This window comes from Nicotiana tabacum, chromosome 8 (assembly GCF_000715075.1).
Source record: "Nicotiana tabacum cultivar K326 chromosome 8, ASM71507v2, whole genome shotgun sequence".
In the NCBI taxonomy this organism is placed as follows: domain Eukaryota; kingdom Viridiplantae; phylum Streptophyta; class Magnoliopsida; order Solanales; family Solanaceae; genus Nicotiana; species Nicotiana tabacum.
Window position 1 is genome coordinate 208,457,473 of NC_134087.1, and position 72,089 is coordinate 208,529,561.

A 72,089-nucleotide genomic window follows, 5' to 3' on the forward strand; every position below is an offset into this window, starting at 1 on the left:
ATCCCTACTGATAATTAGCCTTGGAGCCTTTTGATCTGTGCACCATAACCTATAACCTTTCACTCCAGTTGTATACCCTAGAAATATGCACTTCTTTGCCATCGGGTCAAGTTTTCCATCCCTCACGTGAGCATAAGTAGGACAACCAGATATTCTTAAATTTGATTATCAGTAGGCAAACCGGACCATACCTCAAAAGGAGTTTTGAACTCAATAGTTGTGGATGGAGATCTGTTGACCAAATAACAAGTCGTATTGATTGCTTCAGCCCAAAAATCTTTGCTAACACATGAGCGTGAAAACATGCTTTGTGCCCTATCACAAAGCGTTCTATTCATACATTCTGCAATACCATTTTGTTGTGGTGTTATGACACAAGTGCGGTGTCTCACTATGCCCTCTCTGCTGCAGAAATTATCGAACTCAGAATTGCAAAATTCCAACCCATTGTCAGTTCGAAGACGCTTAATTTTCTTTCCATCTGTCTCTCAACTATTGTCTTACATTTAACAAATATCGGAAATGCCTCATCTTTTGTTTTCAAAAAATACACCCACACTATCCTTGAGTAATCATCAATCAAAGTCATAAAATACATGACATCACTCTTGGAGTGAACTCTGTTTAGACCCCATAAGTCTGAATGTATATAATCTAACTTATCTCTAGTCTTATGCTCGGACTTCTTACTGAACTTTACCCTTATTTGTTTACCAAACACACAATGTTCATAAAAATTCAAAACTTGATTTTTGTATCCATTCAGCAAATTTTTGTTACACAACAAATACAATCCCTTATCACTCATATGACTAAGTCGCAAGTGCCACAACTGAGACTAATTCAGATCACTTTTCCCAGAAGCTACAACAGCTTCTCTTTCAACTACTATGACCTGAAGATGATACAATATAGAATACAGTTTACCTTTCATGAGTATCATGGAGCCTTTATACGCTTTAAGTATTCCATTCTTTGAGTGAAACTTATACCCTTGATCATCCAAAGTTGAAATAGAGATCAAATTTCTCTTTATCCGAGGAACATGCCCACACTCAATGTTTTTGATAATTTCATCGATCATTCTCAATTTGATGTTACCAATTCATTCTACTGGTAATGGATTATCATCTCCCATGTAGACAGTCCCACTTATTTGTTTGTAAGTTGCAAACCAATTCTTGTATGGACACATGCGAAAAGTAGCACCAGAATCAAGAACCCAGAATTCTGCCCATGACTAGAACTCATAGCATAGACTTCCTATGTTGTGCGGACTTTCCAAATATGTTGTCGCACCCGTGTCGAATCCTCCAAAAATGTATTTTCAAAGAGTCCGAGTAACATAGCAGACTTCCCCTACATAGTCACTATCATCAGAATTATTGCCAATATCAACAATATTTGCCGAATTATCTATCTTCTGCTTCCTTATTTGCCGAATTGACAGTGCCTATATGCTCCATTGTTGAAGAATAAGAAAGCTAATGCTGGGTCACCTGGTGTGGAGGTGTTGAAGAGTGGAGCAAGTATAGAAATATAATTACCTTACTTTTTTGGTTAAAAAGATATTACCTAGTTAATAAAATAAATAAAAATAATTACTAAATAAATCTAGTCTTTAAAAGTTCTTTGTCCATGTGACATTCATTAGAAGGACTATTGACATATAATGGAGCTAACATAATTGGAGCCGAGCCGATCCCAGTCAACACCAATCATATCCGGGTAATGAAGTTAACCTCTTAGTAGGAAAATATTTAGATTGGTGGCGCCTAGTGCGGTCAGTACCAATCATGTTCGGGCAATGGAGTTGGAAGCTTAGTTGGAAAATATTTGGATATTACTAGCTAAAAAGTATATATATTTTTTTTATAGTGTTCATAGAAAAGCTTTACCGATAGAATATCTAATCAAACATTAAAAGCAAACCAAGCCATTAAATTTTGCTTGTTTTAGTGGGCGTTTGGACATAAGAATTGTGAAATTCCGAAAAAAAGTGAAAACAAAATTCAATTTGAAAATGATATTTAAAAATTAGAATTGTATTTGGACATGAATAAAATTTAGACCTGTTTTTGAATCTTTGTGATGCTTTAAAGTGAAAATTTTGAAAAATAAATTTTTGGAATTTTCCAAAAGTCGAAATATTCTGAAATTCAACATCAAGTGAAATTTAAATTTTCATGCCAAATATTGATTTCGGAAAAAGTGAAAAAAATTCGAAAAAATGAATCTTTTTTTTATGGCCAAACAAAGCTTTTAAGCAGAATAATTCTCAAAATAATCTGCAAAGGGCTCCCTAAAAAATAAGGAATATGCATTTTTTTTGTATTTAAGATTGGCGTATGATAACTCTCTTGTTTAAATACAATTGGCATTAATTTGTGAATTATATTGTGAGTTTCTCATAACTTGGTAAAAATGAAGTGAATTTTTGGTACCAATTCTTTTAGTAGCTTTATATGATAAAAGGAGAAGTTTTATTTTGTGTCTCATACAACTTACACTAGTTATATGAGACTTCTTTTTGTCTCATAAATTTGTGGACCCCAATCTTACACTTCTGGGTCCACATAAATCTGGGTCCACAAAACTGTGAGACAAAAAGGTTGTCTCATACAACTAATGTGAATTGTACGAGACACAAAATACAATTTTCCAAAAGCAAATGACCTTTTTGTTTTTTGAATAATTTTTTTAAGCAATCTTAACGCAATAAAGTAAAAATAAAATAATCATTCCTGAAATTATATTTTGCTGACATGTGGAAAACAAAAAATAAAAATGAAATAGAAAAACTCAACACTCTTCAGCTGCCGGACAAACACAAACTCTTAACAATGGAGAGAGCAATGCGAATGCCCCACACCTCCATCGCCGATCTACCGACGTGGTCGGATGTCCCGCTCCGGCGAACAATTTCGCCACATCGACCGCCGCCTCTGGCGATGGATCTCGCTCCGGCGAATAACTCCCACATCTTCCCGGCGAAATGTAGAGAAACATGGAGAAGAGGGGAAAATGGCTTTTTAAGTGCAATTTTGATGAACAAAATGTGCTTGATGGTGCTCAAGGTAATTCGATTGTTCAGGTGAATTTGAACACTTTCCTTCTTTTTATTTTTTCTATTACTAATCAATTCTCTCTCAATATTACACATATTTGTTGTACCAAATATTATCAAATTGCCATCCTTGGCTCCAGAGTTGTCGTAGTGTAAGGGTGATTGGGTGAGGATAAAAGGAAAAAAAAAGAGATTGGGAAGAGAATTGCTGTTCTAGTGTTCTGCTATAGGGGCTATAGTTATTTTTTTGAAAAATAATAGAAAACATTAGTAAAGAACTCTTGAAAAATAAAAATCAAAAGTTTTCAATTATGACAATTGGACACCACATTTGCTTGCATAATCTTTAATTAGCCATCAAAAATTATTAATCTAATGAGGATACGGACTTTCTCCATCAAAATTAATTAATGTAAAGTTGATATACAACCAACCTGGTTTATAAAATACTAGTAACACCCATGTGGCCGATAAATATTATATTTCTTAATTGAAGTTGTCATCCCATTTAACAAAGTCAAGTCTTTCTTTCCTCATATAAAATTTACTTGATGGGTAACATGATCGTAGACACGATTTTAGCAACTCAGAGGCATGCCATCTTCTTTGTTATCTCACATCTTTCTTTGATTTATTATTCTCCAATCCTCATATATAGACCAGCTAATGTGAGGGTGCTATATAATCAGAGGCAGAACTATAATATAACCTAACGGTTACACGTGAACTCAATAGGTTTTACCCGGACCTTATATATGTTTTGAGTAATGTACTAGATGTCTATAAATATTTGACTGTGAACTGAGCTATTATTATATATTAATTTGATGCCGCTGTAGGAATCCATAAAATTCAATTTCTGGATCTGCCTCTACGTATAACCAACACACGGTTATAATATATTATGTCCATTTGGTATAATATCATATTCCCTAATTGAAATATCAGAGAATTCACATAAAGTCAACTCTTTTGTTCTTTATACAGAATTCAGTGGGAAACTTGGTTGCCTAAACCTTTGCAGCCCTTTAGAGGTATGCTATTTTCCTTTGTTTTCTCAGTCTTGTTCCTTTGGTTACGCATTGTATCGTTTGTGTAATTTACCCATTTGTTTGTTGATATTCATAATATACATGTGTATATTTGTTGCAGTGATTTTGCTGCTTCCCAACTCTCCTGTATTGTTGATCTGCCATTGAAAGGTTAGTTGCCCTTAATTACCCTTGTTTAATGTTTTATCTCCTTGCACTATATATCATATATATAGTGCAAGTTCATTGCTTAAATGGTCATTAAAAGGGCAGCTTGTGCATTAAGCTAATGCTATGCGCAGGGTCCGGGGAAGGGCCGGACCACAAGGGTCTATTGTACGCAGCCTTACCTTGCATCCTTGCTAGAGACTGTTTCCACGGCTAGAACCTGCGACCTCCTGGTCAAGTGGTAGCAACTTTACCAGTTACACCAACGCTCCCCTTCGCTTAAATGGTCATTGAATTATTGAAAATTGGTGAATGAAGTCATTTTTTTTTGTTGAGAAAAGCCCCTTTTGGAAATGCATAAACATAGAGGCCCTAAAGGTTATATCAAAATGTTAACGAGAAATAAAAGCGGGAAAATAATAGATTTGCGATTGTTACAGAGTTTCTGTTGCTCGTATATTATAATATTGTTATGGTTTTTATTTGCAATGTATTTGTTTCTTTTAATCTATTGACAAAAGTATCCAAAATTAGTAATAATACATCAACATTTGCAATTCACTTCTGAAAGAAAAACAGATCATTATTGGAATGTAGCATGAGCTGGTGTCTTACTAATATTTCAACCTAGAAATCTATTGCTTAATTTCTATTTGGAGATTTAATTTGGCCCGAAGTTTCACGTATAGTTCCATTTCCGAATGTTACTGATGGAAAATGTCACTAAAGAGAGCTTAGGGTGCATTATGTGGCATAATTTTTTTAATATTATGCTGAATTTTAATACGATATTTGTTATCGATGTACTTTAGAAAGTTTTTCATCACAAACAATAGTAAAAACTAGAGAAGATTTCATCGTATTACTATTGCACAAAAATTTGTAAAATTTACTCACTTCAGATTTGAGAAACTTGAAATCCAACAATGGAGGTTTTCTAATTTTTTCGGTGTTCACCTTACGTTTTCAACAATGAAATGTACCTCAAAATATCAGGAAACCCAACAAAACTAGTAGATCCAATGGCTACTTTAACCATGAATTTCGATCCACTCTTCCAATACAGCAATAAGGATTTTAACAATGGAGCTTCGGTGTTCTTCGAGTTCGAAGATCCAACTCAAATTTTCAAACTAGAAGTGAGTCTTTAATATACAAAGTCAGCCAAACCGGATTTGAACAGGCAGGGGCGGATGCATCATAGGAATACCGGGTTCATCTGAACCCAGTACTTTCAACACAGAGCACAAGTTTATGTATAAAAATCTAGTAAAGTTATAACAAATATTAACTATGAACCCATTTCAGTTTATTAACAAATAGTAACATAGTAACTAGTAATTGTGATGACTTTTCAGTTTATTATTTATGTACTCCCTCTTTCTCAAATTATCTCTTCTGGTTTCTAAAAATAGTTGTTTCAATTTATTTGTCATTTTAGGCATTCAAGACAAAATTAATCATTTTTTTTTCTCATTTTACCCTTAATAGTTATTATAGAATAAATATTCAATCAAGATAGATTATATATTAAGACATAAATAAGGGTAAAATAGTCAAAAATCCCTTCTAATTAATATTTCTTAAGGGTCGTGTAAAAGAGAAATATGACCGATAATTTGAGACGGAGGGAGTAGCAGATAAATGAAAAAAAATGAATAAAAAAGCAAAAAAATCTGAAAAAAGATAAATATGAATCCAGGATTTTGAGAGGTGCCATGTCAGAACTTTTTTGCCCCTCTTTTATAGTATACTAGTATATTTATCCGCGCTTCGCGGTCATGATAATAGATTTAAAATAGGACTAAAAGTCAGTTTCATAAGTTTTAAAAGAAAATAAAAGGAGTCCAAATATTCTTTTGTACTTTGTGAAAAGTCACTTTGTACTTTTCATGACTCTTTTACCGAGGAATATTTCATTTTAAATATAAGACAATCCTTTTAAATTGTGCATTTTAACTTGAAAATTAAGAACAATAAAAAAGAGAAAAGATAGTGTAACCTGCCCATATAAAATTTGGTGGTTTAAAGCTGACATATTGCCCACTTTTTTTCTTCTTCCTCTAAGCTCTTTTCGTAGAATATCTTGTTTCTTAATAGAAAATGTTGAAACTTCTGTTTTCATATGGTTGATAATTTTTTATTTATCTAAAGTAAATTTTGGATAAAAAAACAACCTAAAAACGAAATAAGACAAAAAAGAAATGAAAAACAAAAAACCATGCCATGAGATCTCACAGACCTCTATTCTTTGGATTACGTCAATGAGCAATTCAAGACTTCAGGTGGCAAATTCATCCCGCAGTATCTAATAGTTCAAAAATCATATATGACCTGTCACGGTCTACGTCTCAACTTAGCTTTTTCAAAGCCATTCTTCTTCCTATAAAAATATTTAAAAAATTAGACATTCATAAAAAATAACACATGAATATATATTGCGTGTAACAATTGGATATTAAAATCAATATTTCTCATACTTTAGTATGCACGCAGAAAATTGCCTGCTTTTGTCACTTCATCCTATCCGTTCTTGGAGACATTGAACTTGCTAGAACTTTGGGGATGATTTCTGAATTTAACTTTCTCCCTTTTATTCACTTTTTGGAAACTGAAATTTTTTCACAATAACCATCATCCAAAATAGACTTGCGTTCTTTGATATAAGATATTATTTACAGTGTCAAAGTGAAGAAACTTCTTCAATTCGAATAGCCAGTTTCAAAGTTATCAACAATTCGATATTTATATCCACTCTTCTCGACAAATTTCTTCGCCAAACAAAAGAACAATGTAAAATCCAAAAGCAGATCATTATTTTTAAATCATAATAATCGTATATTATAAAGGATAAGAATTATTCATATACCAAGAAAAAAATTGCATTTTATTTCAAGTTTCTTAATTAGACAATTTTCTCAACAACCAAATAAGAAAAAAGAGAAGAAAGAAATGATATTTTTCCAAAACTCAGCAAATACCTATTTGTGGAACGACCATAGCTTGTGTATTTCTTGATCTGCATTCCTCTAGCACTTCTTCTGGACCACAATATTCCATTCTCCTTGATATATATCGCCAGGGCCTTCTTCATTTTACCAACGTTGGAACTTTATTTCCTTTCTTCAATCTTTAATTGCCTTTGGAACTTTATAATGTTTGCCCACAAACATTTAGATTATGTATATTTGGATCTCTGTTCTACGCCTTCACTCCTCCTTGAATCCTTGTAGTAAAATGTTGCTTCCTCCAAATAATTGTTTCTTCAATCTTTAATTGCCTTTGGAACTTTATAACGTTTGCCCACAAACATTTAGACTATGTATATTTGGATCTTCGTTCTACACCTTTACTCCTCCTTGAATCCTTGTAGTAAAATGTTGCTTCCTCCGAATAACCAACTTTAACATGCGGTTTTGCTAGCAGGCGAAGTGCAATTGCTTCTCGATGATTACAATTTGATTGCCTTCTCAAGCATGTGAACCTGTATTTGTTTTTAGAAATTTTTAGATCAAGTGTTCTGTTTCACATCCATGTTGGTTGTTGAGTCAGTTTATGCCCTTAATTATTCAATATTTTGAGTAGTTGAGGAGTTTTGCAATATTAATACAGTGATTATCGCAATATTATTGTGGTGATTACTAAAAATAAATTGCTGCTATTTGGGTTTATTAGAAAGCAAACGGCAGTCAGCAATAATGATTTGATAAATTCAATTAAATAAATTACCCATTGCAAACGACATGCAGCAACGGAAAGCTAGAGGAGATTGTGGGATGTGACTTTCCGATAGAGGTGTAATTAAGAGACTTGGACGTGACTTTTGGGTTGTTTTAAATATCACATAATAAATGGGAATATGCAGAAAAAGTAGGGAAAAATTGAAAAATTTGAGACAAAAGATAAATGTAATTCTTGGTTTAAGAGAGGTGCCAAGTCATCCTTTTCATACCTTCTTTTATATAGATAATGTGGTGCTTATACTTTCCTGAGCCGAGGGCCTATTGGAAACAGCCTCTCTATCCTCACAAGGTAGGGGTAAGATCTGCGTACACACTACCCTCCCCAGACCCCACGGTGTGGGATAATACTGGATATGTTGTTGTTGTTGTTGTTAGATCTGTTGTGTTACATTCCATTAACTAATTAATACTCCCCATCAAAACTTACAGCTAATGTTAATGCAGAATTTGTGGTTAGATACCTAGGTCCTAGTGTGATGTCAGATGCATGGTCGTCTAGCAGTAAATTTGGTACCATAATTAATTGCCGAACATGTGATATGATGCATTCCTCGGATAAAACAAATAACGCCACTTCCCCATATGCAAACCTTAATCGAAGTTCTCATCCCATTTTTAATAAACTTACTTGGTAACTATAGATTACAGATCATACCATTTCAGCCACTCAGGGGTATATATGCCATTTTTCTCTTTGATTTTATCTTGGTTATGTACTCTATCTTTTGTGCTTTACCTGTTTGTTTGTTGATACTCATAAGTAATATGTCTGTTCCTTAATTATCTTTTGTCTTTTTAATTTGCAGTGGTATTGCTACTTCCAACTTGCCAATCTGCCATTGAAAGGTTAGTTTCCATTTACTCTTCATTTGATTAAACTTGTGATGGCTAAGCCTAGTAAATTACCTGATCTTATTTAGTTCGTGCCCCCCTGTTTGCAATTTTGCAAATTATGTTATCTTTAATGCCATTGACCTCTTGCAACTTGCAACTTGCAGCTTTCAGGTCATAATTGGAAAACAGTAGATATGGCTTATGCTAGTGTTGTTTCTCTTACAAGAACAATAGAACTTCTCTTGACATCCAATTCGCCAATGCAATCTCTAATTTGTGACCACAGAGAAGAATTTCTCGCTCTTTATGAAAAAGTTAGTTCTCTGGAAGTATGTACCAAGAAATTTTAGAAAAGCAATGTTTCTGGGAAAATGACAGATTTTGAAGCACATATAAAAGAAGTTGCAGAATTTGTTGAACTTACAATTCAACTAAGACTAACTGAATCTTTAGAGGCAAATGATGAAATGCAGAAAGAAAAGGCACATGAGAGGCTTTGTGATAGCCTGCAGCAAGTAGCACAGGAGATTGATCGTGTACAAAAAGAGTCAACAAAGATTAAAGACAAAGGCAAACAAGCATCAAACAAATCATCACTGGTTCAAGATTCAAGTTTAGTGAATGTGAAGAGCAATATGGTGGGACGTGATGATGAAAGGAAACGGTTGCTAGAAGATCTGACTAGAGGCTTCTCTGGTGAACCCAAGGTCATCCCGATCGTCGGGATGGGGGGTATTGGTAAAACAATTTTAGCAAAAGAAGTCTTCGATGATGTCACCATTCGGTCTCATTTTGATGTTCGTTCCTGGGCTACTGTATCTAGCCAACACAACGTTAAGGAAATCTTGCTAAGCCTTCTGAGTTCAAGAAAAGGAATGAATGACAAAGATTACAAGGAAGATGAGCCAGAGCTAGCAGACATGCTGCGAAAGAGTTTAAAGGGTAAGAGATATTTAATTGTATTGGATGACATTTGGATGAGTAAAGCATGGGATGACGTGAGACTATGCTTTCCAAGTGAAAACAATGGGAGTCGAATACTGTTAACTACCCGTGACACTGAAGTAGCTTGTTATGCTGGTACAGAGAATCTCTCTTTGCAGATGGATTTCATGCATCCAGATGAGAGTTGGAACCTTTTTAAAAGTGCAGCGTCTGCGAACGAAGCATTAACATCTGAATTTGAGGCTATTGGGAAGCAAATTGTGGACAAATGTCAAGGGTTACCACTAACTATTGTCGTGGTTGCTGGGATTCTGTCCAAACCTGAAAGGACAATAGAAGATTGGGAGAATGTTGCAAAAGATGTCAAGTCATTTGTCAAAAATGATCCAGATGAACTATGTTTACATGTGCTTGGGTTGAGTTACAATCACTTGACTAGTGACCTAAAAGCATGCCTTCTTTATTTTGGAATTTTCCCGGAAGACAGTGAGATTTCAGTGAAGAGATTGATGAGCTTATGGACCGCTGAGGGCTTTCTGAAGTTGGAAAAAGACTTAGAAGGAGAGGCTGAGAAGTGTTTGCACGATCTTATTGACAGATGTCTAGTTCTAGTCAGCGATAAAAGTTTAGATGAATCAAAAATTAAATCATGTAAGGTTCATGATCTAATATATGAGCTTTGTTTGAGAGAATTAGCTGAAAGCCAAAATGTTTTTGTCATGAATGACATTGTATATGTTGATCGCAATGGAGATTATAATTTGGATGTAGATGACAATTGGGATGATTATGATTATTTGGATAAAGATGAATATGATTATGCTGAATCGGAAGATGATTTGAATGAAGGTGATTATTTGGATGAAGGTAATGGTTTGGATGGAGGTGAAGATGATGACGTGTTGTCTAATGAAAGATTCCGGCCGATGAAGCATATAATGGGGCCGTTTAAGCGACGGATTGAAGATGATGAAAGTGTCTATGGTTATTACAAGGTCCTTCTTACACCAGGACATCATCATTTGATAAGGAGGCAGACAGATGATACTGGCAACATTAATCTCTTGAAACAAATTCGTTCTATTTTCTTTTTTCACAGTTCATTTTCTCTATATTTTACTCTCGAATCAAAGCTTTTTCATTTCAGTTTACTCAGAGTCTTGGACTTGAGTCCCATAGAGCTTCCAATCTTCCCTGCACAGATACTATGCCTCATTTGGTTGAGCTACCTAGCATTGTCCGGGTATTTTGACATACCTCCAGAATTTTGTAGGTTATGGAATCTGCAAACATTCATTGCTTCATTCTTCACATCTTTGCCAGAGCAAATTTGGAAACTAACGGAATTAAGGCATCTCGAACTGGAATCACTTGATTTGCCAAATCCGCCAAGTGTATCTGTTGATGAAGGGAGGTACTTGGGTTTTTCAAACATACAAACTATTTCCGGCTTGAGTCCATCTAGTTGGACAGAGGAGGTTATTTCAGGGATTCGGAATGTTAAAGAAATTAAGAATCTTTGGAGTGAAAGATGAATATCAAATTTGCCAAGAATCTAGACTCTTCGACAATCTTGTCCGTCTACATCAACTTGAAACACTGAGTTTTGAAATTAATGGACCTTGGAATGAAGATTTTTCACTGACCATTCCAACTGCAGAAGTTTTTCCAGCAACGCTCAAGAAGCTAACATTGCGGAGGACTAATCTACGGTGGGAGGACTTGAACATCATAGGTGAACTGCCAAAGCTTGAGGGACTGAAACTGCACGAAGATGCTTGTAAAGGGGAAATATGGTGTCCAAGTCCTGGGGGATTTACTAGGTTGAAGCTTTTGCAAATTCACCATCATAATATCAAGTACTGGGAAGCCACAAATGACAGCTTTCCCGTCCTGGAGCGCCTCCTGATTCAATATTGCAGATATTTGGAAGAGATACCAATTGAGTTTGCAGAGATTTACTCACTACAACTAGTTGTGTTAAAAGACTGCAAGCCCGAGCTCAAGGCTTCTGCTGCACGGATTCAACAAGAACAAGAAGACCTCGGAAACAAACCTGTGGATGTTCGTTTCTATATTGATCTAGGTGAGTATAACATTATATTCCAGCATGAGCTTCCCATAATTGCTTAGCATATATTTATAAAGGTTACACTTATTTCTCATCTCCATAAGGTTATAGTCGTTCAATTGCAGTTCCTAGTCTTACCTTGCTTCTTCTTCTGTCTCTCTCTCTTAAATACTTTTTTATTCTTGATTAATACACATAACATTTGGATAGGAGAATGCTTCGATCTTTTTGATTGTGAAATTATAAAACTATTGCAGATTAGTTAATAAAAAAGTTATCGAGTCATAGTTAAAAAAAGGAAAAATGCATAAGTACCCCCTGACCTATACCCGAATTCCCAACTACACACTTTTTCTTTTCGGGAATCCTATTACCCCCCTAAACTTATTTTAAATGTAATTATTTGCACCCTTTACGCTGACAACCAAACTCTTGGCAAGTGGTGAGCTACACGCGCCCCACATGTATTTTTAGTACTTTTTTTATTCTTTCTTCTTTTTCTTATCCTTTTTTCCTATTTCTTATTATTCTCATTTTTATTTTGTTATTTCATTCTCTTTCTTTTTGTTTTGGTCACCGGCGGCATAAAATGGTGGTCGTCGGAATTTCACAAACACCATTTTTTCCGGCGAATATTTTTTTCCCGGCGACAGATTTTTATCCCGATCTAAGTGTGTTTTGTATTATATATATATATATATATATTTTTTTTTTTTGAAAGTGTAATTTATGTGTGGGAGGAAGAGCAAAAGAAATAAAAACGAATGTAAGCTGAGAAAATTTTTTCCAGCTAAAATTTCAATACATCATTTTTTTTTCCGGTGTGGGAAGGTTTTCCGATGATGATTTTTTCCCTCAAATCTGAGTGTATTTTGCTTTGCTTATGAATAGATCTTTTTGAGAGTTTAATTTTTGTGTGAAAAGAAAAAATGGAAGAAAAACGGTTAGACAAAATCGCCGGTGAATGAATATCCGCCGGAATTAGAGAAGAAACGAAAAAAAAAGTAAAAGAAAAAAGACAGAAAAAGGAAAAGGAAAAGGAAAAAAAAAAGTAAGAAAAAATGGTAAAAAAGAATAAAAAATAATCTGAAAAATCGTTTTTTCCTTCTTCTCACTCTCCTTTGGGAGAGTGAAATACATACACTCTGCCACGTCAGTATTAAGGGTGCAAATAATTCCATTTAAAATAAGTTTAGGGGGGTCATAGAACTCCCGCAAAGAAAAAGTGTGTAGCTGGGATTTCGGGTATAGGTCAGGGGGGTACTTATGCATTTTCCCTTAAAAAAATATAAGTATTTTCTTTTATTTTGGCCAAATAATAATTAGCCCAGTTAATTAAATAAAACTGATAATTTGAGTTTTTATTTAATTAACTAGGCTAAGTATTATTTGGCAATAATATGAGAGTATTATTGATATTGCTTGTCCAGGTATATTTTCTGATTCTTAGCTCGTTTTGGTACTATCTGTTGGGTTTTTTAAGGTTGGTTTAGCTTAAAAGAGGGTGAATAGGAAATGGAGGGAAAAATAAAATATTTGAGTTTCCCTCCTGACAACGGGATATTGTCCCATATTGGAGGAAGAGAAGGCTTTTGATGGGTATATATATAATTGTTATTCTTCTAGCTCTTAAAGAGTTAAGAAGAAGGCAAGCCTCGCGCCATCGTCGTTGTCGCTCGGCTTCGACTTCGGATTTGGTCAAAGATTGATTGATTAATCTTTTTGGACAAAAATTTCTTTAATAATAAAATATTAATTAAATTTGCCAAATATTCAACCCGAACCGGATCCGTGCGCTACCCGATTCATTTTTTCTTCCCGAAATTTTATTTTAATTTCCCTCCTGTTTTTAAGTGACTGTTCTGAAGAGTTGTAAGCTTTCAAAAACAGTACTTCCATTGGCTGTAAATTCGTTTGATTCCTCAGATTTTTCCTTACGAATTTTCTGAATTTCAACACTTCTTCTTCTTCTGCACAAATCTATTTCAGTGTGATTTACAGCCATTAAGTGGTTCGCAGTTCATAGAGTTTTTTGTACCAATACATTCGTGAGTGAAAATCGTTCTATCATGGGAGGATAATATTCCAGCATCTCGGGTACTTGAGGGGAATAATTTCCTTAAGGATACACTGTGCATTCATGGGAGGATAATATTATGTTGCTACTAACTTTCTATTTCTATTTCAAAAAGTTTATTGTTTTATTATTTTCTGATTCTTAGCTCGTTGGCACTATCTTCCTGGTTATGTTGTTATTATTCTATTGTCGCTTTTCATCTTCTTGTGCCGAGGGTCTATCGGAAATAGCCTCTCTACCTCAGGGTAGGGGTAAGGTCTGCATACAGTCGTACACACAACCCTCCTCAGACCTCACTTGTGGGATTATACTAGGTTGTTGTTGTTGTTGATGATAATTTGAGTAGTAAAATAATTCAAATTGTCTTGAATGTCCTTATTTTGAGCAGTTGGAGGTGATGTGTGTTTGCCTTTTGAAGCTTAAGGGCCTCCCTTGCATTAGGATCTATATATAGTATGTGATTCTTACACAAAGGCTTGTGTTGTAGTCAAACTTTCACACATTGTATCACATATATAGTGCGTCTTAAGTGATACTTGTACTTTTGTGTATTATGTCAAAGTGTTCACACTTAATTTTATGTCTTCTATATCTTGAGTTCCCTCTAGAGGCTTCAGTTGTGCTTCCAAAAACTTTAGTTGTTTCAACAACAATAAAAACTTAGTTGAATCCCACAAGTAGGGTCTGGGGAGGGTAGTGTGTACGCAGACCTTACGCCTACCTTGTGAGGGTAGAGAGACTGTTTCCGATAGACCTTTAATTGTTTCCTTTCTACGATTTCTTATGAGAACTTCTGCATAGAGTCATCGTAATTTAACGAAGTTTATGTAAAAAATTGTAATGTTACATTTACATATGCATAAATTTTCTGATTCACTGTTAAAAATCTTTTGGAAGTACATAATTAAACTGAAATTGATGGATCTCACCTATCACCCCCCTTGAGGATGGTCTCAAATTTATAATTGACCCGTTACGTTTCTTTCCTACAACTAATGAAAAGCATAACTGAATCTAATTCAGTTGAATATTAGCCAAGGACTTTAAGATTCCTATAGAGTTTAAGATTCTTCTCTCGTGATTTTTGCTGAGAAAATTCAGGAATAGCAAGAAAACCTTGGATATGAACCTGTTGATGTTTTTTCTAGGATGATCCGGGTGAGTATAATATATCATATTCCAGAATGAACTTCCAATATTTGCTTCTGAAACTTAATGTATACAACAACAACAACGACGACCCAGTGTAATCCCACTAGTGGGGTCTGGGGAGGGTAGTATGTACGCAGACCTTACCTCTATCCTGAGGGATAGAGAGGCTGTTTCCAGGAGACCCTCGGCTCAAGAAGGCGACAAGAGACAATATATTAGTATTATCAAAAGAATCATAATAAAATAATAGCAATATAAAAACAAACACGAAATAGATGGAAAGTACACAAAAACCAGTAGGTAAAGACCGGCATTGAAACTTAATGTATGTATCTTTTATAATGAACAAATTAATTAATTTTATAAGAAAATGCTAACTAAGTTAGAAAGCAATACAGATCAAAATGGTATTAGATATGGTTAATATGTATTGTAGTTGTAGATGACTATTTGCCTTTGAAGATTTGGGGCCTTTAGTGCATAAGGATTTATACGGAGAAATTCAAAAATAGCCAGATTTACAAGTGGTCATTCAAAAATAGCTACAGTTTCAAAAGTAATCGAAATTTTGTCACTTTTCATGTAAAGATAAATCTAAACAAAAATACTGTTTAAAATTCGGAAAATACTCCAGCATAATATACTGTAGTTCCAGTATAATATACCGGTCCAATATAATATGCTGGAAGTTCATACACATGCGCTCCAATCTCTAGTATATTATGCTGGAACTTTTCGCGTGTTGGAGTTCCAGCATAATATGCTGGAAGTTCATACACAGGTGCACCTATTTCCAGTATATTATGCTGGAACTTTCCGTGTTGCGGCAAAATATTGGCTATTTTTCAATGACTTTGCAAATGCTGGCTATTTTTGAATGATCGGTCCGAAAACTGGCTAGCCCGTACTATTTTTACGGATTTATAATCTGACAATTGTAGTTTTGGGTCTTATAAATAAAAGACCCCACTATATTTTACTTATGTGACTTCATTCAGTTTCTCCCAACCTTTCTGCAGATGATGATTATGAATAAGAAGGTGAAGGGGAAGAAGGAGGAGGAGGAGGAAATCCATGGTTGACACGATCATACTCAATCTAGCTGGTAAAGTCATTTCAGTAACAGATGTTTATAAACAATAAATATGCAATTATATTGGTGATCCGTTGGTTTAGTTTTCGCAGTAATGTTTCATTGGAGTATTCATCTTTGACTATGTGATTCAACAACAACAACAATCCAGTATAATCCCATTTAGTGGGGTCTGGGGAGGGTAGTGTGTATGCAGACCTTACCACTACCCTATGGTAGAGAGGCTGTTTCCAATAGACCCTCGGCATCCTTCCCTCCAAGAACTTCCCACCTTGCTCTTGGGGATACTTGAACTCGCAACCTCTTGGTTGGAAGTGAGAATTGCTTACCATCAGAGCAACCTCTCTTGTCTTTTGACTATGTGATTCGTTGATGCAAAAATGTGCTTTTACTTTTCTCGAGAATTTTTCACCGTAGAAAAGACGAGTTCTTTGGGTAATAAACACAAAGCTAAATCACTACCTATAAAATTTACTCTTAATTCGGATAGGTTCTAACTTTTGGAAAATGCATAGAGATAGAGATTCATATCGAGTTTTTAAATATGTTGGATTCCATCCAAGTCCTAAGTTTAATTTGTACAGGACAAAAATAAAGCCCGGGACTTTAACGGGTCAATTATAAATTTGGATTGATGTTGGGGCAATAAAGTTGATCTTAATAGGAAAATAATTGGATAAAGGACAGACCGGTGCACTAAGCTCCCGCTATGCGCAGGGTTCGGGGAAGGGTCAGGGGAAGGGTCAGACCACAATGGTCTATCTTATGCAACCTTACCCTGCATTTCTGCAAGAGGCTGTTTCCACGGCTCGAACTCGTGACCTCCTGATTATGGCAGTATGACAGTAATTTTACCAGTTACGCCAATGTCTCCCCTTCAAGAAAATAATTGGATGCAACTCACTAAAAAGTTTGACCGCGTCTCTTACGTATCTTCGTCGCCTAATTCTAGTCACACCCTTCATATTATTCGCTTCTACGAGGTATGACCCGTTTGTCCATAGGAAATTTTTTCCTTTTATTTTTTTCAGGAAAAAATAATTCAACAATATTTTGTTACACATTGGAAAGATTTTTTGAAGATGAGTTTGGAAATTTGTAAATTGGCTTTTACTACTTTTTCATGTAAAAATTTATTTTTCTTCATAAACTATAATATTTTTTCAAGTGAAATATACATTCAAGATTTCAAATTTCAAATACTCTTTTTCAATCAAAAGTTACTTTTTTATTTTTTTACAATTTTTATGTCCAAAAGCCTACTAAATTCCTCTATTTTTGAACGTGTGTTTCAAGACGGATATAGTGCAACAAGCTTAATAGTAATTGTAGACATCGAAATTTTAAAGGATCAAGCTCAATCCTAAATTCAAGATACTATAGGACTCTTGAAATCCTAAGAGTCTATCATGGTTTCTTGGAGGTTACTCTACCATAAACTCTAACGTACACCTATATAAAAGGATACATATTTCCTTGAAGAGGGCCTCAAAAATCCCATAAATTCTCGGGATATTCACAAAGTGATCAAGGCATAAAATAATATCGTGATCAATAGATGTTCTTTTTGATAATCAAATACTTCAAGAAGAATATCCGACTTTCATGGAGATTAAATGATCCAGAGAGGTCTGTATCATCCTATGTTCGAGAATACGCTGATCCAGCCCTCGAATCATGGAGATCAACTCAAAGGAAGAATCAAAGGATAAATAGAGTTGTAACCCATATTGTTTATCAATAAAATCACTTTATTATTTTGTGATTGCAAGTTTTATTTTTCTTTGCATAAATTTGTTGCAAACAGTCATATAAGCTCTTTTACGGTATTCGGTATCCGATACTCCTATTTTGGCTCGATTAAATTTGAATTTGCTCTAGAAAATCTTACATAAAGATAAAACATTCCCTAACAAAAACGACTCCAAATAATGTTCCCAAATAATTTTAATTTATGTTGGCGCAATACCGTAAGGCTTAAGATGGCTAATTGGAGGCAAATCGTAAATGGAATTAACAAAACTTTAGAAGCTACTTTTGACAGAGTATCTACTAAAGCATTAAAAGCAAACTAAGCCATTAAGTTTTGTTTGTTTGTAAGTGCGGAATACCCCCAAAATAATCATCAAAGAGCTCCCTAACAGCTTGTTTGGATGGTTGTTACCTATTGTGTTGTATCGTATTGTTACTTTAAATACGAAGTTAATTTATTTTAATTATTATTTAAATTTTATTGTATTGTATCGTTAAGTCCGTCGTTACGTAACGACGAAATGTGCCACTTTATGTAACGACCGATTTGGTGTGGTTTGCGTCGTTATCTTGTCTTTTTCTCTCATCTCACCCTTCATTATTATTTAATAATTTTATTTTATTATTTACTTTACCTTTTTATATAATAATTTTACTTTGTATCAGATTTTTTTTTATAATATTGCAAGTTTATTTTTTATATTGTTGATGTATGATATCATAGAACAGTGACAAATGATGCAATTTATCCAAACATTGTATTCATCAAATTATACAGTACAATACAATACAATAAAATACGATACATTATGAAACGATATGTAATAATCATCTAAACAAGCTGTAAGGATTATGCAAACTTATTGTATTTATGCTTGAAGTATAAATTATAATTAATCAAAATTCCCGTGTGTTGGAAAACGACCTTTCTTATGTATTTGAAAACATACTTTTGAAGAATCGTAATTTGTGTTTGACAAAATCAATTTAAAAACTATTTTGGCTAATATTAGAACAGTAATTTGTGTTAGCAAAGTTTCAAAAGTGATTTAGGGAAAAAAACTAATACTTTTATATTAGCTTCTGAAAAATAATTTTTGTTACTATTCCTTTTCCTCAAAAGTTTGATCAAACACCTTATTCTCTAAAATAAGTACTTTTTTTTTTTAAAAAAATAAGTGGTTCTGACCTCCTAGAAACTTGACCAAACAGATTATTAATTATAATAGACGATACTAAATTTACTTTGAAATTTTTTTCGTACTATAATCAAAGCTAAGTGATTTTTTTGTTGCAACAATTTATTTAATGACTAAGTGGGCGTTTGGACATAAGAATGGCCCATAAGAATTGTAAAATTTAAAAAAATCGTGATTTTTTTAAAGTGAAATGATATTTGAAATTTAGAGTTGTGTTTAGACATAAATAGAATTATGAGTTGTTTTTGAAGTTTTGTGAGTGATTTGAGTAAGAATTTTGAAAATCAACTTTTTGGAGTTTTTCAAAATTTCAAAAAATTTTAAAATGCATCTTCAAGTCAAAATTGAAAATTTTATGAACAAACACATATTTCGGAAAAAAATAAAAAAAAAATTGGAAAAAAGAAAAAAAATTCTTATGTCCAAACAGGCTCTAAAATACTTACTCCCTCTCCGTTTCAGTTTATGTGAACCTATTTTTTTTTGTCTGTTCCAAAAAGAATGAACTCTTTCTAAATTTGGAAACAATTTAGCTTAAACATACAATTCTACGAGAAACTTTTATAATCAAACAAATATTCTGGGCCTTTTTAAAACTTGTTTAGGACCATAAATTTCAAAAGTCTTTATTTTTTCTTAAATTCCATGCCCAATCAAACAGGTTCACATAAATTGGAAGGGGAGTAGTAAATTAAGTAGTTTTCTCTTTATAAAATTTAATGCAATAAAATAAAAGTTAAATGACTCATTAATAACATTACCTGTCACATGTAGAAAACAGAAAATAAAAGAAAAAGAAATAGAAAAAACTCAATACTCTTCAGTTGCCGGACATACTCAAATGGAGAGAGCAATACCTGTACGAATGCCCCACACCTCCACCGCCGATCTACTGACATGGTCGGAGGTCCCGCCGGAAAATAACTTCCCCGTCTCCACCGCCGTCTCCGTTAGTGGCTCCTCTCACCGGCGAACAAATCCCCCACCTCCATCTCATCTATTTGAATTGATTCACAAGCTAGGTTTTAAGTGGGACTCTTCTCCTAACCCCGTGAGTTAATCCAATCAAGTTATTAAAGCTTTTGAGCAATGGGCGAACTGTTCAATAAGATCTGAAACAAGAAAAGAGGAGAAATTTTTGACGGTGGTGGTAGTGGTGGCAGGCTGGAAGCGGTGGTTGCGGTAGCTTTTGACCCCAGAACTGTTCATATCTCTGTTTTACACTGGCCGGAAAAGTGTCAGTTTACGTGCAATTTTAATGAATAAAAGTGTGCCTCGTGGAGCTCAAAGTAAATCTAATAGTTCAGGTGAATTTGAACTTTTCCCCTTCTTTTTTATTGGCCCATTACTACTCAGTTTTCTCTCAATATTACACCTATTTGTTCTACCAAATATCGTCAAATTGCGATCCTTGGCTTCGTAGTTATCATAGTGTAAGGATGAGATTGAAGGTAGGGAATCAAAAAAGGAATTTATAAAAAGAAAAGAAAAGGAATTGGACTCTCTGATAAACCAGCTAATTGATTAAGCCAGTGGTTGGTTGCTAACTAACATGGTTTCATATATTATATTGTACAATCCTCAAATAATATAGATAAACACTCTTCCCCAGATGAAACCCCATTTCTATGAAGTCCAGTGTTTCTTTCTATATATTGAATTTTCTTCTGTTCACTCTAAAATGTTTTGGTTACAAGAGAAGACATGTCTTAGCTAATATAATTTGCTTATCAGCTACTTGAGAGTAACCAATATGGTTTATAATATATATTAACACCCATGTGGTATAATATTATATTTCCTTAATGAACTTGTCATCCCATATAATAAATTCAAGTCATTCTTTCGTTATATTAAATTCAATTGGTGGTAACATGATTGAAGACACCATTTCAGTCACTCAGAGGTATGTCATTGTCCTTTGTCTTTCATTTCTTTCTTTGATTTATTAATCTCCGGTCTCCATAAACCAGCTAATGTGAATGCGTTTTATAGTCAGAGGCGGGCCTAAAGTGTAACCTATGCGTTCACATGTTGTTTTTACCCGGATCATATATATGTATTAAGAAATCCACAAAAAATATCCATAAATATTTGATTGTCAACCCCTTATTATTGTATATTAACTTGAGGTCGCTGTAGAAATCCATAAACTTCAAATCCCATGTGGTATAATATTATATTCCCTAATTGAAGTTGTCGTCGTATTTTAATCCAGTCAACTCTTTTGTTCTTTATATGGAATTCACTTGGTAACTTGATTGCCTACACTTGCAGCCCTTTAGAGGTATGCCCTTTTTCTTTGTCTTCTCATATCCTTTTTCTAGGTTACTATCCTATATTTTTTGTGCTTCGTCCATTTGTTGATTGTTATTGATATTGGTGTTTCTTGTATTGTTTTCTCCAAGTATTTGTGACAGTATGTGTTTGCTTTTGCAGTTGCTTGCAACCTTTCAGCACTGCTGTTTTCCTTATCTGAAGGTTAGTTAGCCTTCTTGTCCTTCTATTACTTGAAACTTTTGTATATCATCCTTGTACAAGGGGGTTGATCTAAGTTTTAGGTCCTAGCACAAGAGCAAATCTAATATTAGGATAGATCTAAACTTTTGGAAAGTCCACCTGAGGTGGAGATTAGACTAACTTATATCAAGGTGTTAAGAGTTACAAGTAAGAGAAAAATGAAATTATAAATTTGCGACTCGATACTATTTGTGTCTTATAGAGTTACTGATGCTAGTTCGTCGATGTGTTTTCTATTTGTAAATGGATTTTGGTCCCCTTTTGTTTTTTAAAGAGTACTTGGAAATTATACATCAATTTTTGCAGAACTTCTTGAATCAGAAAGATGTCCTAGTCGATGTAATATAAACATTTACCTCACTAGGCACGAGTTCTAGAAGTAACGTTTCGACTTTGTACCTAGAACAAAAGAATTCATCGTGGAATTTTAATGCCTTCGAATTCTATATGGATATATAATTTGATCCGAAATTCAAGTATATATAGTTCTCTTTTCAGATTTTATTGATTGGAAATGCCACTTAAAGACAACATAGGCTGCGATATGTGGCAAGTTTTCTTTGGTGTTTCTTCCATTACATATACATACTAGTATTTGCTTGTTGATTTACTTTAGAAAGTTTTTCATCTTAAAGTAACAAAAAAAACTGTACTGCTATTGACTAGGCACTCTAGACCACCTCTCCCCTTAATTTTATGTCCTAGGCAAGTGCAATACATTTCTACACCGTGCAACTTTAGTGAGTGGGCCATAACTTTGTGTATTGATGACCAAACCATAGGAAAGTTGAATTAAAGTTTTAGAAGTCATGATCAAATTCTTTCTAGATTAAGAGTTAAACCTTTTTGAAGTTGAGTCATGTCTTATTCATACTTATTCTCTCGTCGATTGCTCTATTTTTCCAGCTTTCCTTGTTTCCAAAGCTCTCATTCGTTCCTTAAAGCGTTAAAAACACATTCACACATGATCATTTTGACATGATATGCTTCAATTTTCATCTGAGACTGGCTTGAGGATTGGGGTGTTGCAACTGAATTTGCACTGCAACCGCACAGTAGAAAAGTACTTGAAATTTTGAGGGTGAATGTAAATACTATTAAATTAAGTGAGATGGGGATAAATAGTTTTTAAGAGATCTTCACAAATAAAAATTATTTTATGTGTATATAAATAACTTGGAAATATGTATTACGTGCTTCTAAAGATTAGTATTATTGACTTAATCTTTAACGGAATTTCAAGGATTAGAGAGCAATGATTATATGGAAAAAAAATCATGTGTTGTAACATTGATAATATGAATAAGAAATGAATGCAATATCTATGAAAAAGGTACCAAAAAACTTCCAATTTTACTGGCTCAGATCAGTGTGCTCTTATCTCTTTTTTTGGCTCCCTTTTTGCAACTTTACTGATCATGTTATTTATAGCACCATTTACTTCGTTCAACTTGCAGCTTTGAGGTCATAATTGAAATACGATAGATATGGCTTATGCTAGTGTTGCTTCTCTTATGAGAAAAATAGAACTGCTCCTGACATTCAATTCACCAGCACGATCTCTAATCCGTGACAACATAGCAGAACTTCTTGCTCTTCACGGAAATGTTAGTTCCTTGGGAATATTTCTCAAGAATTTCGAGAAAAGCAATGATTCTGGGGAAATGACAGATTTGGAAGCACAGATAAAAGAAGTTGCAGAAGCTGTTGAACACACAATTCAAATGACACTGACTGAAGCTTTAGTGGCAAATGATGAAATGCAGAAAGAAAAGGCACATGGGAGGCTAGGTGATTGCCTAAAGCAAGTAGCAGAGGACATTGATCGTGTCCGGAAAGAAACAAAAAAGATTCAAGATAAAGGCAAAAAAGCATCAAACGAATCTTTGGTTCTAGACAGTTCAACAAAAGATATCCCGAATTTGAAGAACAATATGGTGGGACGTGATGATGAAAGGAAAAGGTTGTTAGAAAATCTGACTAGAGGCTTCTCTGGTGAACCCAAAGTCATCCCAATTGTCGGGATGGGAGGTATTGGTAAAACAACTTTAGCTAAAGAAGTTTTCAATGATGCATCTATTCGATCTCATTTTGATGTCCGTGCTTGGGCTACTATATCTAGCCAATATAATGTAAAAGATATCTATGTAAGCCTTCTGCTTTTTACAAAAGAAACAAAAGATGAGAGAGTTCACATGAAAGATGAGGCAATGCTAGCAGACATGCTACAGAAAAGTTTAAAGGGTAAGAGATATTTAATTGTCATGGATGACATGTGGAACAGTAAAGCATGGGATGATGTGAGACAATGCTTTCCAAGTGAAGATAAAGGCAGTCGAATATTGTTGACTACTCGTAACACTGAAGTAGCTTGTTATGCTGGTACAGGAAATCTTTCTTTGCAGATGGATTTTATGAATCCAGATGAGAGTTGGAAACTTTTTAAATGTACGGGCTTTGCAGATGTATCATTACCACATGAGTTCGAGACTATCGGGAAGCATATTGTAGACAAATGTCAAGGGCTGCCACTATCTATTATCGTGGTTGCTGGGCTTCTGTCCAAATCTAAGAGGACACTAGAAGATTGGAAAATTGTTGCTAGGGATGTAATGTCATTTGTCACAGATGATCCTGATAAACAATGTTTACATGTGCTTGGGTTGAGTTACAATCACTTGACCAATGATTTAAAAGCATGTCTTCTGTATTTTGGAATTTTTCCAGAAGACAGTGAGATTCCAGTGAAGAAACTAGTGAGTTTATGGATGGCTGAAGGGTTCCTGAAGTTGGAAAACGACTTACAAGGAGAGGCTGAGAAGTGTTTACAAGATCTCATCGATAGATGTCTAGTTCTTGTATGCAAGAAAAGTTTGGATGAAACAAAAATTAGATCATGTAAGGTTCATGATCTAGTATATGGTTTTTGCTTGAGAGAAGTTCAAAACGAAATATTTTTTTCCTTGAGACAGCTGGCACCTGGTAATCCGGACTATATTTACTCTGATCATTATAGGATCCTTTTTGTCCCTCAATTGATAACGCAGCAGACAGATGGTGACGACGAAAATTCGGGCAATCTAGTTCGTTCTATTTTCTCTTTGTACAGTACTTATTCAACTTTTATTCTCGAACCAGATATTATTCATTGCAATTTTCTCAAAATTTTGGACTTGAGTCCCATAACTCTTGATATTTTCCCTCCACCGATACTGTGCCTCAGTTTTTTGAGGTACCTAGTACTGTCCACCCGTGGTGGGAGGTTTGACATACCTCCAGAAATTTGCAGGTTATGGAGTCTACGAACATTCATTGTTGAAGGGTATCGTCCGACGTACGTACACTTTCCTGAACAAATTTGGGAACTGTGGCAATTAAGGCATCTCGGAGTGTATCAGTTTGATTTGCTAAATCCTCCAAGTATATCTGTTGATGAGGAGAGGTGCTTGGAATTTTCAAACATACACACTGTTTCTGGCTTGTGTGTAAGTAGTTGCACCGAGGAGGTTATTTCAGGGATTCGGAATGTTAAAAAATTAGGAATCTATGCAGATGAATATGAGTTTAAAACATTTCATGGATCTAAACTTTTTGACAATCTTGCCAATCTACATCAACTTGAAACATTGAGTCTTAAAATTTCAGTACCGCTGCAGACGAAGATTAATAAAGTGCCATTGACCATTCCAAGTGCAAAAGCTTTTCCAGCGACGCTCAAGAAGTTGAAGTTGGACAATACTTGTCTAAGGTGGGAGGACATGGATATCATAGGTGAGTTGCCTGACCTTGAGGTGCTGAAGCTAATGTTAAATGCTTGTTGTGGCCAAGAGTGGCATCCAATTGCAGGGGGTTTTACTCGGTTGAAGCTTTTGCTAATTAAGCATAATTATCATCTCAAGTACTGGAAAGCCACAAATGACAATTTTCCTGTCCTTGAGCGCCTCGTGATCACATATTGCACTGAGTTGGAAGAGATGCCCATTGAGTTTGCAGATATGGACTCACTACAGCTAATTGAGTTAAGTTACTGTACAGCCCAACTTGAGGCTTCTGCTGCACGTATTCAACAAGAACAAGAAGACCTCGGAAACAAACCTGTGGATGTTCGTATCTCAGATACATACAATCCCTGTAAGTATATTTTTATCAAGGTTGCCCTCATTTCTCATTTCCACAAGGTTACGTCACGTTATACAGTTGTACTCAGTTCAATTGCAGTGCTTTTGCTTGATTTTCTTCAACTCGTAATCGTAAAAAATAAGTATTTTCGGAATGAACAAGAAAAGTGGACTTTTCGTTTTTATTGTGTGATATAAAATATAAATTTTGCTGAATATTTAATTAAAACAATTATCAATTTGTAGTTGTCAAAAATCGGTATTTTCTTCTAATATGACCAAATAACTATTTCGATTAGTGAGATTAATTTAATAAATATGATAATTAAAAATAAAATGGTCTTGAATGCCCTTGTTTTGAGGCTTCCATGCATAAGGAATTATAATGTTTGAACTATCGAATCCTACAAAAAATTCCAATAGATTTGGAAACTTAGAACTCCCAACAAGATTGGGTTTTTCATCTGGCAATGTTGCCAAGATAGGCTTCATTCTAGGGACTATCTTAATAGTGTTGGCATGAATACTTATCCTACTTTGCACTGTTTGCAAAAGAGAAAGAGAGACTGTCCACTGGTTAGATATCCTCAAAAGCCAACAACCAAGTTTAAACAAATGTTATGCTTAGCTGGAATAATTTCCTTCCATTCTGCTTATGGCATTTTTGGCTCAACAGAAATGCTAATAACATTAACAACAGTACAATACTGATTGTCCTCTTTCAAAGTCATTGGTTATCACTTGTTGCATTGAATATATTACCCTCTCCCAGAACACTACTGTTACTGAAAATATTAGAACCAACAACAACAACAACAACGGCCCAGTATAATCCCACAAGTGGGGTCTGGGGAGGGTAATATGTACGCAGACCTTACCCCTACCCCGAGGGGCAGAGAGGTTGTTTCCAGGAGACCCTCGGCTCAAGAAAGCAACAAGAGACGATATATTAGTACTATCAATAGACTCATAGTAAAATAACATAACATAACATCAAATAACATAAAATAACAAAATAACAGCAACATAAGTAATATGAACTTAATTACGGGGAGGGAACTTAACAAAATAACTGAAAATATTATAACCATTAATATTAATGACATCCTCCTCCTGCGTGCTACTACAAACTTAACATAGATGGTGCTTTCAATAGCGATATTACCCATTTCCTTTTTCCTCCCTGAGCCGAGGGTCTACCGGAAGTAACCTCTCTGCCTTTTTTAAAGGCAGGGGTAAGGTATGCGTACACTCTATCGTCCCCAGACCCCACTTGTGAGACTATACTGGTTTTGTTGTAATTGTTAACTCATACTCATGTTGAGCTCTTTGCTTTAAGATATGGACTGAAGATTGCTTACGCCCACAATCTACAACCTTTGGAGATTGAAACAGACTTCATTGGAATTATGCAATTATTACAAAACTATTCACTAATATAAACCAATTATCCATGGCTGTAGGTTGGTAATGTAGCAGATGGGGAACCCAGTGCTTCGGCATAATTACGGGGAGGGAGTTTGCACACTTTTCGGCTAAAGAAGGATCTAAAGCAGCAATATCTCTTTTGAAAAACTTATTCGGATAGTATTTGTAATAATCTAGGTTGCTTTGGGAACCTTTGTGTCATATCTGACACCAGTAGTATTAGCACTAGTTCTATAGTAATCGGAAACAGTCTCTCAACCCTTTCAGGGTAGGGATAAGACTGTATACATACTACCCTTTCCAGACCCCACTTGTGGAATTATACTGGGTTGTTATTGTCGTCTGTAGTAAGTGGTTTATTTCTATTAATATATTGTAACTACCTTTATGATAGAAAAACAGCTTTTGCCTGTATAAAGAAAAGGCCCCAAGATATTTTATTTTTGTAATAGTGTGACTTCATACAACTACTCTAATGATGATGGTGATGATGGTGATGATTCTGATGCATAATATAATGAAGTTGTCTTGAAAAATAATTTTTGGAAGTTGAGGTTGTGTCCTTGCTAAGCCGAGGGTCTATCGGAAACATATTTACTCTACCAAGTTAGGGGATAAGGCATGAGTACACATTAACCTCTCCATACTATTGAGTTGTTGTTGGAAGTTGAGGTTGTGTCTGGAAATGCATTTTATCAAGATTTATGACTGGAAGACAAAATTTCACCCAAAAATTGTCCTAAACCAGTTTTTGAGAACATGAAATTTCATTTTAATTTTTTTTTTTCAAAAACTGATCAATTCTATGAACAAATAATGTTCATAATTTTTTTTTGAAAAAGAATAAAATCTATGGCTAAATGGAAGCTTAATTTATTTTAAGAGCAAACTTAATTTTGTTCATAATTAAGTGTAAAGTGGATCACGTTAACCATCAACTGAACAAGTTAGGTAAAAGAATGACTATATTTAAAAAGTTGAAAACTTGCAAAAGAAAGGATGTCAAGGATTTCTCCCTAACAGCAGCTGAGAAAACTTACAATTCTCACATCATAATTGTAAAAATTGCGTGGGGCGCCCTATTTGGTCGCCCCCATTTAACCTATATCTATTTTTTTTTTAAAGTTTCAACTTGTACCTACTTTTTAAACAACTTCCGTCCCCTTTCTCCTCCTCCTTCTCTTCCTCAAAGTTTTATCCTATCTGCTTCTTCTTATTTTTCCGATGAGTCCTATAAATTTTCAATCATTTTTTCCTTTTCGCCGACACCCTCAGCTGTAAAGGTTCTATCTTGGTTTTGCAACTTGAATCTTATGCACAATTTTGATGTGAAAATGGGACAAGAGAAATTAGTTACTATTAATTTTATATTGTTGTTTGGTGAATTGGGTCTAGCGGAAATTGGAGATGCCAGTTGTCGATTGGATTGGTAATGTGTTGATGTTTCTTGGGTCCTGTTAATGTTGCTTTAAGTTACTTCGTGTGGGTACAACATGCCCCCTAGAGCTCTAGAGTTGAAGTTCGCAAGTTACAAACAAAAATTTCAGTTTTAGAGCTGAAGTTCGACAGTTACAAAAATAAAAACTTCAGCTCTAGAGCTTAAGTTCGCCAGTTACAAAACAAAAACTTCAGCTTTAGCTCTATAGCTGAAGTTCGCCAGTTACAAAAACAAAAACTTCAGCTCTCGCCAGTTACAAAACAAAAACTTCAGCTTCGCCAGTTACAAAAACAAAAACTTCAGCAATCACAAAATTTTTTTTCAGTAAATAGAGAACAAAACTTCAGTTATTATGCTTAAGTTCAGCAATTACAAACAAAAACTTAGTATACTTGGTTCAGCACACTTGCTACTTCAGTCTCGTCTACCAGAATGCTGAAGTTTTGCGTGATTGTCTTTGCTACTTCAGCCCCGTATCCCGAAGTTACTTGAAAAAGTGAGTACGCTTGCAATTTTTTTTGCAAAGCAGACACAAGTTAAAACGTGATCTAAAAACCGGGTATAAATGTAAATCCCCTTAATAATTTCAATACACTAAGTTGATTTTGGGACTAAGTGCTGATTGGGACAGAACTTATAATTACCCATCAAAGTTGAAGTACTAATAAGCAAAAGAAAATGAACGAAAGTAAAGTAAATAGAGAAGTGTTATGATAAAAATCAAAATATGGTGGATGTCTACTCTTCCTCCATGATCTTTCTCTCAAATGGTTAATGACATATTTAATGACATATTTTCTATGTTCAATGACATATTTCATGACATATTTTCTTCACTTTTCATGCCTATATAAAGGTCTTGTAATAGATAGGAAAATACACACAATTGAAGAAGAAAATTTCTTCCTTTCTCTCCATCTCTTTCTTGTTCATGTTTTACTAAATTGTCTTTATTTCTCGTTCATGTTTTACTAAATTACTTTTATTTCATAACACGTTATCAGCATGAGTCTCTAACCAATTGTATATATATCTACAAAATTTTTCCTACATCCGGAAAGATTACAATTAGAAGCTATACATATCATCATATGGTTAAATGTAAAGAGAAACTACATATGGTAAGTAATGAAATGTAAGAAGGTATGATTATCTTATACTTGTCATTCCTCTAAAATCCCATATGCACACAACTTCGTACTACACCTATATTACATAAGCACATATTAATATTACATCTTTTATATCGCATGAATGGAATAAAATTTTCGAAGTTCTATATGTGAAAATCATAGTAGCAGTTAATTGTTGATATGATGCATGTCATGGTAACCAAGAATATTTTATATAAATTGTTTTATGCATATTTGTGTGTTAACTATCTTCAATATGTCCTGCCGCTTTTAACATTTTCTTTTACTTGGATGATTTTTTTTTTCCTTTTGGATTTTTACACTTGCATATAGTACAAAAAAAAAAGAATAAAAAAATGGTCATACTGATTAAAAGCATAAATCACCTTGAAGAAAACAAAAAATACTTCACATCTTTATTTAGGTTGATTAACTACTTCTTTGAAATTTGGAAAACAAAACAGCTATTGAGAAAGTATACTTCATAATTTATGGTCGTATCATTTAAAAGCAAACAATGATTAGTATGACTACTAGAAGAGGTATTTTTGAGTATCCATGACCTACTTGATGCTTGCTACTGACTTACCATTTTTAAGTATTTTATATGAATGATGCACAAGCTACAACTGGTAAGTTGTTACCTATAATGTCACTTTTCAGGTAATATAAATACTGAATTTATGTATTAGTATTATATGTGTGTTGTTACCTATATGGTGTACTTTTGATAAATTTATTCACTAATTGCTTGGTTGAATTGAGTGAAGGAAAGTCATGGCGTTAAATCAAATCCAATAGGTAGGATATACCCCGAAAAACAACAATATTTTTGAGAGAGACTCAATAAATATTATGACAATGATTTTATGATCCTTTTAAACTCTAATAGAATTTAGAAGAAATATTCTGACTACAAACGGTTGTATTTCATATAGATGCTACAAATAATTAATAAAGCTTTACGCTGATTTGAGATTTGTACACTTATTTAAGAAAGCAAATTTGATTTGCTAAGTTGCAAATTAGTTGTGTATAACTTTTTTTGGCATGTGATTGAAATTAAGGCTTGAGAATGAATCTCAATATTGTTTAGCCTATTATGTCATTAATTGAGGAATAGACATCGGGATCAAGTCCTGATGCTCCATAATGATAAGAGTTGGGTTTGAGTCCCAATTTATTATGGCCTACCATGCCTTTATATTGGTAAGACATTGGGTTTGAGTCCCAATGTACCATATTGATGATATAATGATGACTAAAGAAAAATAATATATTTTTCATGAAAAGGCATGAAAATTGTCCCACTTGATTTGCTCCATTCTTTTAGTGAATGTGATAAAAATGCATAATAAGTTTCAATGAATACAAGTGGTTGAACAATGAACGTGGGCGTTCCAAATATCAAAATAATAATAATCATCACTATGATTATAAAAGGAGAACAATAAGGGTTCTCAAAAGTCCTTTAAAATGTGAAAGCAATGCTTACCATCAAATTGGTATGAAAATAATAAAGCACGTCGATGATTATGATCCATTCCTTGAAGAGAATGTGACTTATGATAAGCATTGAGAATGCAAACCCATTCCTAAAGTAGAATGTGACAATATGTGATAAAAGCAATGAATAAAGACATGCAATTCATGATTATATGAATACCACACAACTCACCTCTAAGGGAGGTTTGAGTAAAATAAAGAGAATAAATATTATTGTGTGGTTACATGAATATGTCATTGGTCGCGTACATGTGATATGCCAAATATTATTTTGTCATGCCTTATAAAAGTTATTAAAGGCAAAATTAAAGCAAGAAATGATTTTGCTTATGATGATTTTGACCATGATAATTTATTATGATATAATTTTCTCCGTGAAGGAGACATTTACCATATGAATGGTATGATAAAAGATCTTGTAGTACAAAAGTTGTTAAGAAAACTAATTTGTTACTACCCCGATGAATAAACTTATTCATGACATTGATATTGTAAAGTCTCAAAAGAAACTTTTTGAGTTTCAAATATATAAGTCAAAGTGATTGGCATATTGAGACTATAAATGAAAGGAAGATTGAATATCTTCATATTTCTATAATCATACCGGGTAAATATGAAAGGTTACCCGATCTTCTTTCTATTTGTACTACACAAATATAAGCATGATGCTGGAATCATATGCCACAAGTAAACTAGAGATTTACTAAAATAAATATTAATTGGCATGACTGGTTGACCATATCGATTCAATTATGATGCGAAAAATTAATTAAGAATTACATTGACACATATTGAAGAATAGAAGATTCTTCAAGAATTCTCTTGTGCTGCTTATTCTCATGATATACCAGTTAAAGGTTGGGATTGAATCCTTTGATTTCTAGAAGGAATAAAAGGTGATATATATATATGGGCCCAGTCACCTGCCATGTGGACTGTTTACTATAATATGATTTTAATAGATGCATCTATTTTATGGTCACATGTGCATTTGTTATCAACTTGCAGTTTGGTTTTTGCAAGATTGCTTGCTCAAATTATTAGAGCACAATTCCAGAATATAAATTATGATGATTTATCTTAATAATACTGGTTTAAATCCAAGTTGGTTTAGCAGAAATTGTATGCCTCCAATTATAGCTAAATCATTGGTTATGAGAACATAACTCCCAAAAATGAAATTTGGTATGAGATTTATTATTTAATATACAGCAGCACTTGTACGCATCTAGCCAAGTTATAAAAAAAATTTCCCTATCACAATCGGTTCAGGGTCAGGAACCAAATAATTTCTATATAGAAATATGGATGTGCTATATGATTTAATTATGCCACCAAAATGCACAAAGATGAGTTCCCAAAGATGGTTGGGAAATGTGTTGGTGATTCCAACATTAGGGGGAGAAAATGGGCAGCTGAGAAAGTGATACGTGAAATGAATTATTATGAATACATATAGATCCTCGTACAAGAAAATATAAACTTGAAGTTCAAGTGATAATTCATTTACAAATTATTGCCAGACGCATTTGCTGACCCAAAGCTAAATGTCATATTTCAGCTGCTAATGCACCAAATAGAATAAAGTCCATGAGGGACAGAGTCTATGGCACGCATGAAGTGTAGCAGACCAATCGGTTCCAAAGATAAAACTCCTTGAAGAAGGAGAGGGGCAAATATTCCAAATGGTCATAATAAGGAGGCAAGTACCCTAGAAGAGCACCACAATATAACACTTCATAAGACCTCATGGGAGAGGCTCAGGTACCTGAAAATAATGAAATAAAGAGATCTCAATAAGTTATGTCTTTATTGGGTAATAATGGAACCGACATAAAATGATTGTCGACGATATTGTTAATATAATGTAGCGCTCAATATGATTAATATTGACGAGGATCTTGAGATCAAATCTGTCATGAAATTTGGACGGATAAAAGATTGGCCAAATAAAAAATACGCAATGAAATTTACTTCACTTGAAAAATGTGAAGTTGGACGGATAGTCCAACACCTAAAAGTATAAAGTCAATTGAGGTATAAATGTGTTCTTGTGTGAAAGGTTCAAGTCGATAGACATAAAGACGACTTGTGGCACAAGAAAATTAGTAAATATCCTCACATTGATTATATGGAGAAATGTTCTCTTATAGTGGATATAGTCACTTCAGGTTTTAATCTGGCAATATATGAAAAACTTGATATGCATATAGTGGATATCATTGAAAGATTTAAATTGTCTTGGAGCATATTAAGGTTTCCAAGAAATTTATTAAATAATGCTTCAAAAATCCTTATACGGATTGAAACAATCAGGGCCCATGTGGTATAATCGCCCGAGAGAATACTTGTTGAAAGAAGGGTATAAGAATAATTCAATTTGTCCTTGTGTCCTTATAAAAGGATATGGATTTGAATTTGTTATAATCGCCATGTATGTTGATGATTCAAATATCATTAGAACTCCCAGAGAGCTTCCTAAAGCAGTCTAGTAGACTGTTTAAAGAAAGAATTTGAAATGAAAGATCTTGGAAAGACAAAATTTTGTCTTGGTCTACAAATTGAATATATGAAAGATAGAATTTTTGTCCTTCAATCAGCGTACACTAAAAAGATTTTAAAGAGCTTCTATGTGGATAAAGCACATCCATTAAGTACCCCGATGGTTGTGAGATTACTCGATATAAATAAAGATCCACTCCGACCTCATGAAAATAATGAAGAGCTTCTTGGTCCTAAAGTACCATATCGTAATGCAATTGGTGCGCTAATATATCTTGCTAACACTACAAGGCATGGCATAACCTTTTCAGTTAATGTCTTAATAAGATATAGCTCTGCTCAAGGAGAAATTGAAAAAACAAATCAAGCACATATTGCGTTATCTAAGGGGGATTACCGATGTGGGCTTATTTTATGGCAATGATTGCAATACCGATCTTGTTGGTTATGTCGATGTGGAGTATTTATCTGACACACACAAGGCTTGATCTCAAACATGTTATGTGTTTACATGTGTGGCACTGTCATATCTTGGCGATCGACTAAGCAATCAATCGTGGCTACTTCTTCTAATAATGCTGAGATAATTGCTATTCATGAAGCAAGTCGAGAATGTGTATGGTTGAGGTCTACTATACATCTTATTCGAGAAAAATGTGGTTTGAAGTGTGATAAACTACCCACAGTTTTGTATGAAGAAAATACAACATGCATAGCCCAATTAAAGGGAGGATTCATAAAAGGAGTTAGGACAAAGCACATTTCACCTAAATTATTATTCACACATGATCTTCAAAAGAATTGTGATATTAATGTGCAACGGATCCGTTCAAGTAATAATATGGCTGATTTGTTCACCAAATATCTACCGGCGTCAACCTTCAAGAAACTAATGTACAAGATTGGGATACGAAGGCTCAACGATGTGAACTGATGATCTCATCAAGGGGAGTTAATACGCGTTGTACTCTTTTTCCCGTACAAGGTTTTGTCCGATTGGGTTTTCCTTGCAAGGTTTTTAACGAGGCAACCAAAAGGCGTATTTCTAAATATGTGTACTCTTTTTCCTTCATTAGGATTTTTTTCCCATAGGGTTTTTTCCTAATAAGGTTTTAACGAGGCACATTATTTATGGACATCGAAGGGGGAGTGTTATGATAAAAATCAAAATATGGTGGATGTCTACTCTTCCTCCATGATCTTTCTCTCAAATGGTTAATGACATATTCAATGACATATTCCATGACATATTTTCTTCACTTTTCATGCCTATATAAATACATGTAAGGTTGGGTACAATATAGCCTTTAGGTCCGATCCTTCCCCGGAGCCCACGTAAAGGGGAGTTTAATGCATCGGGCTGTCTTACTGTATAACTAATGTGAATTGAGAGGTTTTGACTAACCAGCTATGCATTAATTAAGCCAGTGGTTGCTACGTAACATGGTTTCACTTTCTCATTTTATATTGTACACTCCTCAAATAAAAGAGATTAACGTTCTTCCCCATATGGAACCCATTTCTGTGAAGTTAACTCTTTATTTGTATGTATTGAATGTTTCTTCTTTTCATTCTCAAATGTTTTGGTTATAAGAGAAGACATTTCTTGGCTAATACAGTTTGCCCTATTAAAAGGTAACCAACATGGTTTATAATATATCGAGAATCATCCACTCTGCTCTAGTCTTCAGTGCACCGTCAAAACGAGCCAAACGGCTTGTGCTCCATTAGCACACAAATACCCTAAGAAGTAACCCCACCTTTAAACAACTGAGTAAATCCCTTCTCCCTGCACACTACATCCACCACGAATAACAAATCCGAATCATTCCAAAATTTTCATATGCCCATAAAGTATAGTACATCATGTACCCGGCCATTTCCTTGCTCAAGCCATCCTTGAAGTCACCCTCTTCAAGTCATAACTGATCCACAAGTATACCTCAGTGCAAAACTAATATAACACATGACCATGCCACACGTGGCATGACCATGTGGCATAGTATTATATTTCCTTAATTAAAGTTGTCATCCTATTCTGTGAAGTCAAGTCTTTCTTTCTTTGTATAAAATTTAGTTGGTAAGATGATTGCAGATACCATTTCAACCACTCTGAGTTATGCCATCTTCCTTTGTCTTCTCACAATTTTTCTATGATTTATTAATCTCGATTCCCCATCAAAACGAGCTAATGTGAAGGTGCTACATAACCAACATGGTTTATAATATATTAAACACCTCTGTAGAATAATACTACCCCCTAATTGAAGTTGTCATCCCATCCCATCCATCCCAATAAGTCAAACTCTTTTCATTCTTTAAATACAAATACAATTTACTTGGTAACTTGCCTCCACATTCCATTGCAGCCCTTTAGAGGTAAGCCATTTTTGTAGTCTTCTCTGATCTTTTTTCTTGGTTGCTATGCTATATCTTTTGTTCTTCGTCCATGTATTTGATTGTTATTCATACTTGTGTTTCATGTATTCATTTCTCAAAGTATGTCTTGCAGTGCTTTTGCAATTGCCTGCTACTTTTCAGCATTCCTGTTTACCATATCAGCCATTGAAAGGTTAGTTAGCCTTCTTGTCGCTTTAGTACTTGAAACTTTTGTCAGTCATCCTATTTTAAGGGGGCTGATTTGAGTTTTAGCTCCTTGGACGAGTACAAAACTAAGTTTAGGATAAATTAAACTTTTGGAAAATCTATCAAGGTGGAGATCAAACAAGTTATATCAGGATGTCAACAGTAACACATAACGAGAAAAGAGAATTATGGATTAGCGACTTGAGACTGTTATAGACTTCTCCTAGTTCACCATTATATTTTGTGGAGGACAAGATGCGGGAAGCTAAGCTTAGATGGTTTGGGCATGTGATGAGGAGAAACACAGATGCCCCAGTTAGGAGGTGTGAGGGGCTGAGAAGAGGTAGAGGTAGGCTAAAAAAGTATTGAGGAGAGGCGATTAGACAAGATATGACGTTCATTCAACTTACCGAGGACATGACCCTTGATAGGAAGGTGTGGAGGTCGAGAATTAAGGTAGAAGGCTAGTAGGTAGTCGAGAGCATTGGTGTTAACCTTGTATCCCATTATTGTCAGATTTCTATTACTACTTGTTGTTTTTTCCGCTTGTTTTCCTGCTATCTTGTTGGTAATAATGCTTGGTGCTATTGCCTTTCTTTTCATCTCTCTTGAGCCGAAGGTTTATCGGAAACAACCTCTCTACTTTCAAGGTAATGGGTAAGGTTTGCGTACACACTACCCTCCCCAAACCTCACTTGTGGGATTACATTGGGTTTTTTTTTGTTGTTGTTGAATTTCATCTCTTTCTTCTTAAAGAGCACTAGGAAATTATACATTAGTACTGCAGATGGAAATCTCATATATATATATATATATATATATATATATATATATATATATACCGTCAAGACATAAATCAAGTTGCTGTAATTCTTCGAGAGCTGAATTACTATAGTCCTATGGCTGAAGATGTGCACTTAAATTTCCGACTCAGTAGCGATGGTGACTAATCTCCTCTCCTCAGTACTAATTTCCGCCGAAATCCCTCACGGGCAATGTCTGTGAGCAATAGTATTCTTCTTCCGGATGATAACTCGTAGCACCCAAGCAACTCTCTTAAGGGTACTACATAACTTTCGAGAAAATCTCTGATTTCCTCCCAATGGTAAGACCTCTACTTCAAGCCTTATCTTGTCCCCTACAGATTCAACCAGTGCTATCAAAGGCGAAAAGCGTGTAAAAAACTCTAAGGTCCGTTGGGGCTTTAAGCACAAAACGCAAATAAAGGGCGGGCTTTAATGAATAAAGGCGCAATTGGAGACAAAGTAAAAATATGTATATGTGACTAAGACTAATAATTATAAGCATGACTAACAAATATATGGATAAATAAATTGAAATTTTTTTACAATAAAGTGAAATTCAATTGTTTGACGTCACCTTTTTCAGGATTACGCTCATTAACAAGGAAAAGTATGTCTTAGAGCCTTGATGCGACACTAAAGCGCCCACAAAGTGAAACGAAGTGCTCAACATGTTTTGAGCCTCGCTTCAGGGGTTAAGCGCGCTTTTGACAACACTGGATTCAACAACCTCATAATTCTTCTCAAACAAGGAAGAACCTATCACAATTAGGGTAAATTAATATTCTTTGGCTTCACCTGTAACTAACTAATAAAGCCTTTGCTCAATTCTTGTCTAAACTTGCTCTCAGTCGATCTGTATACCTCATATTTCATTTTGTTGTATGATTAGATTTCACTCCTTACCTCAAATTTTAAAGAATCCTTGTATGTAGAATTTATTGGGTGCTCCCAAATCCTTATCCATGGTGGTTACTAGCTCCCAAGGTCATGCTCCAACTAAGGGAGAAGGGTTTAGTAAATTGGCCATAACTTTGTCTAGTGAGATGACCATTTGACGAACCATTTAATCGTCTGGGAAGTAGGATTTAAGGGTGACAACTTTCTTTAGAAGTCGTGATCAAATTCTAGACTAAGAGTTAAACATTTCTTGAAGTTGTGTCATGTCACGTTCATACATATTGTCATGCCGTTTACTTTATTTTCCAACTTTCTTTGTTTTCAAGCACCGATTTATCCCTTAAAGCGTTAAACATTCCAACACGACCAGTTTTACATGATATGCTTCAAGTTTCATCTAATACAGGCTCCTGGATTGTTACATTTTGATTATCAATCAACACAAAAGTACTGAAAATTTTGAGGGTGAAGGAGTTTTTTATCAAATAATTGGGATAAGGATAGATAGTTTAAGAGATTTTCACAAGCAAAATAATATTGTACGTTTCTATTACTAACCAGGAAACATGGGTACTACATGCTGCTAAAAAAATATTATTTCCCTAATCTTTCCTACCCTTCAGGGGGAGAATTGCAAAATGTCTGCTAGTGATCCAAATTCTGTCATTTATGTGACTGATTCAGCAAAAGAGATAAAAAACAAGGTTGGGGTTTTATTATGATGTGAACTATATTATTACACATCTTATCAGAAAATAATTCCTTCTCAATAAATATACTTTACACATCTCACATTCATCACCATGTAAAGATTGAGCACTTCTAGATTTGTTAGAACCCCTACATGCTTAGGAAGGGATATGCTTTTGTTCTTTTGCTCTCTCTTAGGTTTGGTATCTAACACATTGTACAATTTTTTTTTATAAATGCGACCAATTGATGTTGCTGTGCTTGATAGTGAATTTTTCTGCTACTTTCCTTCACCTTCAATGCCTTTTAGATGAAGATCCTGCACTATGTTGGAAATCGGAATTTTAGTTTCATTTAGCTGATATTTTGTGAGCAAACTGAGGAGATTTTGGGGCACTCACTATAGCTGTTGGATAGAGCGTGGGATGAGTGTTTTTCTTTTCTGTTATTGTTATCATTGATAATTGTAATTGAGTGCTGATTGATGAGACGCGAGGTAGTATCAACGAGAAGTTGGAGGTTTGGAGACAAACCTTAGAGTCCAAAGGTTTCAAGTTGAGCAAGACAAAGATGGAGTACTTAGAGTGAAAGTTCAGCGGCGAGACGAGGGAAGCGGACATGGATGTGAGACTAGGTTTGCAAGTCATCCGTAAGAAAGGAAGTTTCAAGTATCTTGGATCAGTTATCCAAGGGAACAGGGAGATTGACAAGGATGTCACACACCGCTTAGGGGCGGGGTGGATGAAATAGAGGTTAGTATTCGGCTTCTTGTGTGACAAGCAGGTGCCACCAAAACTTAAAGGTCAGTTCTACAAGGCGGTGGTCAAACTGACAATATTGTATGAGGCTGAATGATGGCCAGTCACGAACTCCCATATCCAGAAAATGAATGTAACATAAATGAGGATGACCATCGCCAATGTTGTGTGAGGCTGAATGTTGGCTAGTCAAGAACTCCCATATCCAGAAAATGAATGTAGCACAAATGAGTGTTGCGATGGATATGCGGGCACACTAGGTTGGATAAGATTAGGAATGAGGATATTCAGGAAAAAGTGGATGTGGCCACGATGGAGGATATGATGCGGGAAGCTTAGATGGTTCGGGCATGTGAGACGGAGAAGTCTAGATGCTCCAGTGACGAGGTGTGAACGGTTGGCGCTAGCAAGTAGGAGAAGAGGTAGAGGGCGACCTACAAAGTATTGGGGAGAGGTGATCAGGCAGGACATGGCGCGACTGCAGCTTACCGAGGACATTGCCCTTGATAGTAGGGTTTGGAGGTCGAAGATTAGGGTGGAAGGGTAATAGGTCATAGTGTGTTTTTCTGTACCATTTCGGGTTTGTTAGGGCTAGCCGGCTAGTACCTGTCGTAGTTTCTTAGAGGGCTAGTGTTAGTGTGATTTTTAGTGTTATCTTTCGCTTAGTTTTTCTAATACCTTGCCGTTGTTACTGCTTGACTATTGCTATTGCTTTTTTCAACCTGTTTTACTGGTTCATACATTATTGGCTGCATTTTCATGGCTTGTTGTTGATATTTATCTATTTCTATTCTTCGTCTTGAGCCGATGGTCTTTCGAAAACAACTTCTCTACCCACAGGGTAGGGGCGGGTAAGGTCTGCGTACACATTACATTCCCCATATCCTACTTGTGGGATTCCACTGGGTTGTTGTTGTTGTTGTTGTTGTTGTTGTTTTAACCAAATTACACGGATTAGAGATTAAAGATTATACGGAAGTGTAACCGTGTGTTTTGATGACCTGGACATGGAATTGAAGCAATGCCTATAAAAGATACCAAAAACATTCAATTTTTTGGTAGGATCAATGCACAGAAGCGATTGAGAGCTAAAGATAGCAAAGACTGACATTATATCTGTGCTTCTTTATGTTTTTGCCTCCCTTTTGCTTTACTGATCATGTTATTTATAGCACCGCTGACCTCTTGCAACTTGCAGCTTTCAGATCATAATTGGAATACAATAGATATGGCTTATGCTAGTGTTGCTTCTCTTATGAGTACGATGGAGTCGGTCTTGACATCCAAGTCGCCAGTGCAATCTCTAATTTTTGACCACCGAGAAGAACTTCTTGCTCTTCGTGAAAAAGTTAGTTCCCTGGAAGTATTTCTCAAGAACTTTGAGAAAAGCAACAAGTCTGAGGAAATGACAGATTTTGCAACTCAGATAAAAGATGTTGCAAATGCTGTTGAACGCACAATTCAACTGAGACTAACTGAGTCTTTAACAGCAAATAATGAAATGCAGACTGAAAAGGCATACGAGAGGCTTTGTGATAGCCTAAAACAAGTAGCAGAGGAAATTGATCGTGTGCTGAAAGAGTCACCAAAGATTCAAGATAAAGGAAAACAGGCATCAAAGGAATCTTTCGTTCAAGATTCAAGTTCAAAAAAAAATACAGCGGATATGGAGAACAATATGGTGGGCCGTGATGAGCAAAGGAAAAGGATGCTGGCAGAACTGGCTCAATATGGTGGCTCGTCTGGTGAACTCAAAGTCATCCCAATCATCGGGATGGGGGGCATTGGCAAAACAACTTTAGCAAAAGAAGTTTACAATGATGCATCCGTTCGACGTCATTTTGATGTTTGTTCCTGGGCTACTGTATCTAGCCAATACAATTTAAAGGAAATTTTGCTAAGTCTTCTGCATTCTACTAAGGGTGACACATTTTATATGGAAGATGAGGCAGAGCTAGCAGACATGCTACAAAAAAATTTAAAGAGTAGGAGATACTTAATTGTATTGGATGACGTGTGGAGCAGTAAAGCATGGGATGACGTGAGACAATGCTTTCCAGTTCAAAACAATGGGAGTCGAATATTGTTGACTACCCGTAACAATGAAGTAGCTTGTTCTGCTGGTACAAAGGATCTTTCTTTGCCGATGGGTCTCATGGATCCAGTTGAGAGTTGGAACCTTTTCAAAAGTGCGGCTTTTCCAAATGAATCATTACCATCTGACTTCGAGACTATAGGGAAGCAAATTGTAGACAAATGTCACGGGTTACCTCTAACTATTGTCGTGGTTGCCGGGCTTTTCAAATTTAAAAGGACAATAGAAGATTGGGAAAATGTTGCTAAAGATGTCAAGTCAATCACAAATGATCCTGATAAACAATGTTTGCATGTGCTTGGGTTGAGTTACAATCACTTGACCAGTGACCTAAAAGCATGCCTTCTCTATTTTGGAATCTTCCCCGAAGATAGTGCGATTCCAGTGAAGAAATTGGTGAGATTATGGATGGCCGAGGGGTTTCTGAAGTTGGAAAAAGACTTGCAAGAAGAAGCTGAGAAGTGTTTACAAGATCTCATAGACAGATGTCTAGTTCTTGTCTGCAAGAAAAGTCTGGATGAAACAAACATTAAATTTTGTAAGGTTCATGATCTAATATATGACTGTGCTTGAGAGAATTAGCTCAAACCCAAGACATTTTTGTCATGAATGACATTTCAACTGATAAGCTGTGCTTGGCTGAAGCTCAAAGCTCAAATCTTGTTCGTCCAGAATGTCGTCATCTTAGCATGCATGAAATACGGCCCTTTCAGCGACAGACCGGTATTCACTTTGGTTCTTATAGGGCCTTTCTTACCCCTAGACATCATCATTTGATAAGGGGGCAGACAGCTGATGACAACAACAATCTCTTGAACCGAACCCACTCTATTTTCTCTTTATGTCGTCATTCTTCAACTTTTACTCTCGAATCAGAGGTTATTCATTTTAGTTTGCTTAGAATCTTGGACTTGAATCCCATATGGTTTAATAGTTTCCCTCCAGAGTTACTGTGCCTCATTTGGTTGAGGTACCTAGCAATGTCTGGGGATTTCCACTTACCTCCAGAAATTTGCAGTTGATGGAATCTGCAGACATTCATTGTCCATGGGTATCGTTCGGCATCTACAAGTTTTCCAGAGCAAATCTGGGAATTAATGCAATTAAGGCATCTCGAAATCGAAGGATTTTCTTTGCCAAACCCCCCAAGTTTATCTGTTGACAAAGAGAGGTGCTTGGGTTTTGCAGACATGCAAAGTATTTCCGGCTTGTCTCCAACTAGCTGCACAATGGAGGTGATTTCAGGGATTCGGAATGTTAAAAAATTAAGAATCTATGGAGTTAAATATGAGTATGAAATATTTCAAGAATCTAGACTTTTCGAAAATCTTGTCCATCTACATCAACTTGAAACATTGAGTTTGAAATTTATTTATCTGGGGTGTTCAGACATTTCGCCAGCCACTATTCCAAGTGCAACAGCTTTTCCGGCGACACTCAAGAAGTTAAAGTTGCATGGAACTCATCTAAGGTGGGAGGACTTGAATATCATGGGTGAGTTGCCTAACCTCGAGGTGCTGAAGCTGATATACCATGCTTGTTATGGCAAAGAATGGCATCCAGTTGTCGGGGGGGTTTACTCGGTTGAAGCTTTTGCAAATTGCCCATAGTGATCTGAGGTACTTGAAAGCCACATATGACAATTTTCCTGTCCTTGAGCGCCTCGTGATTACAGATTGCCCGTACTTGGTAGAGATACCCATTGAGTTTGAAGATATTGTTGAATTTGACAAAATGTTTGTCCCACGTCGGTGGAAAAACAAAAGTTGGGGGGATTTTCCCCCTATAAAAGAAGGCTTAATGTTTAGGATTTAAACACACCTCTCATTTGCCTTCTCATCTGTTTAAGGCATTTGTATCTTCTCTCTTTAGTATTATTTCACTTGTATTTTTGGAGTGAAATAAAATATTGGTTGTGTCTGAGGAGTAGGCAAAATTAGCCGAACCTCGTAAATTCTGGTGTTCCTTTTATTGTTGTTTTATTGTCTTATTTATTATTTGGTGGCTGTCATAATTTTTGGTATAGTAGTTGTGACTTATTCACACTATATACATTTGGCTTCCGCAACAATTGGTATCAGAGCCAAGGTACTGTCTAAGTATGCTCTGTGGTTGCAGCATAGTCTGATCTTCCACATCAGAAAAGATTTATCTTGGTAACTGAGTCAAGGTTCTGTCTGAGTATGCTCTGTGGTTGCAGCTTAGTCTGATCTTCCACACCAGAAAGGAAATAATCTTGATTTGTGTCGTCAGCTATTAAATAATATTTGTGTCAAAGATGGGAGACAATAAACAAGAAGAATCTACATCAAGTGTCAACAATACGTCATCATTGGCATCTTCGCTTATGACAAGAATTGTGTCAAATGCGAAATTTACGGTAGAAATATTTGACGGGTCCGGACATTTTGGGATGTGGCAAGGCGAGGTTCTAGATGTCCTTTTTCAACAAGGGCTAGATCTGGCCATTGAAGAAAAGAAACCAGATGTTATTGGAGAAAAATATTGGAGAATTATTAACCGTGTTGCTTGCGGTACCATTCGATCCTTCCTTGCTAGAGAGCAGAAATATCCATACACAAAGGAAACTTCTGCAAGTAGGTTATGGAAAGCACTGGAGGATAAATTTTGAAGAAAAATAGTCAAAATAAATTGTACATGAAGAAGAGACTGTTTCACTTCACCTATGTTCCTGGTACCACGATGAATGAACATATCACCAGTTTCAATAAGTTGGTCACAGATTTGCAAAATATGGATACAACTTATGATGATGGTGACTTGGCCTTGATGTTGTTGGCGTCACTTCCTGATGAGTACGAGCATCTTGAAACTACTCTACTCCATGGAAATGACGAAGTTTCTCTCAGAGAAGTTTGTTCGGCTTTGTACAGCTATGAACAAAGAAAGCGAGAAAAACAGAAGGGCGGAGAAGGAGAAGCACTATTTGTGAGGGGTCGTCCTCAAAGTCAAACGAGGACAAAGAAGGGAAGATCCAAGTCAAGATCCAGACCCAGCAAAGATGAATGTGCCTTTTGTCGAGAAAAAGGGCACTGGAAGAAAGACTGTCCGAAGTTGAAGAATAAGGCCAAACATAACAATAGAAAGGCCATTATGGATTCAAATGTAGCTGATTGTGATGATTCAGACTTCTCATTAGTTACAACAGAGTCATCAACATCATCAGACATATGGTTGATGGACTCGGCTTGTAGTTATCATATGTGTCCCAATAGGGACTGGTTCGTGGAATTTCAAGAAGGAGAATATGGAGTCATCCACACAGCGGATAACAACCCTCTTACCTCATATGGCATTGGTTCAATACGATTAAGGAACCATGATGGAATGATCAGAACATTAACAGATGTTCGATATGTACCGGATTTGAAGAAGAATCTCATCTCTGTGGGAGCCCTAGAATCAAAAGGGTTCAAAATCATTGCAGAAAATGGAGTGATGAGAGTATGCTCCTGTGCACTAGTGGTAATGAAGGCTAATCGGAAGAATAATAATATGTACCGCTATTGTGGCAGTACAATTATTGGGACAGCGACAGTGACATCCAGTGACGACAAAGAGGCTGAAGCAACCAAGCTATGGCACATGCGCTTGGGACATGCTGGAGGAAAATCCTTGAAAACTCTATCAGATCAAGGATTGTTAAAAGGAGTCAAGGCTTGCAACTTTGAGTTTTGTGAGCATTGTGTTAAAGGGAAACAGACAAGGGTTAAATTTGGTACAGCGATCCATAATACTAAAGGCATTTTGGATTATGTACACTCTGATGTTTGGGGTGCTTCCAAAACACCTTCATTGGGTAGGAAGCACTATTTTGTAACCTTTGTTGATGATTTTTCCCGAAGAGTATGGGTGTATACAATGAAGAGCAAAGATGAAGTGTTGGAAATTTTTCTCAAATGGAAGACGATGGTGGAGAATCAAACAGGCAAGAGGATCAAGTGTATTCGCACAGACAATGGAGGTGAATACAAAAATGATCATTTCAATAAGGTCTGTCAAAATGATGGCATCGTCCGACACTTCATTGTCAGACATACACCACAATAGAATGGAGTGGCTGAACGTATGAACCGGACCTTGCTGGAGAAGGTACAGTGTATGTTGTCCAATGCTGGCTTGGGCAAAGAATTTTGGGCTGAGGCAATTACATATGCATGTCACCTCATTAATCGTCTACCATCTGCTGCTATTGATGGCAAGACACCATTTGAAAAATGGTATGGAAAGCCTGCTGTAGATTATGACTCTTTGCACGTGTTTGGCTCAACTACATATTATCATGTGACAGAGTCAAAATTGGATCCAAGGGCAAAGAAGGCTATTTTTATGGGAATTACTTCTGGAGTCAAAGGATATCGCTTATGGTGTCCTATAACAAAGAAAGTAATATTCAGCAGGGATGTTACCTTTGATGAATCTGCTATGGTAAATAAGGTAACAGAAGATACCAAACAAAATAAAGGTGCTTCTAAGCAGGTGGAGTTTGAGGGAAAATTTATTTTTCCTACACAAGAAGCAGAGGAGGAAACAAATGAAGATTACCCTTTGGAAGGAGAGCCAGTAGAGGAGATTCCAACTCAGGAACCTCAACAATAACTTGAATCAATAGCAACCAGCAGGCCAAAAAGAACAATAACGAAACCCGCTCGTCTCATAGAGACGGTTGCTTGTGCAACCTCAATTGTAGCTGATGATGTTCCTACAACTTATAAAGACGCTGTCCAAAGTTCAGAAGAAGATAAGTGGAGGATTGCCATGAATGATGAAATACAGTCCCTTCATCAGAATCATACATGGAGATTGGCCAATCTCCCGAAGGGAAAGAAAGCAATTGGGTGCAAATGGGTATTTGCAAAGAAGGAAGGATTTCCTAACCAAGTAGATGTTCGCTACAAAGCAAGATTGGTGGCCAAAGGATATGCTCAAAAGGAGGGAATTGATTACAATGAAGTGTTTTCTCCAGTTGTAAAACATTCCTCCATTAGAATTATGTTGGCTTTGGTAGCACAATTGGATTTGGAACTAGTTCAGATGGATGTAAAAACTGCGTTTTTACATGGAAACTTGGAGGAGGAAATCTACATGACTCAGCCAGAAGGATTCAAAGTTGCTGGAAAAGAAAATATGGTGTGCAAACTTGAAAAATCGTTGTACGGTTTGAAACAATCTTCTAGACAATGGTACAAATGATTTGACAAGTTTATGTTGCAGCAAGGGTACAAGAGAAGCAAATACGATCATTGTGTGTATTTGCGTAGGCTTAAAGATGGTTCCTTTATATATCTTCTCCTATATGTTGATGATATGTTGATAGCTTCCAAGAATTCGGAAGAAATTGATAAGTTGAAGATTCAACTGAAGAAGGAGTTTGAGATGAAGGATCTTGGCGAGGCAAAGAAAATTCTTGGCATGGAGATAATTAGAGATAGACGTTCAAAGAAACTCTGTTTATCTCAAAAGGAATATTTGAAGAGAGTACTTCAACGTTTTGGCATAGATGACAAGACTAAGCCAGTTAGTACTCCATTTGCTTCCCATTTTAAGCTAAGTACTATTATGTCGCCAATGGATGAAGCTGAACGAGAGTATATGTCAAAGGTACCATACGCAAATGCTGTTGGTAGCTTGATGTATGCAATGGTTTGCACAAGGCCTGACATTTCACAAGCTGTTGGAATTATTAGCAGATATATGCACAATCCAGGGAAGGAGCATTGGCAAGCTGTGAAGTGGATTCTACGGTATATTCATAATACTGTAGATGTCGGGTTAGTTTTTGAGCAGGAAGACAATCAGTCTATAGTTGGATATTGTGATTCAGATTTTGCGGGTGATCTGGACAAACGAAAATCAACTACTGGTTATGTGTTTACTTTTGCAAAGGCACCAGTTAGTTGGAAGTCTACTTTGCAGTCAACAGTTGCTTTGTCTACAACAGAGGCAGAGTACATGGCTATTACAGAGGCTGTGAAAGAGGCAATTTGGCTTCAAGGATTGCTAAAGGAGCTTGGTGTTGAACAAAAAGGTATCACAATTTTTTGTGATAGTCAAAGTGCTATTCAATTAGCGAAGAACCAAGTTTATCATGCAAGGACGAAGCACATTGATGTTCGGTATCATTTTGTACGAGAAATCATAGAAGAAGGTGGAGTCACAGTGAAGAAAATTCATACTACGGAGAATCCTGCTGATATGCTGACAAAGGTGGTGACTGCGATCAAGTTTCAACATTGTTTGGATTTGATCAACATTGTTGAACACTGAAGATTGAAGATGAAGACACAACCAAATTTGTTATTGAGAGAAAATTGAAGATGTGGAATTTTGCCAAGGTGGAGATTTGTTGAATTTGACAAAATGTTTGTCCCACATCGGTGGGAAAACAAAAGTTGGGGAGATTTTCCCCCTATAAAAGAAGGCTTAATGTTTAGGATTTAAACACACCTCTCATTTGCCTTCTCATCTGTTTAAGGCATTTGTATCTTCTCTCTTTAGTATTATTTCACTTGTATTTTTGGAGTGAAATAAAATATTGGTTGTGTTTGAGGAGTAGGCAAAATTAGCCGAACCTCGTAAATTCTGGTGTTCCTTTTATTGTTGTTTTATTGTCTTATTTATTATTTGGTGGCTGTCATAATTTTTGGTATAGTAGTTGTGACTTATTCACACTATATACATTTGGCTTCCGCAACAGATATTGACTCACCACAGCTAATTGAGTTAAATGACTGTTTTCCTGGACTCAAGGCTTCTGCTGCACGAATTCAACAAGAACAAGAAGACCTCGGAAACAAACCTGTGGATGTTCGTATCTATAATTCTCCAGGTGAGTACAACATTATATTCCAGAATGAACTTCCCATAAATGTATGTGGACACTTTAGCATATATTTATTAATGTTAGGCTAATTTTACATTTCCACAAGGTTATACTCATTAAGTTCTTTTGCTTGCTTCTTCTTTTTTTAAGTAACTTTCTATTCATGATTAATACTCTTAATTGAAAAAAAATTACATAACATTTAAATGGCAGAATGCTTAGTTTTGATTGTGTAAATAAAACATATTGCAGAATAGTTAATAAAACAGTTATCAAGTCGTAGCTGTAAAAATAATTTTTTTCTTCGGAAAAGGGCCTAAAAATGTCCCTTTACTATATGAAATAGGACATCAAAGCCCTCCATTAAAAGTTGGCCCCTTAAATGCCCTTGCCGTCTAAAAATTGGCTCAAAAATGCCCTTATCCACTAACGGAAGACATGTAAATCCACGTGGAATTACATTTGCCTATTTAAAAACGTAGAAGGGCATTTTAGACCCTTTTCGGATTGTACAAGGTCATATACGAGTCAGTTATAGTAGTCAATTCTCAAGCACTTCACACCATATCAGTTTACTCACACACCTATTTGAGACCAACAACGCTATAATTATCATAGCAACTAACTCAATCATAGACACAAACTAATTATCACAGCAAGTAACTCAATCATAGACAGAAACATTCAAATGAATGGGAATGGCTTCATTGAATCCTTGCACAAAAACATAAATTTTCATTACATACAACAATTAAGCCACAATAACACTAACATTGCATATCATTTCCCCTTAATGCAAAGAACATAACAAAACATCCCAATATCACACAAAAGAAAATTCACGTCTTCTTCCGACATTTAGCATCACGCAGAGCTGAGTACTCTAAATCAACTACTTTCTTCATTAGAACATTTCTTTCCAATTCCAAGGATTCTATTCCTCCATGATCGACGAGCATCATAACATTCTCAAGATCGGCAACTTTCCTTTGGAGTACAATTTCTTTCACGGATTAGAGCTTCCTTCTCCTTCTTTAAGCTGCATATGAGATTTGAAATTCTAGTAGGAAGCTCCTCATCTTGTCATTCCCAATAGGAACATTTTTCATCCTAAAACCAAAAAAAAAAAAAAAAAAATTACAGTAAAATCGAAATAATTAAAAGAACCCATCAACAAATTTACATACCTCATGCTTAGGGCACTTGAAAAATCTTCTCCCAGCATTTAAAGGAGTCCACACCATGAAATAATTAGCAGCAAGTCCACAACAACACCTCCTAATCGACCCATTTAAGCTACTCGAACTTTGCGACATTGTCTTAGAGAAATCTCCAAAACAAACTGATAAAGATGAAAAATAATTAAACCTAAACTAGAACCCAACTCGAAATCGACAAGGTGACCCAATTAGTAGGAGAAATCAGATATCAATGAAGGGTCTAAAATAGGGGTGTGAGTAAACTGATATGGTGTGAAGTGCTTGAGATTTGACTGCTATAACTGACTCGTATATGACCTTGTACAATCCGAAAATGGTCTAAAATGCCCTTCTACGTTTTTAAATAAACAAATGTAATTCCACGTGGATTTACATGTCTTCCGTTAGTGGATAAGGGCATTTTTGAGCCAATTTTAGACGGCAAGGGCATTTAAGGGGCCAACTTTTAACGGAGGGTTTTGATGTCCTATTTCATATAGTAAGGGGGCATTTTAGGCCCTTTTCCGTTTTTTCTTTTATAATAACCAAATAATTAATTGCGGTTAGCTAAATTGATAATTTAACGAGTAAAATATTTGAAGTGGTCTTGAATGTCCTTATTTTGAGTAGTCGTTGATGGTGTGTTTGCCTTTTGAAGCGTCAATGCCTCCCCTTCATAAGGATTTATAATGTGTGAACTGTTTAAACTTATTGGTGCGAGTATGTGATTCTTACTGAAAGGCTTGTATTGTTGTCAAATAATTCATATACATATACATTTATTTTCCTGATTCATTGTTAATATTGATCCTATCTCACCTATCTTCGCTTATGGCTGGTTTAGATGGTTGTGGCTTCTCAAACTTATAATTGAACCTTCACGTTTCTTTCCTACAACTAATGAAAAACATAACTGAATCTACTTCAGTAGAATATTAGCCAAGGTTTTTAATAAGATTCCTATAAGGGCTGCTCGGTGCACTAAGCTCGTGCTAAGCGCGGGGTCCGGGGAAAGACCGGACCATAAGGATCTGTTTTACGCAGCCTTACGCTGTGTTTCTGCAAGAGGTTGTTTTCACGCCTTGAACCCGTGACCTCCTGGTCACATGACAGCAACTTTACCAGTTACGCTAAGACTTTCCTCCCGAAAAGACAAAAAAAAAAAGTTTTAGTGTGTATGCAGATATTACCCCTACCTTGAAGGTAGAGAGGAAGTTTATATTACAGAATGAACTTTCAATAATTGCTTTTGAAGCTCAAGTGTATGTATCTTTTATAATAACCAGATAATTTTTTTTTATTAAACAAATTAATTTTGAAAAAGAATACTAAAAACAATACAAAATAAAATGGTCTTAGATGACGTTATTTTTGTGTAGTTGCAGATCAATATTTTCCTTTGAAGATTTGGTGCCTTCCATGCATAAGTTTGTAATATGCGAATTATTGTTTTGGCTTGTATGAAGAAATGACCCCAGGATATTTTACTTCTTTGACTTCATTCAGATTCAGACGATGACGATGACGATGGAAATGATTATATTTCTCTGATGCTGGCGGCATGCGAAGAATAAGCATCAAAGAGCTCCACAAGGACTCGAGATAAGAAGACAGAAATCACCATACCAGTAAGTATACATAAGTGTCACCTATCCCCTAGAGGACAGCCCGGTGCACTAAGCTCCCTCTATGCACGTAGTCCGAGGAAGGGCCGAATCACAGGGTTTATCGTACAAGGTCTTACCAAGGCTCGAATCCGTGACCTCATAGTCATATGGCAACAACTTTACCAGTTACGCCCAGGCTCCCCTCTACCTATCCGCTAGAGGGAACTCAAAATATAGAGATAGATGTCCTGACATCCTTCGTGAAAAGCAAGAAAAAAAGGAACACACAATTCTACACTGATCAGTGTTGACTGATTGAATTTTCGGTAAAGGGTCAAAAATACCCCTCTACTATGCGAAAATGATCATTTATATCCTTCGTTATACTATTGGTCCACCATTACCCCTGACGTTATAAAAGTGGTGCAAAAATACCCCTCTTTCGTTAGGACCATCCACCGTGGCAACTGTCACAGGGGCGTTTTCTGTCCGCCGAAAATGCTGCCCGATGTGCGGCAGTCAAGTCCCCACTTGACCTCAGCCTTACCCAATTTTCGTTCACTTTCGAGATTTAACACTTAGAATAAATTTAAGGCAACAGAATAAACAAAGGCAACACAGATTTACGGGAACCCTTTCCCAACCTTTTATAATAAATCAATTACAAAGGAAATTCTCGAGTTAGGCAAGGTGCTGCCACCCTTGGCAGGCACCAACTCACAAAAATGGCCTACACTTGCACGAATCTGCCCTATAAAAGCCCCTGCCTAAGGCCGCTCGTGCTGCCACTCGTTTGGCAAGGCAATGACACATATTTTGCCATGCTCAAGCCATAAAATAGACAACCCTATGCCTATCTTTCAGACATTTCCCTCCCTAGGTACTTAGCCCGTTTTTAAGGCTGCTAACACACATATATATAGTGTAGTCAGCCCAAAAGTGTTGTCCTATTTCAGTTGACATCCCCCAACTGATAGGACATGATCCCCATGATCAAAACGTGTGGAACATGATAGAACATGCTCCAAAAACGTGCAAAGACTTAGCCATATAATCAGCAACTCCTGGACATGGGTAGTTGTAACCGCCCAACTGCATCATGTGCACCACATGTGCGCATTTTCTTGGCCAGCTGTTGCCCAATTTCGTGTCTAGTCTTGTACCGGCCCAATGCCATTATATCCAGCTGCATTGCGCCAAGCTCCAACGCCATTATATCCAGCTGCGTTGTGCTATAAATTTCCTTGACATCGCCACGAACTTGTTTGCCGCACGCTGCCTGCTGTCACAGTTGATTGTTCTTGTCAAGTCGCCCCTACTTGATCAAGTCTGCCCGTTGTCAATGCTGATTTTAGCATCAAGTCACCAAGCCTTGATGCCCTTCCCTTTGCCAAGTCGTTTGCCCACAAATAACTTAGGTGCCAGCCCGCTCACCTAAGTCATGGCAACATCACATTGCCAATGCCACTGCCTTGGCACTAAGCTGCCTCACTTTAGTGCCGAGGTCTTTCCCGTTTTGCCTTGTCAAGCTCTCATCCAGCCCGCCTAGTTCCGTCAAGGTCTTGGCCTTGCTTGTACGCAGCCCACTCTTGCTTTGGTGTAGTCCGTCACACTTTAGCCCTCAAATACAAGTGTAGTCCGTCTCACTTGCCTTAGCAACAGTTTGTTGCCATTGACAACACCCCCGCATTGTCTTGCATGTTGATTTTCCTCCGCACATAGGCCAATGGCAAGGCCATCATGCCAAAATCCTCGCCACTGCCGTGCCACTTGCCGATCAGCTTTGTCAGGGGTCTAACAGCAACTACCATCCCACATGGACTGGCATTTCTCTGAAGTGGATGCTATGTGGCATCCCAAGTCACTGTCCCAACCCCATTTTACCCCTCCCCTTACTTCGTGTTCTTCTACCACCATTCCTCCCTCCATCCTATCACCACCCAAAAATAAATGTATAGATGTGAAAGTAAGATCTGTTGTTTCATGCCAATTTTACTAATTTGTCCCAAATATTCTTCTTGGTTTCTTGTCTTTCGGATAAATAAAATCACAAGCTCACTTTCTCACTGTTGATCTATGGTAAAGTTCCTCAAGACTCAAAACTAAACTTCCACCTGATAATAGTAGATTGATTGTGTCTATCACAGAAATCTTTTAAAGCATCTATGAAGTTGAAGACAGTAAGGCCTCCAGAAATTTCCAATATTCTCCAGTGTTCGGACATGGTGTCTCCCATTTGCTTTTTTTATATTTCTCTGCAAAAGTCCTTTCTTTTACTTCTCCCGTTTTAAAAAAAAATCTTGTTGCTTTGCCTATTTTTGATTTATTTCTAATAAGCTACTGATAAGTATTAGTTTATATTATGGAAGAAAAGTTAAGCGGGATATCGTTGGTTGTTCAAGAATTAACCCCGTCTACTCTTGATGGCATCAGGAGAACATATTCATTTTTTTTTTGGCTTAAGGAGAACATATTAACAAAGTTTTGACAATGTCTTGAAAATATATATTCTGCCCAATTTCAAAAGAAATTTTTAAGGGAACATGAGTTGACAAATATTGAGGGGGAATGGACTATGTTCAAGATGTTTGTAAATGAGGTGAATGAAAAAGAAAGAAGGTCTTAAGAATGGAGGTGGTATGCCACATGACATCCACTTCAGCGAAGTGTCAGGCCACTTAGGATATATTGCCATGGTGGAGGGTCCTAACGGAGGAGGGGTATTTTTACACCATTTTATAACGTCGGGGGTAATAGTGGACCAATAGTATAACAGAGGGTATATATGATCCTTTTCGCATTGTAGAGGGATATTTTTGACCCTTTCAGATTTATCGTGGATATTGCAACCTTAGCTATGTTCATAATTTTTAGTGTAAAAAGAACAGATATCCCTTCTTACTTTGAATTAGGGAGATAACATTAATGTCCTCTTTAGCTTCTTCATCTTGTGTCTTTATTTTTATTTGTTTTCAGTGAATTGGAAAATGCATAAGATGTTGACAGTAACATGTAATGAGAAAATGGAAACTATAGATTAACAATTTGAGACTGTTAAAGACTGCTGATGCTAGTTCATCGTTATGTTTTTCTTATGTAAATATATTTCGTTCTTCTTTTTGAACAGTACTATGAAATTATATAAATCAACATTTGCGACTCACTTCTTGAATCAGAATAAATCCTATTTGAGATGTGTAACATAAGCATTTAAATTCAATAGGTCGTATATATTTGCCATTGACTAGATATATTCCTGACATTAGCGAAGAAGTTCAAGAACAGGACTGAACTAGTCCAGTGTTTTACCAATAATGGGGCTAGATTTGTATAGTTGCTATAATTTGGGGCTAGATTTGTATAATTGCTATAATTTGGGGCTAGATTTGTATAATACCACATTTTTGAGTTTGTTAGAATTGTTAGTGATATTATAACTCAGTTCTCTTCTATCTCCTCCATCGTTGCACATCCAAGAACAAATAATGAAGTTGCTAAGTACTCCACCCGCTTGTGAACTTATTTGATTGAGTACGAAGTTTAAGAAAAAAATAAAAGATTTTTAAATTTGTTGTATAAAATGAGACACATATATTTTGTGTAATTATAAATCATAACATAAAGGTAAATTATTTTCAAATATGAAAAATGTTCATTCTTTTTGGCACGAACTAAAAATGGAAATAATTTTGTATAAATTGAAAAGGGGAGTAGTATTTTGAGGTTTTAATAGGCATATATTGAGGTTCGAAATGCATCGTCAGTGATAAAGAAAAATATTAGTCAGATTATTAAATTGAGGGCAAAAGTAACCAATGCACAAAATCACAAAAACAATTTTAAACATTTTTTTTTATATTTTGATTTTTTAAATGATTCTATTAGCTGAAAAAGAAAATAAGGGCAAATGTTTGCTAGTTTGTTAATGGCGAGGGGAAAGTTAGACCTTTACACAAACGACAAAGGAAATATTGGACATTTTAGCAATTAAAACAAATTGTGAAAATTGGAATCCACCACATTACGTATATAACCTTACAAAATCCTTAAAGTTGACAAGTGACAACGAGATGCGAATGCAGATTGCATAGGTCCGGTCACCCAGCTAATTGGCATCTGTATGAATCCGGGCTACTAAATTTGAATCGCTTGAAATTTTGTTGGGCCATAAAAAATGACCTAATGAATAATAGTCATGACTTTGGCATTGTATAGGGTAAAATTTGACTCTCAACGTCCCCACGCCGAGTGGGCACGTCCATTATGATAAGGTCGACCCGAGTGAGGGCACGACCCAGTTGATAAAGTAAAGGCGACGTCGTTTAGGGTCTTGCTTCTTTAGCACGCAGAAGCCACCTACTTTTGTACTTTTTCTTTGATTATTCGAGGAAGGTCTCCTACTATATAAAGGAGACCTTCACCTTGTAATGGGGGGGGGGGGGTGTTATTCTCGAATAATAAAATTTCTCTCTCTATCTCTATCTCTTTCTTTGTCTCCAACTATTGCGTCTCTCTTAAGCTAAGTTTATTTTTCTTTACCTTTGAGATCTAGAACGACAATATCTTCTTCTAATCTCTAGGTCGAATTATATTTGATTACAATTTACCCTTATTTACCTTTTGATTGTTTTCTAAAGCTTACAAAGCATATTAGTAACTTTTGAGCTAAACAATTTGGCGTCGTCTGTGGGGATTTCGAGAATCAAAACCATAGTTTGCACCTAGAGAACCATCGAAAACCCTTCTCTACAACACACAAACAAAAGATGGCTGACAACAACGCAAGAATGAAAGCGATAGCAGATGTCAGAACCGACCTCATGGGTCCTCTCAACGAAGCAGGTGTAGAGGATGTCTTGAATGCAACCCCCAGCACCATAGTGAATGGGGAGATCCCACCTCCCCCACCTGAAGATCTGGCGATCTCACGCGAAAAGGAGGCTTCTACATTTGCAACTAAAGAAGCACCCCCAGAGGTCAGGAAACTACTGGAAGAATGGTTAACGAGTACTCTAAGTGTCTTGGTTGAAAAGTCACCCCAAAACAATGTCAGATGCATGCCAACAGTAGACCTTGCTGCAGCTGAAGGTGAACCCGAGATCGTACGAGCAAACAATGTGCTCATCGATACTCGGGCCAACGGTGGCACGCTCACAGCCATCCTCGAGAAGATGGAGGAAATGGAAAACGAAAACAAGTCACTTCGTGACCAAATGAAGGAACACCAAGAGAGGCTAGACAAGATCCCTGGTGCTCCCAAGCTGCTGCCAAAGCGTGACGTGGGGAGGTTTGTTGAACAACCTTACACGGAAGAGGTTGCACCATACTCCATCCCAAAAACCTTCAAAATGCCTCCTTATCTAAAAGTGTACGACGAAACTACAGATCCCGAGGATCACCTGATCCACTACGTCATGGCTGTAAAAGGTAACGACATGTCAAAAGAACAGGTACCATCTGTGCTGCTGAAGAAGTTCGGCGAAACACTGATAGGAGGAGCACTAACCTGGTACTCCCAGCTACCGGCCAAGATCATTTCTACGTTCGAGGAAATGGCAGACAAGTTTGTCACCGCCCATGCAGGAGCAAAGAAAGCAGAAGCAAGAGTCAACGACATCTTTGTTGTTCGGCAAACCACAGGAGAAGGACTCAGGGACTTCCTAGCCAGATTTAACAGAGTAAGGATGAGCCTACCAAACGTGTCGGAAGGTATGGCGGTCGCCGCTTTTCAGAACGGGTTAAGAAGGGATGGCTCGAGGGCAACCAAAAAACTACTAAGTCGCCTCATGAAGTATCCTCCCACCACGTGGGAAGAAATCCACAATGCTTACTGCGTTGAGGTACATGCAGATAAGGACGACCTCGACGGGCCGACCCAACGTTTAACAACAATACACCTAGAAATCAGGAGGGACCGACGCAACGAAGGACGACGGGAACAAGTCCCACGTCCCAATAGGGAGAGACACCAACCCTACGTCAGATCCTCTTACCCACCGCCACCCGGGCACGCGGACGCACTACAGTGACATGTCGCTCCACTACGAAACGACAGAGGTATGCCACCTTTATTATCTGCCCATAACTTTTGTGTGTCCCCTTCAGAGATAGTGTACGCACTTGAGAAGCTGGGCAACAAGGTACAATGGCCGACAAAGATGAAGTCAAACCCTGCCACCAGAAAATCAAACGCCCTGTGCGAGTTCCACCAGGAACGAGGGCACAAAATCGAAGACTGCATAGGCCTACAACAAGAGGTGGTCAGGATGTTGAACCAAGGGTTCCTGAGAGAGCTACTCAGCGACAAAGGAAAAATCAACTTTGCACGTGGACGGGAATAACCCCACAGGCCACCAAAGCCTTCTTCACCAAAACGCACAATCAACATGATCATCGTAGACGGCGACGACTCGACAATCAATCACGTCAAATTCACCACTACGCACAAGCTGAAGCGAACCATCGCCCACGAACGGTATGACGACTTCGAAGATAGTATCACCTTCGGTAAGTCCGATGCCGACGGTTTGTCTTTCCCTCATTACGATGCTTTAGTTATCACTTTACTATCGCAGATACAGATGTTAAAAGAATCATGGTTGATGATGATAGTGGCGCCTGTATTATCCATCCGGGGGTCCTCGTACTAATAGGACTCGAGGATAAGATAATACCGCACTGCATAACACTAACTGCTTTCAATAATGCAGTGGAACGAACCTCTGGGGAGATATCACTACCCGTCCTAGCAGGAGGGGTCACGCTGGAAACAATTTTCCACATGATGAACCTGGAAACGGCATACAACGCCATCATCGGACGCTCGTGGATACATGCTATGAGAGCGATCCCGTCGAGCTTCTATCAAATGATCAAATTTCCCACCCCATGGTGAGTATTCAGCATTCGAGGCGAGCCTCGCACCACTCAGGAATGCTATAAAATAGCTCAAGACTGCACCCACACCAAACAGCTTAAAGGGGCGAGCGCAGAGGCATAGAAATCAGCTATGTCGGGGACTAAAGTCTATCCGATAGAGAACGCCATTAGAGACCCTGATATCATAGAAGCCTTCAAGGCCACGGTCGAAGACCTCGACCCAGTCCAACTGGACAACGACAACCCTACAAAGAAAGCCTACATCTGGCACGGCCTCTCAAATCCAAGTAAGTATCGTGAATATTTATCTAACCATGCAGACCTGTTTGCTTTTTCCCATTCAGATATGCCAGGGATCCCGCGAGAAATCGCCACTCACAAGCTGAACGTCGACCCATTACACCCGCCCGTGCGACAAATGAGAAGAAAATTCAACGCTGCTATCAACAAAGCGGTCAGCGAGGAAGTAGACAAACTTCTGGCCAACGGCTCCATCAGGGAATCAAAGTACCCTCAATGGGTCGCCAATGTCGTCATGGTCAAAAAGAAAAATGGGAAGTGGAGAATGTGTGTGGACTTCATCGACTTGAACAAGGCATGCCCAAAAGATTCTTTCCTACTGCCCCACATCGATCAACTGATAGACGCGACTGTAGGGCATGAGCTGCTAAACTTTCTAGACGCATACTCCGGCTACAACCAATCATGATGGGCGAGGAGGATCAAGAAAAAACAACTTTCATCACCCACCAGGGGACATATTGCTACAAGGTAATATCCTTCGGGCTCAAAAATGCAGGAGCCGCGTACCAAAGGCTGGTTACCAAGATGTTCAAAGAGCAACTCGGTAAGACCATGGAAGTCTATATCGACGATATGCTAGTAAAATCGGCAAAGAAAGAAGACCACATCGGCCAACTGAAAGAGGCCTTCGAGATACTAAAGAGGTACGAGATGAAGTTTAACCCCGAGAAATGTGCCTTCGGTGTGGCCTCAAGAAAATTCTTAGGGTTTCTCGTATTGCAACGAGGCATCGAGGTCAACCCAAACCAGATCAAGGCGATAGATGCAATACCTTAAGGGCTAAGTAGCAAGAAACAGGTACAGAAGCTAACGGGGCGTATAGCCGCTCTATCCAGATTCATCTCACGGTCATCCGACATGTGCCATAAATTTTTCAATGTGCTGAAAAAAGACCAAGGGCTACAGTGGAACGAGGAATGCGTCGAAGCCTTGAGAAAGCCGAAGGCGTACTTGTCTTTGCCACCCCTGCTGGTCAAAGCAAGCCCAGGCGAACCCCTGCTGGTGTATTTGGTCATGTCTGAGGTTGCTGTTAGCGCCGTCCTAGTTCGCAAAAGCAAAGGTAAACAATCCCCTAACTATTACATTAGCAAAACCTTAGTGGACGCCGAAACTCAGTACCCACACCTCGAGAGATTGGTGCTGGCACTGGTAGTAGCTTCACGGAAGCTACAACCCTATTTTCAGTGCCACCCCATAAAAGTGGTAACGACCTTCCCATTAAGGAGCATCTTACACAAGCCTGGATTATCAGGCCGGCTCGCCAGATGGGCCATTGAGCTCAGCGAGCATGACATCTCGTACCTTTCAAGAACCGCCATCAAGTCTCAAGTTCTGGCCTATTTTATAGCCGACTTTAGCGCAAAAATCCTGCCAAAGGCAGAACTTGAGGCATAGCATGCCTCCACTAATAATGACCTATGGGACCTCTACACTGATGGCGTCGCCAATGCATCAGGATCAGGACTGGGACTCGTCCTTGAGGTTCCCATGGGCGAAACGATTCGCCAATCCATACGATGCCCTGAAATGACTAACAACGAGGCCGAGTACGAGGCCGTTATTGCAGGTATGAAACTGGCCATCAAATATGGGGTTCGCCGACTCATCCTCCACTGCGATTCCCAACTCGTAGTAAACCAAGTCACTAGGACTTACCAGATTAAAGAACAAAGATTGCAAAAATACCAGTCGGAAATCCACAGGTTAATGGCTGAGTTCGATGAATGTCGCTTCGAATAGATTCCGAGGGCACAAAATATTGAAGCAGACGGTCTAGCAAAGCTGGCTACGGCCACTAAAAACTTCAACAAAGAAAGCGTGGTTACCCTCCTCCATTCTGCCATTGATCACACTGAGGTATTCTCTTTAAATTTGACTTGGGACTGGCGCAACCAGTTTGTATCCTATCTACAGGACGGAACGCTACCACTCGACAAAACAGAGGCAAAAAAAATCCGCATGCAAGCTGCTCGGTATTGCCTAATAAACAATGACCTCTACAAAAGAACGTTTGGCGGACCCTTGGCCAAGTGCCTAGGGCCGCACCAAACGAGGCCGGTACTCGAAGAAGTGCACGAGGGCCACTGCGGCGCCCATACAGGTAACCGCGCCCTCGTACAATGCATCATATGGGTCGGCTACTACTGGCCCACTATGAAGAAGGAGGCAGCAGAATACGTTCGCCGATGCGAACAATGCCAAAAATACGCCCCCATGATACACCAACCAGGAGAACCCCTCCATTCAGTCACCTCTCCATGGCCTTTCATCAAATGGGGAATGGACATAGTCGGCCCCCTACCCGCAGGATGGGGAAAGGTACGATTTTTACTAGTTTTAACTAACTATTTCTCTAAGTGGGTGGAAGCAGGCGCGTACGCACAAATACGCGAACAGGAGGTGATCGCCTTCACATGGAAAAATATTATATGCCGCTTCGGCATCCCCAAAGAAATCAGTTGTGACAACGGACGACAGTTCATCGGTCAAAAAACGACCGAATTTTCGAGAAATGACGCATCAAGAGGATACTTTCCACGCCATATCACCCGGCCGCTAACGACCAGGCGGAATCCTCCAACAAAGCAATATTAAACATATTGAAGAAGAAGCTCGAGGAAGCCAAAGGGCTATGGCCCGAGCTGCTACCCGAAGTGTTGTGGGCGCATAGGACCACACCCAAATCCAACATAGGGGAAACACCGTACTCGCTAGTCTACGGAACCGACGCGGTCATACCCGTCGAGGTCGGCAACCAAGCCTAAGGTATTCACACACCAGTGGAATAGAAAATGACACAAAAAGGCTCCAAGACCTCGATGAAGCCGAGGAGAGAAGAGAAATGGCCCTTATAAGAATGGTGGCCCAAAAACAGCAAGCCGAAAGATACTATAACAAGAGGGCGAAGATAAGACCACTCAAAGTGGGAGACTACATCCTCAAAGCCAAGACATTGGCATCCAAAGACCCAAGTGAAGGAAAATTGGGCACCAACTGGGACACAACTGATGCCATTCCTGTTATTGTTGTAAGCACGTGATTTTTGCCCTATGAAAGAATTACTCCCAAAAATTCAAAATAAAATAATTTTCCTTTGTGTGCAATTTTTGTTATTTTTGTGGTATTTTTGTATAATTATTTGTATTTTTATGAGTGCATGTTTATTTGTTTTAATTAATAAAATATAAAATATATCACATTTTCATTTAGTATTTAATTAAGTTTGTTTTACAAAAAATGAAAGTCACAAAAATAGGAATATTTTGCATTGTTAGCATTTAATGTCAAATTATGCAATTTTATTTTAATTGGTGTTTAAGTGTGTATGATAATTTTTTTTAGGAGTTTAATTAGTATTTTTGGAGTTAATTTAGTTTGTAGCTCAATTTAGAATTTTAGTTTTATCAAAAAAAAAAAACAAAAGAGGGCTACAAAACGTTAATATTTGAATTGAGTCTAATATAGCTATTTTGACTATTTTACTTTATTTCGTCGCAAAAGAAAAATTACAAAAAATATATATGTAAATTTTAGCTTATGTATTTCTCATAAACTTGAAAAAATACAAAAAAAATAGTACCTTATTTTTGTACGTTGTATAATTTCGAAAATTACACAAAAACAAAAAGAGTTATTAACGTTTTGTAGCCATTTTAATCTTAAAAAATACAAAAAAATAGTACTTTATATTTTATCTTTATATAAAAACGAAAATGACAAAAATAGTTTTATTTATGCTTTGTAGCTATTTTAATCTTGAAAAATACTAAAAAAAGAAGAAGAAAGAAATAGTTTTGTTTTAAAAGTTAGTCTTATTTTGGTAGTTATTTTGCTTGCATAGGATTAATTGAATAACATCGTGTTTTATTCTCGGGTCCGGGCAAAAGAATAATATTTGGGTTCAAACTACCCGTTTTTAGGCCTAATTTTCGGACTTAGCCCATAATAATCTGAGCCCACCACACGTGGGGGACACGCGTGGGGAACACGGACGGAACACCACACACGGGGAACCTCACCACGCATGGGGGACACAAGTCTTGGACCCCTACACACGTGAAGTCCATGTTCTTTGAACAAAGACAAAACACACGAGGGAGGGTGGATTTTAAAGGAGAAAAATTGGAAAGGAACGTGGGGGGAAAAATTTCTGAAAAATTGAAGAAGGCACTGTTCACCTTCTTCTTCATTTTTGAACGGAAGAAAAACGAAAAAAAAAAACGAAAAGTCTAGCCCGAGGTTCCTCCATCCTCACCACGACCCCACTGCTTCACGCCGCTGCTGCCTCACGTCGACCTAACGACCACTGTTGCTGCTGCGTCGCCAGGTCCAGGCTCACCCCCGTCGAGCAACAGCAACTGCTGCTTCGTCGTTCTCCATCATCACATCCAAACGACCCCCCCGTGCCTCAGCTTCTCTCCAGCTGCTGCTGCCGGTCACCCCGTCGACCACCCCACTGCCCCGTCGTCCAGCTGTTGTTCACCACCAAACCCCAGCTGCTCCTCACGTTAACCATGGCAGCAGCGAGTCCAGCTGCTGCCGCTGCTACTCCTCACGACACCCTCGTCCCTCCCTGCTAATCCGCCACAGTCCAAACGTCCAGCTTTTGCTTCGTCCTTTTTCAACGCTCACAAACAGTCCGTTCAACCTCCAATAGTTCAAATCCAAGTTTCGACTTGGGTTCGTTCAAGTTTCAGATTTTTCTTTCAAGATTATTTGGTTCATTTGATTTATTTTTTGTCATGGTTTTTGGTTTTAGGTGTTGTTCGTAATCCCTTTTTGTTCATTCTATTTTTCGGATTATTGATTCTTTGTTTAAAGTGTTATTTTATAATCTTGTCTTGTTCATTAGTTCTCTTTCTTCTTCAAGACCTTTTTTTTGGTCAAAATTTTTCTTCTGTTTGTTTAAGTGTGCGTTATAAGCTACATTCGATTTGAACAACTTCGTCGAATAGTTAGTTTATGGCTGCTTTGTTTGGACGAATACAACATGAATCACTTCGTTGGTCTGTTTTGATGCTTGAATCATTTGTGTGAATTTGGTTTAAGGATTGGTTGTAGCTGTGTAGTAATTTGGTGTAGTTGTAAATCAGAGTGGTTTAAATACAGATTGTTAAGAGTGAGGGCAAGGCAATAATAATAGGGGGTTTTCAGGGGTATTTTTGGGTGTTTAAAAGATTTAAAATGTTTAGTGTTAGTAGTCTGCCAGTTGAATATTCAGTGTAAAATTAAATTAGTGAATTATTTAATGAAAAGGGAATTAGTAGTGCAGAATACACCCTGTCTGGTATCTTTAAGGGTGGAAAATCAGAAAATAAGCATGAGATTAATGATAAAAGTGTACAGATGCGCATGGGAGGGAATATACAGGCTGAAAGTGAAAAACTTTGAATAAATAATGTTTAGTTCTAAGCCTATAAATAGGAGGAGTTGAGATAGAAAAGGGGACTGGAAAATTTGGAGAAGAAAAAATTTCCAGAACTTCAAAATGAGAAATAGGCTAATTTTTCAGAATTAAAAGTCAGTCTTTGAGAGCTAAAAATTGAAATTGAGGTCCTTTTCTTTACTACTGAAATCAGAACTTTGTTACTGCTTCTGTGGATTGCGTTTAATGCTACTGAATTTTCAATCAGGCATTCCGGGGTTTTTCAGTTTGGTTCTGACCATTGTTACACTGGTTATTGCTAGTTTTTGTAGTTGTTATTTGTTGTGGGATTCTGTTGCTGTGCTACTGCTGTACATTGTTGCTCCTGACCTCTTTTCTCTATTTTGTAATTCGAATTCTAGGTACACATTCGAATCTTGTAGTGATAGAGCTTTGAAGTTGAAATGCAGCAATAAAATCCAACCGCTTCAATAAAGTAGATAGTAGACAATCTGGTCTATTTAGTTTTTTTCTTTGTGAACTGTTTTAATTTTTTTTTGTATAATTGGACTGAAAAGAGAAGGAATCGTATAAATGGTCATGCGCTGATATAACATGAACCTTTCAATTTTGTCAGATTAATGGGGTAAATCATGATAAGTAGCATATCTTTAGTTAGTTGTTTGTTTCCATGCATATATTCAAGTAGTCCATAAACGAGATAAGAGTACTTAGTCAAAACCCGATTAGTATTTCGTTTAGATGGTTAAAACTAATTTCCATTAGTCCTCTTAAGTGATTATACTCTCATCAGTATTGGCATTAATTCATATTACAAATAATCTCACATAGATAGATTGTGGATTTGATAAAAATGTAAATGTATGGTGGTTGGGTAGTGTCAACATTATAGCTCCAATAATAATAATAAAAGTAAATAAATAAATAAATAAATAAAGGTCGTAGTCGATAATTTTCTGTATTAATAATTAAGTATACTTACACTAATGTAGAGTAGTTTCAATAAGCATTTAGTATAGTTAAATTGCGAATCCATTAGGGTTAATGAATTAGTCTATAGCTTTGATCATTTAGTTAACCTCACCACAGTTAAAAATGGCTAATTGTAGTAACGTTAGTCAATCTTGTACGTTTTTTATATATACATAATTCTATTTTTAGTAATATTATCTTATGGAATAAGGCGCGAAACAATTTTCCATTTTTACAAGTTCAAGTATAATTTTCGTTAGCATCTGTTGTAATCTATTAATTAAATAAGTTACGGTTTTTTTTAGTATGTAATTAACCAGGATTTTTCTTTATTTAGAGACAAATAAAAAATAGAAATGTAGTTACTTTCCTTCCTTTTAAAAATAAATAAATAAATAAATAAATGAGACGAGCTTCGTCAAATAAAAAACAAAAAAAAAAAATAATAATAAAAAATTTGCAGGACCCTCAGTAAAGGTTTAAGAAATTTTTTTAGAAGTCGGGAAGGGCCGTTTAGCGAATTTCACGGCCTTCCCAAAAGATAATAACGCGCTAGAATCTTTAAGCGCGGCTTTAGTAAATTACATTCCTAAATATGGGTGGGCATTTTATGCGGCCCGAATCCAAATCCTAAGACGTTGAATAGAGTGTGCCTAAGATTGCGGGTTCATTTGATGCGGCGCAATCCGAAAACATACTTTAAACGATGTTCACTCTCTCGAATAAATATATATATGTAAAAGCAATAAAAAGTAGAATCAACACGTAGGTTATTCATGTAAAAATCAGATAATAGCTAAATGCAACAGTTGAGCGACCGTGCTAGAACCACGGAACTCGGGAATGCCTAACACCTTCTCCCGGGTTAACAGAATTCCTTATCCGGATTTCTGGTTCGCAGACTGTTAAACAGAGTCATTCTTTTCCTCGATTCGAGATTAAATTGGTGACTTGGGACACCCTAAATCTCCCAAGTGGCGACTCTGAAATAAATAAACAAATCTCGTTTCGATTGTCCTTTAATTGGAGAAACTCCTTCACCCCTCGCGGGGGCGGAAAAAGGAGGTGTGATAACTCTGGCGACTCTGCTGGGGACAGGACCCAGAATCTCTGGTTCAGGGTTCAGAATTCGAGCTTGGAATAATTGTTGTATTCAGCTTTATCAGATTTTGTTACATGATCTGTGCATACTGTGCTAACTAACTGCTTTTACTGCTTTGATATTTTGTGAACTGTATATAAACTGTGTCGAAACCCATTTTCTCTCTGAGTCTTCTGAATCATGAAGAAGGGCGTACTTCGTACGACTTCTTTTCTGTATAGTGTCAAGTCCCAATTTAGAACGAGGTTTGGATAAGTCGCAAAGCCGGTGAAGCTTCTGTATTCCCGGACTGCCGCCTCCTCCTCGGCTCGAGCTGTCCGCTCGGGTAAGCCAGGTCTAGAACAAATACCCAGGTTCTGAACCTAGAATAATCAACTTCATGCCGGATCCCTAGTAGGAACGCTTATCTACATCATGTGCATTTTTGACTTAGGGGACTAAACACAGGGGTTGGGTCCGTCTAGGAATAGCAACCTGAAATAGAAAAGACCATCCTGATGCATCCTACTCACTGCTTGTGCATTTATTTGCTTTGAACTTGCATGATGACCGGTTTTGAGTATGAAAAAAAAGAGAAAGAAAGGAAAATAGCAGTGTATAGGGTTGCTCTTCTGTTTTGAAAAAATAACAATGTCCAAATACTGGCGAAATTCTGCCGAAATTTTGGGGAAAATGAAAAGAAAAGAAAAAAATATTTTTTTCGCTCAAAAAGCAAAAGAAAAAAAATAGAAAAGAGTCCCTTATTTTTAGGTGGAAGAATATGTTGGTCATTTTGTTAAAACTAAAAAATCTTCACTTTGTCTTGTCTTCAAAATGAAAAATGAAAAAGAAGAAAAAGAAAATAGTTTGTCTTGCCATGAAAAATGAAAAGGAAAAAAGAGTCTTGTTTTTAAAATGGTTTTATTTATTTATTTATTTAGTTGTTTATGAAAACGCTAAAAATGAAAATAAAAAGAGTCTTGCGTTGAACGTGGTTTTATTATTTGTTGCAATATATATATAAATCCAAAAAGTATTTTTCTTTATTTCCCTTCTAAAAAAGTTTTTTAGACCCCCAATTTTCAAGAAAAAAATCCAAAAATATTTTCCATTATTGATATCTTTAGAAAGTCTTTTTAATTGTTTTAAATAAAAAAAAATTCTTTGAATTTCTTCCAAAAAATCCGAAAATATTTTCATTCTTCTTTCAAAATTGAAAAGAAAAGTCAAAATTCAAAAATATTTTTAGAAGCATTTCTTTCATTGAAAATAAAATTCCAAAAATATTTTCTTTCTTCTTTAGAAGTTTCTCTTTCAAAATTCAAAAAGAAAACTCTTCTTTATAAGTCTTTCCTTCATAAATAAATAAAAACAATAATAATAATAATAAAAAGAAAAAAGGTTAGTTTATTTACTTTATTCATGATTACCCGAACTACGCGGGTTTGATTCTCACCGGATGTGAGATACGTAGGCAACCCTCATCGGGTCCAACCTCCCCTTTTGCTAAAATAGCCAAAAACAAATAAAAAAACATGTCAAAATTTTTAATTTTGTCATAAATAAGTCGAGTGATGTCCAACCTCCCCTTTTGCAAAAAATAGATAAAATATATATGTGTCAAATTTTAATTTCATCATAAAGAAGACGGGTGACGCTGTTTTGTCAAGACATAGCCGAATGTTCCCGAAAGGGACGCGAGAGGGCTGACTTTGCATAAACAACCACCTTTGGGTCATTGTTTTAGATTTGGTCCAGTTGACCCACACAGCCTTAAAAATCTTCGTCCCCGAGGCGCTGGAGGGCCGTGTTTGCAACACCAGTGTTTTATTGTAATTTGAAGAAAAAAACAAAGAGTCAGCGGTCAGGTGAATACCGTTTGGATTTTTTGTCAAAAATAAGTCGAGCCAGCTTCGGCCGCGTCTTAAACCGTTCTTGCTGAAATAGCCTTAGAGTATCTTTCAGTTGTCGAAAGACTATTTTTGTAAAAAGAACGGACAAGTTTGTAAAGTGTCATAAAATAATCCTCCCCGGCCTCAAAATTCATGTGAAATTTGGAAGGGGCCACATTTGCCAAAATAACCGTTTGGTTGCATTTGTCGAACAAAGAAAGGGAGCTGGCCGTTTGTTTTTGAGTTTGTAAAACTTTTGATTAGAATATGTGGGTCGTTTGATTTTCAAGTTTGTAGGTCATCATTAAATCTTTGAAACCCAGTTTATTTTATTATGAAAATTGATAATTCCAAAAAAAAAGGAAAAAAAGAAAAAAAAAGAGAAGAAGAAAATATAAAAATAAAATACAGGGGTTCCCAAAGTACTTTAAAGGGGCAAATAAGCAAGCCGGGATGACTTCATGTGTTTGAAGCAAAGCATGTTAGAAATGGTTAACTACCTAGGAGCATTGCATCCCCAATGTGCTATCATCAAATCTGTTAAACTCTAACGCTAACAAGTTTGTTGTTTTCCACAAATATCAGACAGTTAGTTGTTAAAGCATTCTGACAACACACCCTTACCAAACCAGATCCAAAGGACCGGTGACAACGAGCATGACTACTTCAGAAAATAGTACCGAGGAAGAAAGGCCGTTGAGCCAGTTGTTAAAAGAAGCGATGGAGAAAATAGAAAGGATGAGACTAGAGATGAATGCAATGCAGTTAGCTCTGGCCAAAGCACAAAAGAGCCCTGAACCACTGGGGCATATGCCGAAATACCCTCACTCCGGCCCTTCAACAAGCCTCCCGAATCACCGTTATCTTCAGGAGAGAAGCCCCCATGATTCCCAAGATCCACCACCCCATCAACCTCTCCCAACACCAAATGTTCCCACTTTTATGGGACCCACATCAGCCACCCTGCAAAGATCAACCAGCGAGCCGTTGTTTCAGGCTCACAATACGTAATACTATCCCCCTAAGCCCACATTCCATGCACCAGAACCCCATACCTACAATCCGCACTTGGAGGTACCGGCAAAGATTGAAAAGCCGGTTAAGGTCCCAGAACAAGATGAGGTAATGAGGAAGTTCAAAATCCTGGAGCAGTCTTTCAGGAACCTGCACGGATTGGGCAACTAGGTCAGCGTGGCCTACAAGGATCTATGCCCTTTCCCGGACGTCCAACTCCCGGCTGGGTTCAAGATGCCTAAGTTTGATTTATATGAAGGGCGCGGTGATCCCATGACACATTTGTGGGGCTTTTGTAGCAAGATGAGAGGGGCAGACGGCAAAGACGAGCTACTAATATCTTATTTCGGTCAAAGCTTGAGTGGATCGGCACTGGAATGGTATACCAGGTAGGATTCCAGCAGATGGTACACTTGGGATGATCTGCCGTAGGCTTTCGCGGGTCACTTTCAATACAATCTCGAGATAGTCCCTGACCATCTCACATTGCTGAGGACCGGAAAGAAGCCTGGGGAAAGCTTTCGTGAGTTTGGTTTCCGTTGGAGAGAACAAGCAGCCAGAGTTGATCCTCCCATGAGAGAGGGAGAAATGGTGGACTATTTCTTTCAAATACTGGATCCAACTTACTTTGGTCACTTGGTGACGATGGTTGGAAAATCCTTCAATGAATTAATAAAGATAGGGTCATGATAGAGGAGGGTCTGAGGTCTGACAAAATCCTGAATTACTCGACACTCAAGGCAATGACCCAGGCTATTCAGAGTGGCACGGGAGGTGCGCTGGGAAGGAGGAAGAAAGAATAAATTGCCATGATTGAGGCAAGCAGTTGGTCCAGGTCCGGCAAACCATACTACAACCAGCCCAGACCCCACAGGCCAAACTACCCATACAGCCCACCACAACACTACTATCCACCTCAAGAACCACACTTCTCCGTGTACCAAGCCCAGACATACGCTCAACCTCCGGCTCGCGCGCCGGCTCCCCGGAACACACATGCACCACCGCAAAACACCTATCCTCCACCCAGGGCATACAAAAACCCTCCAGGGGCGGGCTTTCGGGGAAATCAAGCTGCTAGAAATGACAAGCTACAGAGACATAAAGTTTTTACTGAGTTGGGAGAAACCTACACCACCTTGTTCCACAAGTTGAGGCAATTAAGTTTGGTTAGTCCTGTCGAGACTAGAGGACCAAATCCTCCACCCCAAAATTTGGACCGATCAATAAGCTGTGAGTACTGCTCAGGAATGCTGGGGCATGATACCGAAAAGTGTTGGAAGTTAAGGCATGCAATACAAGATCTTATAGATGCCAATAAGATCGAAGTCCAGACGCCGGAGGCTCCCAACATCAACCAAAACCCATTGCTAGTACACCACGAAGCTCACATGATTGAGCTGGTATACGAGGGAGGAGAGCCAAAGAAACCCTCACAGACAGTGATGACAATCCAAGCCGGTCCGAAAGAAGAATCGACCGGTGTAAGAGAGGACATACAGTTTGTGGGGCCTGAGGCCAAAACCAACAATCGGACGGTTACTCCTCTTCCTATCCGGGGGGAGTCCTGGTAGTAGGCTTTGATTTTCGCTTTCTTGTTTCGGATTATTCCAGGGTGTAATCCAACTCTTATTTTGTTTTGTAAAAAGTGTGAACCCTGTTATCCCGCAATTTCAATAAAATTCTTTTCTTTTGTCTCGTTTTAATTTTGTTTTGTTCTTTTTCTTTCTGAACAGTTCTCTTTTTACTGGTTCTAATGACATGGCATGCACATCAGATCTTTGACCTAGTCTAATAAATCAATCCGACTCCGACCTAATGATACAAGAGATCGATTGTAACGATGAGTCTGAATATGACGGAGATGAAGCCTTCGAAGAAATAAACCGAGAACTGTGCCAATTTGAAGAGAAACCAAAGCCTAATCTGAATGACACTGAGGCTGTGAATCTAGGGGATGCAGATAATGTCAGAGAAACCAAAATCAGCATCTACATTGAGCAAAAGGCAAGTTCGCCCCAAATTGGCAAGGGCCTTATATCGTGACCAGAGTGTTGTCCAACAGTGCTTTGTGTCTAACAGATATCGAGGGAAGGTGTGTCGACATGGCTATCAATTCTGATGCAGTCAAAAGATATTATGCATAATTTCTTTGATTATGGTAGTTATTGGTTCGTTTGTTTGTATTTGGTACTTATCGGATAATGAAATGACGGAGGCAATTCTTTCTTCTATACAAACACTTTTAACCTTTGCTTCCCCCTTTTGAGCCTTAAGTTATTCTTTCATACCCCTCTTTTGGAATCACTAATGGGAAAAGATATGAAAAGAAGAAGAAAAAAAGAAATTAAAAGAAAAATGAAAAAAGAAAGAAAGATAAAGATCACAAGAAAAACAAAATCGTGAGAACTACGTTTGACCTAATTCCTCAAAGAGGATACGCAGGCGCCTCACGGCTCGGTCATAGTGTGATAGTTCAACATAGTGTAACAAAAATGAAATCCACCAAGCAAAAAAAACTTGGGCAGAAGTTAGGTTTTAAAGTTTCAAAAAGGGTTTGATTTCCAAGAGTTGTAGTAGTTCACCCATCAAAGTTATGTTGAATTTTTGATAGCCTTTCTTTTAGCCCCACACCGAAACCAACATCGTTGTCCAAAAAAGACCTCCCAATCAATATCGAGAGGTGGCAAGTCAGGCAAATGAAAGCCGAGAATAATGCACTGATCCCCAGCAAGAAGAGGATCATAAACTGGAAATGAATTGATAGCCGAAAAGAATCTCCAGAAGAGAGAGTTATATCGGCAACACTCCAATTCCCTGCTGAAAAAAAATAAAATGAGAGAGTCTTATCGGTGAAAACCTTCACAGGCACCATAAGGCGACAAAAGATGAGAGAAATGAAACGAGAGAGTCTTATCGGTGAAAACCTTCACAGGCACCATAAGGCGACGGGAGCTGAGGGAAAGGAGAGAGTCTTATTAGTGAAAACCCCTTGAAGGGCAATATAAGGCAACAAGATCGATTGGCAAAAAGGGTCTGAATTTGCAAAGAGGTGAGCACCTATTTATCCCCAGCAAGTGAGGCCATCAGGAAGATTGATTGATACAAATAGACTGGGTTGATTAATCCGTAGTGCATGACATGATCGTTGAGACCAGTCATACCGTCCAGATAAGTTCTTTCCTTTTCTTCTCCCCCAGCGTTTGCTCAGGAAGATTTTTTCTCTTTTTCTATCTTTTCATTTTTCTTTGTCTAAGAAGATTTTTTCCAGAAATTTGTTTCGAAAAGGATTTTTTAGAGTTT

General features: G+C 37.1%; 1 protein-coding gene and 2 pseudogenes across 4 annotated transcripts; all 3 read left to right on the forward strand.

Annotated features, from left to right (window-relative positions):
- Positions 1 to 2,938: 2,938 nt before the first annotated feature.
- On the forward strand, positions 2,939 to 16,299 carry LOC107794113 (putative late blight resistance protein homolog R1A-3; annotated as a pseudogene).
- Positions 16,300 to 18,851: 2,552 nt separating this feature from the next.
- Positions 18,852 to 27,647, forward strand: LOC107794114 (putative late blight resistance protein homolog R1B-16). 4 transcript variants are annotated; one of them, XM_016616578.2, is made up of 5 exons: positions 18,852 to 20,439; positions 21,351 to 21,419; positions 21,572 to 21,613; positions 23,110 to 25,783; positions 27,234 to 27,647. In XM_016616578.2, the coding sequence occupies exons 4-5, from the start codon at positions 23,140 to 23,142 to the stop codon at positions 27,239 to 27,241; spliced, it is 2,652 nt and encodes an 883-aa protein (XP_016472064.1). In that variant the 5' UTR covers positions 18,852 to 20,439; positions 21,351 to 21,419; positions 21,572 to 21,613; positions 23,110 to 23,139; the 3' UTR covers positions 27,242 to 27,647. The 4 variants fall into 4 exon arrangements, with proteins under 4 accessions (XP_016472064.1, XP_075076220.1, XP_016472063.1 ...); XM_075220119.1 differs by having other exon boundaries at positions 18,852 to 21,419; XM_016616577.2 differs by lacking the exon at positions 21,351 to 21,419 and having other exon boundaries at positions 18,853 to 20,439.
- Positions 27,648 to 36,169: 8,522 nt separating this feature from the next.
- On the forward strand, positions 36,170 to 43,532 carry LOC107794115 (putative late blight resistance protein homolog R1A-10; annotated as a pseudogene).
- Positions 43,533 to 72,089: the final 28,557 nt, after the last annotated feature.

What these genes read in the sequence shown, in the direction of transcription:
- LOC107794114 (XM_075220119.1), top strand. Translation starts at nt 23,140, where the DNA reads ATGGCTTATGCTAGTGTTGCTTCTCTTATGAGAAAAATAGAACTGCTC.